This window comes from Lactuca serriola, chromosome 3 (assembly GCF_051521515.1).
Source record: "Lactuca serriola cultivar US96UC23 chromosome 3, Lser_US96UC23_V15, whole genome shotgun sequence".
NCBI classification, from domain to species: Eukaryota; Viridiplantae; Streptophyta; class Magnoliopsida; order Asterales; family Asteraceae; genus Lactuca; species Lactuca serriola.
Genome location: NC_136410.1, coordinates 220,271,512 through 220,343,600, shown reverse-complemented (window position 1 = coordinate 220,343,600; position 72,089 = coordinate 220,271,512). Strand labels below are relative to the sequence as shown.

The 72,089-nt window shown below is 35.9% G+C and overlaps 2 protein-coding genes across 2 annotated transcripts; both read left to right on the top strand.

The window, feature by feature from the left end:
* Positions 1–34,184: 34,184 nt before the first annotated feature.
* Positions 34,185–35,397, top strand: LOC145094802 (uncharacterized). Its single transcript, XM_079032837.1, has 6 exons — positions 34,185–34,290; positions 34,370–34,561; positions 34,638–34,745; positions 34,819–34,888; positions 34,976–35,074; positions 35,210–35,397. Exons 1-6 carry the CDS (start codon positions 34,250–34,252, stop codon positions 35,300–35,302), a joined length of 603 nt encoding a protein of 200 aa, XP_078888963.1. The 5' UTR covers positions 34,185–34,249; the 3' UTR covers positions 35,303–35,397.
* Positions 35,398–41,265: 5,868 nt separating this feature from the next.
* Positions 41,266–70,955, top strand: LOC145094801 (annexin D5-like). Its single transcript, XM_079032836.1, has 6 exons — positions 41,266–41,434; positions 44,766–44,911; positions 45,017–45,232; positions 69,703–69,918; positions 69,999–70,088; positions 70,709–70,955. The coding sequence occupies exons 1-6, from the start codon at positions 41,359–41,361 to the stop codon at positions 70,910–70,912; spliced, it is 948 nt and encodes a 315-aa protein (XP_078888962.1). The 5' UTR covers positions 41,266–41,358; the 3' UTR covers positions 70,913–70,955.
* The last annotated feature ends 1,134 nt before the right edge of the window (positions 70,956–72,089 follow it).

The window sequence follows — 72,089 nt, the reverse complement described above, 5'->3', positions numbered from 1 at the left end:
AGGTTCCCCCATAAATGATGCATTGGGATTGTTTTGGCTAGTTGGGGATGGGGTGTTCAAAGGAGGATTTGGTGTTTCTTCCAAAGAGGAAGTATGTGTTGGTGGTTCCCCCTCGAATTGATCTACATCATTTTGGTTTGTTTGTGGAGTTCCTTCAATGGGTGTTCCTATAGGATCAATTGAAGTAGTTAGAAGTTTAGAATTGTAAGAGGTTTTTGGTTGTTCAAAAAGTAAATCAAGATCGATTTCAATGTCTATGTCAGGAGAAGGTGTTTGTTGAATTGGATTTTGGAAAATATTATCAATCATTTTAGAACCAAAATGTTCACGATCCAATTTCCTGACATAAAATTCATCGAAATGAACATCGGTACTTTCTTCAATTACTCTGGTATGTTTGTTCAGTACTCGATAAGCAGCTGAGGAAAACGAGTAACCAAGGAAAATTCCTTCGTCCGACCTTGATTCAAATTTTGAAAGGTGATCTTTATTGTTCTTTACGAAGCATCGACAACCAAAAATGTGGAAAAATTTGATGTTTGGTTTTCGGTTGTTAATGACTTCATATGGTGTTTTATGAAGATGTTTATGGATTAACGAACGATTTTGAGTGTAGCAAACTGTGGCTATTGCTTCTGCCCAGAAGTATTGTGGCAGATCAGCGAAGATAAGCATTGATCTTGCAGCTTCACATAAAGTTCGGTTCCTTCTTTCGACAACACCGTTCTGTTGTGGAGTGTATGGGGCTGAGAAGTTATGTTCAATTCCTTTGTCTTTGAGAAATGAATCTAGAGTCTTGTTTTTGAACTCTAATCCATTATCACTTCGGATTCTTCGAACAGGTCTTTTGAGCTTCAGTTCAATTTGTTTGATGAAGTTGATCATCTCTTCAGGTGCTTTTGATTTTAGTCTTAAGAAAAAGACCCAAGTAAAGCGCGAGAAACCATCAACGACAACAAGAATGTACTTCTTCCCTTGTATGGTTTCGGTTTTGGCAGGGCCACAACGGTCTATGTGCAACAATTCTAGTGGTTCGGATACACTGGATTCTAAGATGCTTTTGTGAGTTGATTTGGAAAGTTTTCCTTTTTCACATGCGGCACAAAGAGTTTCGTTATCGAGCTTCAGAAGTGGTAGCCCTCGAACAAGATCATCGTCGATCAATTTGTTGATGTACCCAAAGTTTAGATGGGAAAGGTGGTGGTGCCATAACCAACTAATATCTGTTGGGGCTTTAGATAGCAGACATATATCGGGTTTACCATAGATAAGATCCATGTCAAGTGGATACATATTTCCGGCACAGTCAGAATCAACTATAACATCTTTGGTTTTGGCATCCATGCTCAAGCTTCGTTGTTTGGTGAAAAGAACTTCAAGATTGTTATCTCATAGTTGAGAAACACTGATGAGGTTGTGTTTCAGGTCATCGACGAAGGAAACTTTCTTTATGGTAAAATTACCATTTGTTATGTTTCCATAACCTTTGATTTTTGCTTTCATGTTGTTGCCGAAGGTAACATCTTGATTGGTTTGTATAGGTTTGAAGTCACATAAGTAGTTCCGGTTTCCTGTCATATGCTTGGAGCAGCAACTATCAATATACCACGTATCATCATTGGGTTCTCCAGTATTAAGTACCTGCAATCAGACAGAAAGTTTAGGTACCCAAATCTGAATGGGTCATGATTTTTTAGTTGTTATTTTGGGTGCTTTGCTTGATGAATTTCTTTTATCATTTGACTTCACATTATTGTAATGGTTTGGTTTATGACGATGGAATGGTTGAGGTTTGATTTGATCTATCAATTTTACCCAAAATGTGATTTGTTTTTGAAAGCCTGTGGGTTGATAAGATTTGTGATTTGGTGAAAGATATCCTAGATGTGAAGGTTTGTTTGAAAATTTTTCTTCATATCTGGGATGTGATGGGCGGTTTTGAAAAGCTTTTTGATGATGATGGTTTGAAACTTTCTGATGTGATGGTTTTTGAAAGTTCCTTGAATGATTAAAAGTGATATCTTGAAAGCGGTTTTCAAAAGGTTTTTGAAAAGGTTTTGGTTTTTGTTTGGAAACCTGTTTATGAGGTATGACGTAGGGTTTAACTGGTTTCTTTGGTTGGTTTTCAAAAATGTTTGGCTTGATAAGTGGGGTTTTGGTGACTTGAATGGATTTTTTGCTTGTTTGTTGTTTCTTGGAGTATTTTTGTCCCAGACTAGTTTTTCCAACAATTGATGAAGTCATTGTAGGAAAAGCAGTTGGTATAGAAGTACTACCATCCTCATAAGAGGAATTTTCTCCATTCAAAAAGTTTTTGAGTTTAGTGGTTCCATCGGTATGTTTGATTTGGTGAGTTAAAGAACTTGCAGAGTCTGTTTCAGAATTTACAACTCTTTTGAAAGACTTTTTGGAAACACTGAAAGCAGTATCATCTGGACTACAGTTGATAACTGTTTCGTTATCTGAATCTTCCTCATTAACAAATATGAAAAGATCTGGTAGAGTAGATTCAGAGTTTTCATAATTCGTCATGTTTTCCTGTTTTTCTTGTTCAATTTCAAAGGATTCTCTTCCAATTCCTGGTCTATAATTCGTATCAATTTTGTCAGTTCCTAAGGTGTTTGCCTTAGTGAAAATATTATCACTTAGTTTTCTGGCAACTTTGATAGAATCCATATTCCATATCAGTCTTTTATTCTCGGTTTCAAGAGAATTGATTTGTTTTAAAGAATCAGTCAATTTTTCATTTAAAACATTGTATTTTTCAGTTGATTCTTGAAAGTCTTGTTTCAACTGAAGGATTTCCATTTCTAAAACATCTTTTATTTCAGAAGAAATGACTAACTGATTTTTTAGTTCCAAATCCCTTTTCTGAATTAGGGTCTGATTTAATTGTTCCAAGACGTGATTATAATCTTCTGATTTTCTTTCAACGTCTCTTTCCAATTTGCTTTTCGTTCTTGTTGATTCTCCAAATTTGAGTTGTAAGGTTTGTAACTCAGATTTGCAAATATCATAATTGACCATTGTGTCATGATATGTTTTGAGATCAACTTCCAGACTTGTCTCAATTTTGGTTATGTGGGACTCAAAAATTGTTTTAGAAAAACCAAGTTCAGAGATCATAGACCATACCTGTTCTATGACGTTAGGAGCTCTTGAAGGTATTTCAACACCAGCTACGAAGCAGAAGTTTGATTGTGCATGTTCATTGTCAGCTTTTTCATCAGATGTTGGCCAGTATTCCACGCTTGGTTCATGGATTGCCATCAATGCTTTTTGCTTTTCTTGGTTTTCTAGTTTCTTCAATTCATCGACTCTTTGAGCATAGTATGATGAGTCTTTGATTTTGGTTTTGTTTTTGGCTCGGAATTCTCTGGCATAGTGATTTGTTCCTTTGCATTTGTGACAAATGATCACTTCTTCATCACTGTCATCCTTTTGACTTTTAATCGGAAGTCTTTCAGGTGCTTGAGTTTGGGTTTGTTAGGAAGGTTGAGAATGGTTTTGTTGGAATCCAAAATTTTGGTTGTTTTGAAAACCATTGTTTTGATTGTTGTAACCTTGATTTTGGAAACCTCTGTTTTGATTTTGAAAACTGTTGTTTGGATTGTGATTATGACCTGAGTTGGGATCGTTTTGAAATCCCTGGTTTTGAAAACCTTGGTTTGAGTTATTTTGGAAAGAAGGTCTTTGAGAATTTTGTCCAAAGTAAGGTCTTGGTTGAAAACCTGAGTTGTTTTGTCCAAAAGATGGTCTTGGTTGAAAACTTGAGTTATTTTGTCGAAAAGATGGTCTTGGTTGAAAATTTGGTCTAAAATTTGATTGACCATGATTTGGGATAAATCTCTGGAGATTTGTGTTTGCAACCAAAGCACACAGTTGTTGATAATCTGCTTCATCATTTGAATCAGACTGGAAGGATTGGTTTTGAAAAGATGTAGTCTGATTAAAATGATTAAAGTTTTGATCATTGTAAGGTGTTTGGTTTTGAGAAGTTGTGGACACAAGAGCAAGTGATCCTCCAAAAGCTGCAGTGGTTGGTGGGTCAATCGAGGATTCATACGATTGAAGTTCTCCATACAAATTGTACAAAGATTCGGTATGAATAGCTGGATTTCCCTGAATAATGAGTTTAACCATTTTTCAGCTTTCGAAAAGATTGTTTACAAACTTGAGATTTATCTCGTGTTATGTCTTTTTGATACCCAAATTGTTCATTTTAACCATAATCAAATTGAACCTATCATGAGCATCATGGATAGTTTCTGATGAAAGCATTTTGAAATTATCGAATTCATTCAAAACAAATGTTCTTTTGTTTCCGATAATTCTTTTATTTCCACAAAAACAATTTTTCAAATTTTCCCAAATTTGATTTGCGGTTAACATCATAATGTCATCCATTTGACTTAGAATACTGTGAGGTATTCCAGACACAAGTTCCTTTTTGGCTTGGAGTTCCAACTTTCTTATGATATCGGTTTGAGTGGCTTGATTTGTAGCAAGAGTAGCCATATTTTCTGGAGTAACATATGTTCCTTCTACACACTTCCAGATATCTTCATTTATAGCATTAAGATGAAGATTCATACGGCCAAACCACGAATTATACTCTTCAGGAATAAGTATGGGTGCCCGTGAACCAGATCCTAAGCTATTTGCAATGGAGACAGAGTTCATGTTGGAGTAATTTGCCACAAACATTTTTTTTCAAATTTTTTTGAAAGTATTTTGAACAAGTGATATTAAAATGAAATTTTTAAAGAAAATCTTATGGAAGGTTTATAAACGCTATAACCAAAAGTTTTTCGACAAAAATTTCAAGGTAAATCACACAAGCTCTGATACCAATTGTTGGATATTATTCCTTTTATATATCAACTCAGATACCAATTGTTGGAAATATAAAAATCTGATCACGACGACAAAAGGCTCGGTTACCAGTCCCTGTGTGATAGATATATAAGTTTAAGATATAAGATGTAAATATATATAAAGAATAATAATTGCGGAATAAGTATAAATATGAAAGCTATAAATGACTGAAAGCTATAATAATATAGATGACTGTATTTAAATGACGTAAAGTTATAAATAATATAAATGACTGTATTTAAATGACATAAAGCTATAATAAAAGATATAAGTATATAAATATATATCAAGTAGGTTCGTCAATAAATTGACTGAATTGGACTCGTAGAACGACCGGTCGATATTTGTTCTCTTGGAAGGACTGGTCGATATTGGGACTCTTGGAACGACTGGTCGATATTTGTTCAAAGATCAATCTGGTATTTGATAAGTAGTAAAAAGTTCATTTTCATGTAAAATGGGTTGTTTACAAAACAGTACAAAATACACGAGTTATGTATTTGTATACGGGTATAGGGTGTTTGAGGAGATTTGATGAGGTTGGAGTGGGTATTTGGAGGGTGTTAGGAGGTGGAATAAGGTTGTAATTTTGGTGGTGTAAGGCAACAAAGATGGTGAAGTTGAAGGAGCTTTGGGTGGTGATGGATGTAGATTTTCAGGGTAAATCTCTCTGGATAGCCAATTCTCTCTCGTGTCTCTTTGGGGTTTCTCGTGGTCAAAATCGTCCACGAAAATTTCTAGATGTAGGAAAGGTCCTGAAAATTTGATGGTGAAAATCTCTCTAGTAGTATTTTGGCTTTGTTGTGCTCGGTTTTTTGTTTTCTAACATGTAAATTCTGATGTCGAAAAACAACAAGGTGGTGATGGTTGAGGTGATTTAAAAAGGTTGTTGGAGGAGGTTTAAGGAGGGTTTTTGGAGGGTGCTTGGAGAGTATTTTGAGGTTGTTTTGAGTGTGGAATTATGTGGTTAAAATGGAGGTATAAGGTGATGATGAATGAAGGTGGTGTTGTTGGTTCTTGGTGTTCTTGACTTTACTTCACAAGGATGAAGCTTATGCTTGAGGTTGAAGTTGTAAGGGATGAACAAAATAAAATACTCACAACATTACGTACACACACACATACATATATATGTACATAAAGAAAAGAAAATATCTTAAAAGGTGTCTCTCAAGAATGATGAATACGTTGGTTGTAGGTGTGGTTTTTGTCAAAGTGGTAGTCGTAGGAATTGACTATCAAGTTGCCATACTAACTTATGTGTGTTTGGGTTTTGCTTTTAACTCTCCAGTAGCCAATAAATCTCATAAATTTATTCATTATAAATTAATTTCCATTAAAGTCCCTTAAGGTTTTGAAGTCTTGACAATTTTTATCCGTTGATTTGTTTTATCTTCAAACGACCAAATATGCGGCTATTTTCCATCTTTGTGTATTCCGTCTTTCACGTATTTTTGTATTTTCCATTCGATCACGAATCCGCGCAACCTGAAATAACTGATAATATTTGTCAGATAAAATAAGAATAGTTCATCTTATTTCAACGATGGTCACATACAAAAACATTTTTCAACACCAAGAAATGATGCGGTTTTGAAGGAAATCTCACTTTAAAACCCAATAAAAAATAAATCGAATGTCCTTTGTTTCTATATAAATTGTTATTTATATTGTGTTTTCATTGATATCATAATTTTTATTTTATTTTCAAACATAGGAATTTACTATATCTTCAATTCGAAGTTTTATTATCATTTAGGTGAAATTTACTTCTATAAATCAATATGATCGTTTTTTATGTCATAGCTACTAATATCTAATGAACCACCAAGATAATAAATCATGTGTTTGTACACATTTGTAAACAATTGTAACTCTTCATTTTTTATTCTTACTGATTTCATATTTGCTTTAATGAATCTTATTGATAATTTTTTTAGATGTAGTAAACTATTTGTGCAAAAAAAACTAATTGACACTAGAAACTATTTTATGAAAGATTCACACTCGTTGCTTGGTGTGGGTAAACGACTAGTATATATATATATATATATATATATATATATATATATATATATATACACACACACACACACGTTATGATGCATTTACATATTTTAGGACAAGAGAGTCTTAATTTTATGTAGTACAAATGTTAAAGGAAAAGGTACAAACATTTTGTGCATAAATAAGATTAATTTGTGGACATCAAAACTGAATCACCTTAAATTAAGGGAAAGATAGAATTACAATATACAATATAATTTTCAATTTTAAACTCTAACTTACAAACCTTTAATGTTATTTGTAAAATGAATCCATGCATTAAGTATTATTTGGTAACATATATATGACTTTTGACAAGATCTCAATCCCTATCCGATCGAATAACCTCCCCACTATATCGCTCTTTCTTCAGCCTTGTAATGCTATACTTCGTTCTCCTAATCTTCTTGACCATTTATATAACATCTCCACTATTCCCCATTCACCCTCTATGTCTTTAACGTTGCCAACTATACTGTATATAACATGTCCTATATTATTTTTTTGAAACCCTATCTTCTTGGATTTTATAGGTTTTTGGTCTCAATTTGCCTCTTATATCGTCGGTCATCACCATCAAGTCTCACTTTCACTGCTTCTAGATTTGCTTCTTTCTTGTGCTCTGCCATCTTTGTCACGCACCACCACCACCACCACTTGCCATCTTGCACCTACATTTTAATCGATCTTTGGGAAAGGAACATGTAACCCATTTTAGCTCTCACGGTCCAAAATAAAACCCTAAAGTGGCATCGCCTCTCTAACTCCATCTGTTTGTTTTGTTTGTTAAAAGTTTCATCTAGTATAAATATATTTGTACACCTGTGTGTGCATGTGTGTTGTCTCTGTGGTTGTGTGTGTGTGCAGGTTTCAATATTCCAAGTCTATTGGCTGCTCCCTGCTCCTCCGTCATGAAAATTGTTCACAAAAATGATTTGATTACATCTAAAAATGTCAGTACTCATTTAAAAAAAAATTAACCGGTCTTTTGGTTTTTTTCTGTTCATTTTTACATAATCAACAACCAAGTGAAAAGTATGTGTAACATCCCGGAAATTCAGAAGTAAAGTTGAAGGGTAAAAGTGTAAATAAGAAGCTCGACTCGGCGAATCTATGGATAGACTCGGCGAGTCGAGTCGCGTTTCAGGTCGCGTGTTAAGTGACCAACTCGGCGAGTCGCATGGGGGGACTCAGCGAATTGGTGCTGTATGGAGAAAACCTTAATCCCGAGGGTTGAGCCCTATATAAAGAACATAATACCCTCTCCCCAGCCTCCTTACCTTCCCTTTGAGTTCTAGAGGCCCTAGATTCGTGTGAGCTTTCCTTTGTGAGTAATTAGAGCCTTGGAGGAGGAAATCATGGAGGGGAATTGAAGAGCAAGAAGGCTTGGAGCAAGGGTCTTTTCAAGGTTTTGACTTATTCTTCTGTTGGAGCCTTCTTTTGAGGTAATGATTCGTTGCTAGAGCTGTAATCCATCTAGATCTATCATTTGTGGGATTTTTGGGTGTATATCTAGTGCTATCTTGAGTTTGGAGGTTAGATCTGAGGTTGCTACCTCAGATCTAGAATAGTGATGATCCAAAAGAGCATAAAGTCCCTGTTCAAGAGTTGTTAATGAAGTCTTTTAGCCCCAAACCTTAGCCCAAGAGTGTATTATGCTTAGATCTCCTTGGATTCACGTAAAAGTTTGCCACTTTACGTGATGGCTGGCTTGTATAAGAGTAGATCTATGGATTGGAGACCCTACATGGCTTGGAAAGCTTTTGTATGCGTTAAGAGCTAGTGGTACTCGGTGAGTCACATGGGTGTACTCGGCGAGTTGCATGAAGATAGGAAGAAACTCTGCGAGTTGGTTAAAGATACCCTTGGACTCGGCGAGTCTGTTCTTGGACTCGTCAATTCTGGTCTTGAGGTCCTAACCTTTTATGGTTAAGCTGAGAATCGGTGAGTCAAGGGATGACTTAGTAAGTTGAGTACGGTTTAACTCAGAGTTGTGGGACTCGGCGAGTCTTGGGGCGACTCGGCGAGTTGAGTTGTTTATGGGAGTTTCAGAGCATGGGGACTCGATGAGTCAGCGGGTTGACTCGGCGAGTAGAGTCAGTCAGGAGGGTTGGCTTTAACTGACGACTTTGACTTTGACCAAGAGTTGACTAGTTGACTTCCAGGGGTATTTTGGGTGTTATTGGTATTTATTGGTTTCGGTGGTTCAGTGGTGGAGTTCGTGACGGTGGTCGGAGCAGCGTGATCTTGCTCTTCATTCGGCAGTAGCAGGTGAGTCTTCTCACTATACTTTACCTAGAGTGGTAATAGAGTTATGTGACAGAGTTATTGTATGCTTCCTATGCGATGTGTGGCACTGCATTATTTCTATGTGATTTATGTTGTGTGTATATCAGAGTTAGGACCGGAAGGTCCACAGAGCTAGGACTAGAAGGTCCATAGAGTTAGGTTTAGAGTTATGTGCCAGTGTAACTGTATGCTATTTATTTTCTGAGATTTATTGTGATATGTGATATGCATGATTTTGAGTTATCAGAGTTATGACTTTTGGGTCCATAGAGTTAGGACCAGAGGGTCCACAGAGAGTTAGGACTGGAGGGTCCCACTGAGACACACAGACCAGAGGGTCAACAGAGTTATAGCCTTGAGTGGCTAATATGTGTTAGAGTGGTATTTTGGGGAACTCACTAAGCTTCGTGCTTACAGTGTTTTCTGTTATGTGTTTCAGGTCTCTCAGGTTCACGGGACGGCACCGGCTCGATTGTACACACCAGGGGGAGTGTTTGTTTGAGGATCCTGGTTTATTAATCTATTGAACAAAGGAGTTATGTATTGCAACTTAAACAAATGGGATTTTTATGAAGAGTGTTAAAGAGATAAACTATTTTAATTTTCGAAAAAAAAATTGTTTGAAAAATTACGGTGTTACAAGTTGGTATCAGAGCCTTGGTTTGAGGGATTTGGATGCACCTTCAGGTAAATCTGGACTCAAACTGAGGAAGTAAGAAAAGTTTTCAAGAACTGATTTTCTAAAAGATGAATAAGAGTTCAAAGAGAAAGCGAGAAAGAGTAGTGTGTACAATCAGCCAGAGCCCGAACGGTGATTTCCCAAAATACCCTTACTTTTGTGTTATGAGATATTTATGATACATTTTATGAGATATTATGCATGCTAGAGACAGGCTAGGTATTTCATATCTTAGGACTAGAGTGGCCTGATTTGTGATGCCTTAGCCTAGGAGTTGCTGTTATATGTGATGTGCTTTTGAGTATGAGTAAGAGTATTTAGTTGGAATCCTTTTAGGGGATTTGAGTAGAGGAGTAATCTAGGAGAGACGCCTAGATGAGTATTGTGGTGTTTATCGAAGAATAGATAGAATCAGCGAGGGGTAGAGTTGCAGAGTTCGGTGGTACCTTGAGAATGAGCAGAGCAAGCGGAGTTATCGTCCAGAGTGAGTTCTACGTATTCTTCGATGCCCGAATGCTGCTTGCTTCGTGCTTTGTGGAACTCTTGATGATGGGAGTCAACTACCAAGTGAATATGACGATATTCAGGAGGTAGATGACTGGCATCATTAGGAGCTCTTCAGCAGTTGATGGTGGAGAAGTGGGAGTGACCTTAGCCAGATGAGTACGCTAGCGGAGTAGAGCATTTCGCTGAGGAGCGAGCACGCGTGGCGGAATTAGTGAACGAGAAGGTTGAGCAGCTACTTAGGAGCTCTGGAATGGTCCGTGTGGAAAGTATGGGTAGATGTAGCAGGTAGTATGGGCCCGTACTACCGAAAGCAGAGGACCCATACTCGATACAGGGAGTATTCTGAAGGTTCTAAGTAGCAGATTGGGGAGTGATGTCATGGTTCGATTACCATACATCGTAGCAGATTGAGGAGCGATATCATGGTTCGAGTACCATAAATCGTAGCAGATTGAGGAGTGATGTCATGGTTCGAGTACCATACATTGTAGCAGATTGAGGGGTGATGTCATGGTTCGAGTACCATACATTGTAGCAGATCGAGAAGAGATGTCAGGGGCTGAGTACCATGGTTCTTAGCAATTGACGCTTGTGCTTCTCCGGTTGTCCGATCAGGATTGATTGGTGGAGTTTGGACGCAAGGGGGTTTTAGGCCTGAGGGCCATGATTGAGTCCATAGAGGCATCCCTTAAGAGGGAGGTCGGGAGCATTTCAGAGTATTATTGGTAAGATGTCAGATGTAGTCGCAAGATTCAAGGATTTGTAGAGAAGGCATTTATGGGGGATTGCGGCATGAGTAAGCGACCAGTCAATGGAGGAGATGTCACCTTCTGTGACCTGATGGGTGCTATTTATGTTTCTGTGGGAAACAGGAGAAATGTGAGATTTCGGTTTTGGGGTTTAGGAGTAAAACCCTATAGATTGGCATTTATGACGATTTTTCCACCAGAGTATCAGGCAGCATGTCTGCCGCAAGGTAAGGATATATCATGAGCATGTAGTCGGTTGGGACTGAGGTGGTCAAGGACCACGTTGCACCCTATTTGAGTATAGTAGGGCATGTGGTAGCGGTATCAGTGGGCAATCCAGTCGAGTAAATCAAGGCGGCGGCTCTTCTGTCTATGATGGATATTGAGTATGGGAGTGGAGTCCCTGCTCTTGTGATGATTTAGGTGTTGGAACTTGGGTTTCGAAGTCAAGGTTGAGGAGTAAGATGATTTATTGTTTCAGTCTAAGAGTCGGTGATATTGCTGGGTAGTTAAGATGTTCGGTATGAGACTTTGAACAACTAGAGTCAGTCGTGATGAGAAGTTCCTAAGGATTTCTTCTAAGATTCAGGGTATTTGAGGTTGCTTGATCTCTTTAAAGGAGATTATCAGGCGTTGCGTAGCACCTTCCAAGGGTAGGTGCGATATTGCTAATGGAAACAGTCTGTGGGATGGTGTGTGCGTCAATTGGTGATGGTTCGAACCCTAAGTGGGGGAGAACCGGGTATTTTACTGAGGGAACCAGAGATTTGTGCAAGGGAGGTTAGCGGTTGGATACAGAAATATGCGGCTCAATTTCATGAGGCCAGGGTCATTGATGATTAAGGAAAGGATCAGAGCGAGATAATGCATGTGGTATGTGTCTGAGAAAGGATGGGTGTCTCCTCGGTAGTTGGCAAACGGTCAGGAATCTAGTGATGGCTAGGGCCGTTTCAAAGGGAAGACTCGTAATGATGGTATGGGCGGTTGAGAACTTCTGAGTAGAAGATTATCGAGCAGTTAATTCCCGGGTCGGAATGTGTATTCTTGCTTGGGTTTGAGCAGTAGGGGAAAAGGGTTTCGGAGGATCACCAGCGTATTCTGAAGCGTTAGCGCTTTCTTTTTATTCCAATTGAGTGTTTGGATACACTGAAGTTGCGCATTGGGTAAAAAGGAGAATTATTTATGGAGTTCAGAGGGAACGAACTATTGTATATGTATGGTGCTGGGAGTAGGAGATCAGTGGTTAAGGCAGGACATCATGATGTCCTCTAATGGTGTTCCGTGGTGACCGGGAATAATGTCCTGATCTCGGAGTTATTTAAGTTTGAGACGACCAGTGGTGAATTATGTATTTTCGGTTCCAGTGGGAGCCCTTCGGGTATTTACATCAAGAGGGATTATTTAAGAAAGTGAATCTCCGCAGAGGTAGGTATTTTGTTATAGCGGTTACCGTCGTAGTCTGTGATGCATATGTGGGGCAAGTGTGTGTAGCTATCTATGATAGTCTACGGAGCATGAATTAGTGGGCGTAGTGGGTCGTTGCGATGAGAATGAGAAAATGGGGTGAAGCTACGGGGAGCCGTAGTATTCACTAGTCAGAGGGGGTTGTGATGCTACGGGGAGCCGTAGTACTCACAAGTTAGAGAGAGGGAGTCGTGGTACTATGGGGAGCCGTAGTACTCACTAGTCAGAGGCTGTCGTGTTATTGCGGGGAGCCGTAATACTCAGTAGACGGAAAGAGAGTGTGATTTTGGAATGTACCCCGATCAGGGTATGATGCAGAAGAGTTTTAGGCTTGAGTAGCCTTAGTATAGAGTTTTTGGAGCCTAGTGGTTGAACTAAGGGCGGAACTGGAGGTCAGAGTTGAGTCGATCCTCGGTTGGATTGTATTTTTTTCGTATGAGGAAAAGAGAATTTCGTGACTTGTGAGTCACTGGGTCGGGATAGTGGTCACGGGGAGGAAGCTAGTGAGATATTTTGGATCATGTTATAGGTGATCTTTGGAGGTTCAGCTATGGAGTCAAAAGCTAACCTAGTGCTCAGTATCAAAGTGGGATATGAGAAATGAACTAGAGTTTATCATGGTGATGTCTGAGGACACTTTAGGGCGAGCGGACGATTCAGACGCTCGAGGACATGCTTCGGGCATGTGTATTAGATTTTGGAGGGAATTGGGACACGCATTTACTCTTGGCTGAGTTTTCCTACACAACAGCCATCATTCGAGCATTGGTATGCCACCCTTTGAGCTGTTGTATAGGAGGAGGTGCCGGACCCCCACTTGCTGGGAAGAGGTGGTGCATGGACCCGAGAGTCCTTGTGAGCAGATTCAGAGCATGTGCGATACATGGAGTAGTGGTTACTTTGCTAGGGATAGTGTAGAGTGGGGTGTGAGCACCATCGCACTTGTCAGATGTGGCAAGGTTGACAAGTAGATTTCCTTGGGTAAGGAAAGAGAAAGGTAGGTAACTCCGGGAGAAGTGTTGGGTCACGAAAGTGAAAGCAGTAGTGAGAATGGATGATTAAGAGTATGGTGGATGAACACTGTGTCTGTGCTAGTGGTATGGAAGCGCATTCGGGTTGGGTGTCTGTTGAGGTTGAGGAAGAATCTCCGGTGGTTTAGAACCAGAGGCGTTTGGAAGAAATGCAAGGATAGACCCTTGAATTTAAGTATGGGTGTGATTAGGAGGTTATGTATATAGAGGTAATTCATCATGGGGATGTCTGATGGTGTCGTCAGCATGTCAGGTTTCTCCAACCCGAGGATGTAGAGCAGGCTCAGCATGTGTATGCGATTGTAGAGGAGAGCTCAGAAGAGTTGTTCAGGAGCTGAAAAATGTATCATCCTGTCAGCATGAAAGGAGTAGAGTCAAATTCGGAAAGGAACAGGGATAAGTTCCAGCAGTGAGTACCTGGTCAGAACTCGATGGTTTAGGGTATTATCTAGTCTTGCGAGAGGCACGTGTATATGGAGATCGAGAGTGATAAGTGTCTCTATCTGAGGGAAGAGCCGGTGGTCGGCTTGAGTCAGTTGATATGAATCGGTAAGCAAGGAGTTTGATCATTTTTGGGATGATATCAGTGTTTGGAAGGATCTAGGTCAGTAGAGATCCGAGGTTGCAGTGTGGGGTTATGGTTATTGGAATTGTGTGTTGCAGCAGGCTTCGAGGACGAAGCCTAATCTAAGTGGGGGAGAATTGTAACATCCCAAAAATTCAGAAGTAAAGTTGAAGGGCTAAAAGTGTAAATAAGAAGGTTGACTCGGCGAGTCTATGGATAGACTCAGCGAGTCGAGTCGCGTTTCAGGTCGCGTTTTAAGTGACCAACTCGGCGAGTCGCATGGGGGGAATCGGCGAGTTGGTGTTGTATGGAGAAAACCCTAATCCCGGGGGTTGAGCCATATATAAAGATCATAATACCCTCTCCCCAGCCTCCTTACCTTCCCTTTGAGTTCTAGAGGCCCTAGATTCGTGTGAGCTTTCCTTTGTGAGTAATTAGAGCCTTGGAGGAGGAAATCATGGAGGGGAATTGAAGAGCAAGAAGGCTTGGAGCAAGGGGCTTTTCAATATTTTGACTTATTCTTCTGTTGGAGCCTTCTTTTCAGGTAATGATTCGTTGCTTGAGCTGTTATCCATCTAGATCTATCATTTATGGGATTTTTGGGTGTATATCTAGTGCTATCTTGAGTTTGGAGGTTAGATCTGAGGTTGCTACCTCAGATCTAGAATAGTGATGATCCAAAAGAGCATAAAGTCCCAGTTCAAGAGCTGTTGATGAAGTCTTTTAGCCCCAAACCTTAGCCCAAGAGTGTATTATGCTTAGATCTCCTTGGATTCACGTAAAGTTTGCCACTTTACATGATGGATGGCTTGTATAAGAGTAGATCTATGGATTGGAGACCCTGCATGGCTTGGAAAGCTTCTGTATGGGTTAAGAGCTAGTGGTACTCGGCGAGTCACATGGGTGTACTCGGCGAGTTGCATGAAGATAGGAAGAAACTCTGCAAGTTGGAAGAACAACTCGGCGAGTTGGTTGAAGATAGTCTTGGACTTGGCAAGTCTGTTCTTGGACTCGGCGAGTCTGGTCTTGAGGACCTAACCTTTTCTGGTTAAGCTGAGAATCGGTGAGTCAAGGGATGACTCAGTGAGTTGAGTACGGTTTGACTCAGATTTGTGGGACTCGGCGAGTCTTGGGGCGACTCGGCGAGTTGAGTCGTGTTATGGGAGTTTCAGAGCATGGGGACTCGACGAGTCAGCGGGTTAACTCGGCGAGTAGAGTCAGTCAAGAGGGTTGGCTTTGACTGAGGATTTGACTTTGACCAAGAGTTGACTAGTTGACTTCCAGGGGTATTTTGGGTGTTATTGGTATTTATTGGTTTCGGTGGTTCAGTGGTGGAGTTCGTGACGGTGGTCGGAGCAGTGTGATCTTGCTCTTCAGTCGGCAGTAGCAGGTGAGTCTTCTCACTATACTTTACCTAGAGTGGTAATAGAGTTATGTGACAGAGTTATTGTATGCTTTCTATGGGATGTGTGGCACTGCATTATTTCTATGTGATTTATGCTGTGTGTATATCAGAGTTAGAACCGGAAGGTCCACAGAGCTAGGACCAGAGGGTCCATAGAGTTAGGTTTAGAGTTATGTGCCAGTGTAACTGTATGCTATTTATTTTCTGAGATTTATTGTGATATGTGATATGCATGATTTTGAGTTATCAGAGTTATGACTTTTGGGTCCATAGAGTTAGGACCAGAGGGTCCACAGAGAGTTGGGACTGGAGGGTCCCACTGAGACACACAGACCAGAGGGTCAACAGAGTTATAGCCTTGAGTGGCTAATATGTGTTAGAGTGGTATTTTGGGGAACTCACTAAGCTTCGTGCTTACAGTGTTTTGTGTTATGTGTTTTAGGTCTCTCAGGTTCTCGGGACGGCACCGGCTCGATTGTACACACCAGGAGGAGCGTTTGTTTGAGGATCCTGGTTTATTAATCGATTGAACAAAGGAGTTATGTATTGCACCTTAAACAAATGGGATTTTTATGAAAGTGTTAAAGAGATAAACTATTTTAATTTCCGAAAAAAAAAATTGTTTGAAAAATTACGGTGTTACAATATTTGTGTCTTATAGACAATAGAAACGCACACCTAATATGTCGTCTTCATGTGGTAAGTGGTTATTTCTATAAAAGGTTCGATTTTCCTGTTTCATATTTTTTCGATTTTTTACTCATTTGTGCTCTAACGGGTTTTAGCTCTAACAGACTAACAAGTTTGATTTCTAATAGATGTTTTAAATCTCTCATAGGTTTGAGTTTTAACTGGTTCTATTCTTACTAATTTTGTTTCATTTTTGCTACTTATGTTTTTTGTCCTATGATTATTGATATGGATTGTAGCACACATACAAATCTAAAACCTTGCACTACATCATCCGCCTGAAGGTTATTTTCATTTTTTTCTTTTGCACTAGTCTTGAAGGTAGGTAATATTTTGCCTTGTTATTTGCATTCTAAGGTTGATTTGTTATATTTTATGCTATATTCAATTCTAAAAATTGGGTATGGTTTTTGTCATTGTCTTAAAGTTGATTTGTCTCTAACGATGTTTTCTATCATTACGTCTCTGAAAGTACGTATGTGTTTGCCTCAACTAATGGATATAGTATTTTAAGGCTTTCATTTTGTTAGTTTGTTAATAAGGCTGGAGGTTGTGGTACCAAGTTTACCTCAACCTACCTCATGTTTCTTCCTCTCTACGTCATTTACCATTATCTTTTCCATATGGAAAGTGTGGTATACCAAGAAAAAGGAAGTAAAAAAGGAGGGGAGAGAGAGAAAGAGAGAGAGAGAGAGAGAGAGAGAGAGAGAGAGATGTTGGTATTAATCATCTTTTCACTAGCTTGATCTATGAAACAATGTAAAATAAAGATAGAGAAAGGATAATCTGAGGCAAAATGCTTTTCGTTCTTATTGAAATTGTAAAAATAGAGGACTGACTACAACGAGCATTATGCCATGCATTTTAAAAGAAAAAACATGCAAAAAATAGGAACTAACAACTATTTCCTAAAGACCAGGTAATACAAATACATGGCCTTGATTTATTCTATCTAAATACTTAAATGTGCATTAATTAAACTTCTGAATTAATATAACATTCTCCCCTTAATTCAGAGTTTGATTGGTTCCACTCCCATCAGATTTCGCATTTCTCAATACTTTATCGATGACATTGACTTCGTGAGAATGTTTGCTTTCTGCTTCGTGCCACACACGTGACTAACCACAATTTCCACTGTTTTAATGCATTCTCTAATAAAGTGATACCTTATATGGATGTGCTTAATTCGCCCATGGAACACTGGGTTCTTCATTAAGTCAATAGCTGATATGTTATCAACCAACAAAACAACTGGAGGTACCCTTTGCCCTGTAATTGCTATGAGTAATTAGCAAAGCCAAATACCTTGGCAAGCTGCTTGAGTTGCAGCCATGAATTCTGCTTCACATGCTGATAGAGCTACACTTCTTTGCTTTTGTGAAGACCATGTCACTAAATTCCAATTCATATAGAATGTTGTCCCACCTGTGCTCTTTCCATCTTCCATATCTTTTCCAAAGTCGCTATCGGAGTACCCTGTGAGGGTAATTCTTTCATTACCTCTGGTATATGACAAACCATAGTTTAGAGTACCTTTGATGTACCTAAGAATGGCCTTCACTGCTTGAAAGTGTTTCATCGTTGGTTTCTCCATCAACCTGCTTACTACCCTAACTGGAGAGATCGGGGCGTATATGTGTTAGATACCTTAGATCACCAACTATACTTCTATATTCGTTGGGCTTTACCAATTCATCTTCTTCGTCCTCGAACAGTTTCAACTTATGATCCATGGGAATTCTTGAAGCATTGCACTCCATCATGCGGGTCTTGACAAGAATGTTCTTCGCGTATGCCTCCTGTTTCAAGGTTATTCCAGTTTCACCTTGATTTACTTCAATTCCCAAATAGTACGACAATAAACCGAGATCACTCATTTCAAACTTAGCTTTCATCTTCAGTTTGAAATTCTCTACATCTTTGGAGCAGCTTCCAGTGACTAGTAGATCATCGACATAAACTCCTACAATTAGCGTTTTACCCCCTTTCTTCCTTTTATACACTGAATATTCCTGATAACACCTTGTGAAGCCTAAATTTTTCAGATGTTTATCGAGACAAGCATTCCAAGCTCTAGGTGTTTGTTTTAATCCATACAGAGCTTTTGAAAGTTTATACACTTTGCCTTCACCTCCTTTCTTCTCAAAACCTTCAGGTTGCATTACGTAGACCTCTTCTTCCAATCTCCCATTCAACAAAGTTAATTTCACATCGAGATGGTGTACCCACCATCCATTTGACCCTGCAAGAGCTAATATCACACATACAGTTTTGATTCTAGCTACTGGTGCGAAGACCTCTTCATAATCGATGCCATGTTTCAGTACGTATCCCTTTGCCACAATTTATGCTTTATACTTTGAGACTCTTCCATCTGGTTCCCTCTTGACCTTGTAAATCCACTTCAAACCGATTGCACTTCGCCCTTTTGGAAGGTCAACGAGGGTCTAGGTCTTGTTCTTCTCAATTGATACCAATTCCTCCTTCATGGCACTGACCCACTCGTTTCTCGTCTTTGTTTCTTGATACGAGTTTGGTTCTTCATCATTTCAAATCATGAGCAGCTCTTCAGGGGGTAGAAGTATCTCCTCCGTATTTTCGTACAGATCAGTGAGTGTGCGATGGCGTTTTGGGGCACCACTGCCGGTGGAGCTTGAGGCTGTGCTTAGAAACGGAGCCTGAATAGGTGACTCAGGCGTAATGGGTGAGTTGTACACCGATTGATCTGTGGGCGTATTTAGGCAACTTTGCGAGTGTAGGCTCCCTTGTGAGTCCATTTGGGGAGTAGTGGGCTCGTCATTGTCTGAACCAGGCGACCCGACATCGTATGACCCGGTATCCAATTGAGGGGTATATGGGTCAAACTCATCTTCGTCTTCAATCTCCCCCAAGTCAGCGAAATTGAAACCATCCACCGGGAAGCTCATACCTGGAATTGATTTAATCTTGTTTTTCTCCCCCCAAATCCAGGTTTGATTATCTTCAAATACCACATCCCTACTTACATACATCGATCCTGTATCTGGGTCTAACAACCTGTGAGCTTTTGACCCTTTTTCTGTGCCAAGATAAACAACCTTCTTGCTTCTATCATCCAACTTCTTCAAGTGGTTTTTGACAATCTTCATGTGAGCTATACACCCAAATACTCTTATGTGTCCGACGTGTGGTTTCCGGCCTGTCCACATCTCATATGGTGTCGATTCCTTCAGAGCTTTTGTGATCAACCTGTTTTACACATAAACAACATGGTTTACTGCTTCTCCCCACAGCACATCAGGTACCTTCATGGTTTTTAGACAGCATCTAACCATTTCAAGTATCGATCGGTTTCTACTCTCCACCACTCCGTTTTGCTGCGGAGAGTAGGGTGAAGTATAATGTCGATTGAGCCTAGTTTCATCACAATACAAGGTAAATTGATTCGAGAGAAATTCTCCACCTCTACTTGTTCTGAACAATTTCATCTTTTCACCTGTTTCTGCCTCAACTTTCTTTCTGAAATTCTTGAAAGTCTGAAATGCTTCGTCTTATGATTTCAATAAGTACACCTACATCACTCCGCTAAAGTCATCTACCAGCAACATGAAGTACCTATTGTCGGCTGGTGTTGGTGGTGTAACAGGCCCACACAAGTCACCATGTACAAGCTCCAATCTTTTCTTCGCCCTAAAGGTTGTACTCGACGGAAAAGGATTTCGAGTTTGCTTACCCATGAGACACCCTTCATAGGGTTTAGATGGAATAATCATCTTAGGGATTCCCTCAAATATCCCCTTTTCAGACATCAATTTCAAAGTGGAAAAGTTCACGTGACCTAACCTGATGTGCCACAGCCATGATGGGTCTTTAATTTCAGCAATCAAGCATTGATTACTAACATCTTCTAGTTTAATTTTGTAGAGATGGTTTTGGGATTTATGCACCTTCATCAACCATCTTCCTCTTCTATCATGGACCCAGAGAAAGGGCTCCTTTATTTTAATTTCATCTCCTTCTTTAGATAATTGCCCAAGACTGATTATGTTGTTGCATAAATCAGGTATGTAATACACTTCCTGAAGTTTCCTTTGTTCTCCATTTTTACATTGGAAATATATGCAACCCTTCCCTTCAATCCTTAATTTAGTTTCATTCCCGAATGTAACATACCCTTGTATTCCTTTGTTCAGGTTGTGGAACTTCTTCATGTCACCAGTCTTGTGATTTCTTTCCCTATATCGAGGTACCATAGCCCTAATTTGTTTGTCTCTCCACCGTTTGTCTTCAATTTTGGATGCAGTTTCTCCTCTTCAGAAAAACTTCACCAACTTCTTCTTTGCTTTCCAGGGACATAAGCAATAGTGCAGGTTCAGAGTCTTCTTGTATCAGGTTGTTCTCATGGCTTCTATCCTTTCTTGGGTTTTTGCACTCAGCTACATAATGTCCATACTCATGGCAGTTATAGCACTATACTGTGCTTTTGTCTTGACTGCTAGAGGCCCCATGATTGCCTTCCTTGTGGTGATTTCACACACTTCTGCCACGACCACGTCCTCCATTATGCCTTCCTCTGCCTCTGCCTTGTCCCCGTGATCCTCCAAAACCTCCTCTATGCGATTTGGATTTGGAGTCTCCATCACCCTTCTTGTTGTTCCTCTCTGACCACTCTTGGTGTGTCAAGAGAAGCTTTCAATCATCACTTTCAGTATGGCCCTTCATTCTTTCTTCATGTGCTTTTAATCTTCCAATGACTTCTTCTACTGTCATTTCATCTAGGTCTCCAAATTGTTCCAGGGTCGAGGCCAATTGCAGGAATTTAGTCGACACTGCCCTAAGCAGTTTCTTCACCACATAGGCTTCTTCTACGGTATCACCCGGAGTACGCATTGAGCTGACAATATTATCAACTTTCACCACAAATTCATCCACTCCTTCTGATTCTTTCATGGTAAGTAAGTCAAACTCAGCCTTTAGAGTTTGTATTCTTGCTGTTTTTACTCTTTCAGCCCTTTCAAATCTTGTCTTCAAAGCCTCCCATGTCTCTTTGGCTGTTTTCTTCTCAGCCAATGACATCAAGAGATCTTCAGGTATCCCTTGATAAATTGATGCTAATGCCATTTTATCCTTCTTTGTGTGAACATCTGTGTTTACAGTTCTAGGCTCCACCGCCTCCCATACACCATGAGCCTGCATAAACACCTTAATTTTGATCACCCAGAGTTCATAGTTTGTCCTAGACAACATAGGATAGTGTAGGGTGATCTGACTATCTTTCTCGCCATCACTACTAGTTCCTGTCATCTCTTCTCGAGGCTGGTACTTGGGCATATACCAGGATTCACTATGATACCACAATGTTGGTATTAATCAGCTTTTCACAAGCTTGATCTATGAAATAATGTAAAATAACACTACAAGAAAAAAGGCCTTTTACGACGCGCAAAATACGACGCTCATTGATCTATGTTACGCAAGAGAGAGTGACATTAAAAAAATGTCATCTCTTCAAAAAATTTAAGTATATATGTCGCGTTTTATTGAGTGCCCTTAGAGTTAGTGTCTAATGTAAAAAACTTAAAAACACGGAGGGCACTTAATGTAAAATGTGCGCCGTCTCAAAATGTCGCATTATAATTTTAGTGAAAGGCGCGCATCTGTTCACAAAAATCAAGGTTACTAACAAAATATCTAACACTCACTATTCATCAGTCACTTCACTCTCTACTACGATTCTATCGACGGTGAGACCTCGACTCGCCTTCCCTTGCAGACAACGTCTCCTCCTCCGATTGTTAGGTTACTTCTCTGGCTGATTTCGCCTCGCCGACGACCGTGGGTTCAACTGACATCATTGGAGACTGCTAAAATTTACGTGCCCTAGGTCCGATTAAGGTGTTCCTGTTGAACCGATCATCGACCCAAGTGAGCTTCCCGGTTGGCCATATAACGTTGTAACAGAAGAGAAAGAGCAGAAGAAAGTCGAGACAAGGGGAAGAAGCGCCTGGTAGCCATGAATCTAATGCTAAGTTGAACACATTCAAGGGTTTCTCACCTACTGAAGCTTCTCAAGTCGAACACAAGGTAAAATCTCAAGCTTCTCAAGTTATATGTAATGTTTTTATCCCCTTCTTTCATCTTGCGAACATTTTCTCTACTTTTTATCCCAAACTTTCACCTTGTTCTCAAGGTGAAGAAAGGATTGACTAACCGTGTATACATAATGACAGTTGCCTAAGAAAAGAGTCGAAAAATCCCTCAAAATACTCTTAATCAAACTCCTCTGTGAGATGTTTCTCTTCAGGTTCTTCGAACCCTGGTCTGGTAGAACATAATTTTTTATGTTTTCTGATTGTACTTATGAAATTATGAAATCATGTTGTATCTTTCATTTCGATTGGGGGTATGTATGGACGATTTTTAATAGGGATTGAGATTATGAAATCATGGTTGAAGCATTCATTAAACCCTAAATGTAGATGTTTGAGTCTAGATTTATTTTTTAACTGTTGAGAAATTCTGCAAGGACACTTGATCTTCTTAAGAACATAGAAAAAAGTTCTAAGTTGTTTCACTTAATTAGTCAAAAAGCATCTTATTCTGGAACCAAAAGACTAGTTAGAGCATATTAAACATTGAAAGTGTATGTATTTATGAAATCAGCCATTGATTCATTTTGCATTTTGATCATCACACAACCTCTTTGATAGAAACCAAAATCCAATAACAGATAAATGAAACTCAAATATGAGATATATAGATCTAGGAAGCTATTTGATTACTAAATGGAAATAAGAACAAATCAGAAAGGAAATCCAAATGATTATCCTCCTGCCCTAATCAGAAAAGTTCTCTCAAGAGAAACTTCCTGCCCAAGCTAAAGTCGATACTCAAAGTTACAAAATACTAAATGATTCAATACTCTTAAGAATTAAAAATCTATAAAAAGCTTGCCTGTTTGTTTAAAGCATCCAAAGTTTCTTCATTGAGGTCATTACCAGCAGTGATTCCAGTCTTTCCAAACCTCGGAACTCCAAATTCCATTCCAATTGTTTCAAAGAACTTTCTTTTGTCACATGAAAGATAAGCAAGATCAACAAAATCCAACCGAATTCCCCTTGCTTTATACCTATACAAATAAATACATCAATTAACATATTAATTATTATCATTAAAGTTTAAACCTTGTGTATCATAAAATAGAAAAAGACAATAATACCCTAGATCATTTAGTGCTAGAAGAACAACACAGAAGTTAGGAACACCACTCTTCATCACTGTGTGTGAAGGTTGGATCTTCCAAAAAAATCACGTATTAAAAACCCACCCAACAATCTTTCTCCGAACTGGGTATCAACTATCAGGTTAGAGCTGCTACTCTCCACCAATACCAGCAACCATTGCAATCATCAAGGTGCGTTCATTGGAGAGTGCAACCCAATTGTTTTATCCCTCCGATGCCTTTCAGATATAATATTTGCTAATTTGCTGTCATCATCTGAGCTTCCCAGTCTTCCACGAACACCCTTTCGAATCAAAAGATGTAAAATACCCCGATTACCCTTTCTATCTCTCTTTATCTGTGGGTGTGTTTGCAAAAATAGAAATAAACCTCTTTGATTTCGAATTTCATTATCTCACCTCTTCATCACTTCTATAACCGTCCCTCTCCCTCTAAATGAGAAATCTTTGTTGATTAGATCTGAAAAGCGGAGGAAGAGAAAAGACATCATGAACCTCAGAAAAAATTGACCAGGTAATACTTGTCTTATGTTTTACTTCATATATGTTCTTCTGTTACGCCTATTCCACTCCGATCCCAACTTAATTTTCCAACATAGTTAAGGTTTCACATAGTTGCTCTCGACTTGTGTTTTTGTTGGAAATATTTTAATTAAACTACTACGTTTGTTAACATCTTTGATTTTTTTTGGAAGATCCAACCTTCACACACAATGAAAAAAAATTATCTGATAAGTGTTTGCTGACATGCAACCTACGTGGCATGTACTTGGCAAATTATTAAAAGGTTAAGGTCATATAATAACTCACGTATTTGTACTTTCTTACATATATTTTTTAGTTAAAATACTTCAGGCCTCAAGTATTTTATGCAAAAAAAATAATCCCTGTCAATTTTCATCACATACAAAAAATTTCAGGAGTGAAAATGTAACACCCAATGCACAAAGACCAGATTACCCTTTGCCTAATGCCTACCTTTTCTTATGACTACCTTCAGCAGTTTGTTTTGTTTCAATAACAGTGCTACGTAGGGATGTTTCTGCATAAGAGCAAAACAGAAAGCACACAATATTACAATTCGGTCCCTCCACTTTTCCCTTGTTTTCAAAGAATGTCCATTCTTTATCACATTCTCTATCAATACCACCATCTTGAAGTAGAGGCTTGTAAATAATGATATACTCATCAGACTTATCATATTCAATTTTCAAATAGGTGCATAATTTGCAAAAAAAAGACAAACACAAAACTGCTAGCTAAAGAAAATTCTGATTTTATTGCAACAAATCTTCTGGCTACAAACAAACAAAACATTCATCTCATCTTGTTAAAAATAAAGTCGATTCTTTGCCTTAATACAAAGCCAATTAATAATTGTTCATGTTTGTATATCAATAACAACTCTTTATTAGTTGATTGTACTAAGATATAACACCAATAAACATCAACCACTAGACAATTCAATTCAACAGTGGAACAGGGAACCAAAATAACATTGTGATCCGGAGGTTTAGGAGGTATTAATTCCCCTAAAGCATACAAACCTCTGTATGAAGAATGAACTAACTCTATCTGTTTTTCCAATTGGACTCCGAAGCTGTACAAGGCTTCATTTGTTAAGCCTCCTATTAGCCCCTTAGATGGATCATTGACTCCTTGCGTGGAGATATCTGAAGTTGATTTAACTTCACTGACAAACACCCATGTACCAATCTCAGTAGAGAAGAGTAGTTTAATCTTACACCTAGGCTTATCAAGGTAGACCGAGTTATAAATAGATGGCAAGGAGATTGCAGGTACAATCAATCCTCCTGAATTGGAGTATTTTGCTTGCATGTGGGTCGATGAAATCAGAAAGCACACAATATTACAATTCGGTCCCTCCACTTTTCCCTTGTTTTCAAAGAAGATCCATTCTTTTGGCTAATGGCTACTTCCAAACATACATACATACATAATACATAGCCACACACATGTTCAATTCTTTTGGTCTCTCACACCTTTCTAAAACCAAAATATATACACTAACTTATCTTACCATCTTGTTTTATGAATATTAGTATTAAACCACTTTACAATGTTTATTTACAGCCAAGGGTCAGATTCAAAAACTACATTAAAACATGGGTTCTTAAATAATTATAATTTGTATAAACATGAGCATGCCTAATAAGGCAAGCCTATCTTCAACTTCTTTTCTGTACACCTGTATCAAACCACTGCCATCTGTAACTTGAAGCTTCCCATTTAACATTGTCTTGTATTCATCATCTGTAACTTGAAGCTTCTCATTAAACATTGAAAGTGTATGTATTTATGCTTCTAACTATTTTTGCTTGTAGGACTATTGGCAAGAGGATTAAAAGTGCATTGATCTGGGTGGTAACTACAGCTGTATGTGGCTTGGTGCTGTGCATTTTATACGGTTAGTATCTCCAATTATTAATTTATTCTTACAAGAAACATTTTCACTTATGATCAAATGCAATTAGGAGTAGAACCTACTTTTAGTCATTTAGAAGGTTGATGTCCCTGGTTTCCCATGCAAGTAGGTATGATGGGCACTGCCAAAAAAATTAGCTTACATGGCAAAAATTACTATTCTAGCTTTGCATTTTGTATACTTATAATAGGATTGATGAATGAGATGTTTCTAGGCTTTGACATAATCTGACTGTGGTTTGTACACTAAATGCTGTTCGTTAATTTTTTTTCATAATTGTGCATTGCAATATGCATGTAGTTACAATGAGTTACAATTTTTTTGTTACTTGCTGTAGGCTCAAAGGGTGATAAAGCAACAGTTTCTGCTATAAATTACACTGATATTCCACATACTCAGGTAAGAAAAGGTATTTATTTTTAATCTATCTATTTTTTAGGGTACATAAGTTTTTTATTTTTCATTTTCTAATATAGATTCTATTATATTATTTTGATTAAAAATTCACTTTTGTGAATATTCGTTTAAAATATCCAAGCCTTTTTAACTTAACATTAAAAACAATCAAAAGCCTAACATATATTGTACATACTCTACAATAAATACATATAACATATAGCTCAACAGAATGAGATTAAAAAGAATGTCATCCAAAAAGCTTCTTGCTACTCTACAAGCAATACATATAACACCTGCACCTCTTCTTTTCTAACAGATCCATCATGTTCACCCTTTAACAGGATTCATACAAATCAATTCAATCATATTATAACAAAAACAATAATTAATCTATAACTAAACTTATTACAGATTCTAAAAACAACTTTGAGAAACAGAGAGTTTACCTGTGATGAATTTGCCTAACAAAAACAATAACTACTCACCCTTTCACAGGATTCATACAAATCAATTCAATCATCTTTAAATAATAATAAAATGATAATTAATCGACTTGTGATGAAAATTTTACTAACCTCAATCTGCCACATTAAATCAGGAATGGAAACAAGTAGAAACATCAACTCATTAACCAACAAAGACAGAAGAGAAAGAAAGAAAGAAAAAAACAACAAAGAACAGCCATACCTATAGATCTTAGGTACTCACCCTTTAACAGGATTCATACAAATCAATTCAATCATATTATAACAAAAACAATAATTAATCTATAACTAAACTTATTACAGATTCTAAAAACAACCTTGAGAAACAGAGAGTTTACCTGTGATGAATTTGCCTAACAAAAACAATAACTACTCACCCTTTCACAGGATTCATACAAATCAATTCAATCATCTTTAAATAATAATAAAATGATAATTAATCGACTTGTGATGAAAATTTTACTAACCTCAATCTGCCACATTAAATCAGGAATGGAAACAAGTAGAAACATCAACTCATTAACCAACAAAGACAGAAGAGAAAGAAAGAAAGAAAAAAACAACAAAGAACAGCCATACCTATAGATCTTAGGTACTCACCCTTTAACAGGATTCATACAAATCAATTCAATCATATTATAACAAAAACAATAATTAATCTATAACTAAAGTTATTACAGATTCTAAAAACAACCTTGAGAAACAGAGAGTTTACCTATGATGAAAATTTTATAACAAAAACAATAATTACTCACCCTTTCACAGGATTCATACAAATCAATTCAATCATCTTTAAATAATAATAAAATGATAATTAATCGACTTGTGATGAAAATTTTACTAACCTCAATCTGCCACAGTAAATCAGGAATGGAAACACCACTATAAATTAACCAACAAACATAAATATTTATACATTTGTAGAAACATCAACTCATTAACCAACAAAGACAGAAGAGAAAGAAAGAAAGAAAAAAACAACAAAGAACAACCATACCTATAGGAAGTTCTTCTGCAGTATTAATCACAATTAACATCAAACATAAATATTTATACATTTTTAGAATGTAACTGTCAACTGACAGTTAATACCTAATTTTAAACAGATTGACCACCCAAGGGTAAAAAGGTCAAACCCATAAATTATGAAATAATGGGTTTGCAGGTGGTTTTGTGCTGGACACCTGTTTAGCCCATTTCTAACTTTAAAATTTCTGCAAAAAAGATCATATTCAAAATTTTAAAAGTATTTCTAATTTTCAAATTTCTGTAAAAGTTCATAAAATTTTATAACAAACACATAAAAATATTCAAACAAGCTGAAAAAGTAACTGGATGCTGAAAAAGTAAATGATAACCTATACAGTTTTGTTCCCTGCTTCAGTTTTGTCACTGTACAGTTTTGGCCCCTGTACAATTTTTTTGTCCCTGTATAGTTTTGGCCCTGTACAGTTTTGTTTTTGCATAGTTTTTGTCCCTAAACATGCGTAATCATTATTGCTTTAAATGGTAAATAATTATGTAGGTTGGCAACAAATGTTTAATGGATAAATCATGGATTTCCTCTAGTAGATTATCAAATGCATATGATGAAGGTGTGAATGCTTTTCTAGAGTTTTCACAAACTAATAATCCAAAGTTAGATGTTATTCCATGCCCTTGTGTAAATTGCATCAATTTGTGTCACCACTCAATTGACAATGTCCGTTATCATTTGTTTGCCCACGGCTTCGATGAGAATTATAAGATTTGGTCTTTCCATGGAGAAAAACAACCCAATAGTGATTCTAGATGCCCTAACAATTCCATTCCTCCTGGTGCTATTTATACAAAGGATATGCTTCATGATGCCTTCAAATACGTAGACGATGAACTTGATTCGTTGAAATCACTTCTTGAAGAGTGTGATAAGCCACTTTATGTAGGGTCAAAGTATAATGCACTTAGTGGATTATTGAAATTCCAACATTTGAAGGGTCAATTTGGATGGTCTGATGCTAGTTTTGATGCTTTGTTGTCTGTCCTAAAAGATATCTTACCATCAAACAATATATGAGTCCAAGAAGTTGCTAAAAGGAGTAGGTCTACAATATGAGAAGATTCATGCATGTGAAAATGATTGTGTTCTATTCTGGAAAGAACATAAAGATGCTTCTCATTGTCCAACTTGTGGCACTTCTCATTGGAAGAAGAATTCCAAAAACGTACCTTCAAAAGTTTTGTGGTATTTTCCTATCATCCCTAGATTTAGAAGAATGTTTTCAATACCACAAATTGCTCATGACTTAACTTGGCATGCACAAGGTCGGGTCAATAGTGGGAAGCTTACTCATCCTCGCGATACCCCTTCTTGGAAGCTTGTTGATAACACGTGGAAAGAATTCGGACAGGAAAAACGAAATCTTAGATTAGCCTTGTCTGCTGATGGTATCAATCCACACAAGTCATTAAGTTCCAAGCATAGTTGTTGGCCAGTTATCCTAATAACATATAATCTACCCCCTTATTTGTGTATGTCAAGAAAATTCATGATGTTGACTCTGTTGATATCCGGGCCAAACCAACCTGGTAACAATATTGATGTCTACTTGGCACCATTGATAGAAGATCTAAAGCTCTTGTGGGAAACTGGCGTTGAGACTTTTGATTCTCATAAGAAAGAATACTTCAATTTAAGAGCAATATTACTTTGGACTATAAGTGATTTTCCCGCGTATGGTAATCTTTCGGGGTGTGTTACCAAAGGTTATTATGCTTGTCCAATATGTTCAAAGAATACTTGTTCACAATGGTTGCCAAAGTCCAAAAAAGTATGCTTCCTTGGGCATAGAAGATTCCTACCACTTGAACATCCTTTTCGCAAAAGAAAAAAACATTTCAACAATCAACAGGAGCACGATTTTATGCCACAACCATCATCAGGTGAAGAGATTTATGACTATCTGGCGGGATTTGAGACTACATGGGGTAAGAAGATAAAGCCAAAGAAGGTAGTATCAAAGAAGGTAGGATCAAAGAAGATAAAGTTAAAGAAGATATCAAAGAAGGAAACGCCAAAGAAGGAGAAGACAAAGAAGAAAAAAGAAAGTATCGACGAGAGATCTAAATTTTGGCATAAAAAGTCCATTTTTTTTGAACTTGAATATTGGAAGAAGTTGCCTGTTCGCCATCAGTTAGATCTCATGCACATAGAAAAAAATGTGACCGAGAGTGTTTATGGGACAGCGTTGAATTTGCCTCACAAGACGAAGGATGGATTAAAAGCACGACAAGATCTTGAAGCGTTGGGCATCAAGACTGAATTACGACCTGAACCAAAAGGGGATCGACATTGGCTTCCGCCTGCCAAGTACACATTGAATTCCGCAGAGAAACATCTATTTTATGAAACCCTATCTAACATAAAAGTTCCTTATGGGTATTGCTCTAATTTCAAGAATCTCGTGTCGGATGATGTTTCAAAGATGAATGGTTTGAAGTCTAATGATTGCCATGTACTAATGCAACAACTTCTTCCATTTGCAATCAAAGGGGTGTTAGATGCGAAGGTGCGGAGAACAATCCTAAGCCTGTGTCATTTTTTCAATGAGTTGTGTAGTAAAGTTGTTGATGTTAGTAAGATAGGCAAGTTGCAAAGTGACATCGTATTAACATTATGTTTGTTAGAGAAGTACTTTCCTCCTTCATTTTTCGATGTCATGACTCACTTGATGGTGCATTTAGTTAGAGAGGTGAGGTTGTGTGGCCCGGTTCATTTTAGGTGGATGTATCCATTTGAGAGATACATGAAAACACTTAAAGGGTATGTAAGAAATCATCATCGACCCGAGGGTTGCATTGCAGAGTGTTATGTGGCAGAGGAGGCCTTAGAATTTTGTTCAGACTACTTAAAAAACAAGAAATCAATTGGCAATCCTCATGAGCGTGTTGATGAAAGAATCCGCAGTGGCAAGCCTTTATCAAAGGCTACAATTGATGCTGTAGATGCTCAGTTACTTGATCAAGCTCATCTTTATGTATTACGAAACACTGCTGTTGTGGAGCCGTATATAGAGTAAGAATTACATGAAACTGTATACTCTTATACCATTATCTATCATATAAAACATTCTTTTAACTTGTAATACACTTCAGGCAACATATGTTGGAATTGAAGGATCTCAACCCCCGTCATGCTCGCAAGAGTACATGGTTGCAGAGCCAACATAGTCGGACATTTATTAGTTGGTTTAAGAAAGAGGTTTGTTTTTAAAATAAGATAGTTAGAATTACAATATTTTTAATTATTTTTTTGAATTACATTAATTATATATTTTTCTGTTAGGTTGGAAAACGTTTGGCTAACGGGGAAGATATTTGTGATGATGTTCGTTGGTTGGCCAAAGGGCCTAATTTTGCTGTTACTAAATATAGCGGTTTTGCCATAAATGAATATCATTTTCATACAACATCTCGAGATGAGTCTAGAACAACTCAATGCAGTGGAGTGTCTTTAGTTGCATATACCATGCAGATTGCTAGTGCAAAAGACTCCAATCCTGTGTATGGTGCTGTAACTTACTTCGGCCGTATAAAGGAGATATGGGATCTTAATTATCACATGTTTAGTATTCCTGTATTCATGTGTGATTGGGTTGATAGTCGTGGAGTAAAAAAGGATGATTTAGGATTCACGGTAGTTAACTTTGATAGGCTTGGTCAAAAGTCTAAACCCTTCGTATTAGCTAGTCAAGTCAAACAGGTTTTTTATGTTCAAGATCAACAAGATGAGAATTTGCATGTTATTGGATTCACACCTCATAGGATGTACAAGTATGGATCAAATGGTGAAACTGATGATATGTTGGAATTTGATGTTACTTTTGATTTAACACAAGACTCCGCTTTATTAGACCTTGATGATGATTTTTTGTGTACGCGTCCGGATGGCGAGGGCATATTAGTTTAAATATTTTTTGTTGCAGAATAATAAAGTTTTTGGTATGTTTTTATTTCAGATTTTGAATGTGATTAATCAATGTCCAACTGCAACAAATAACAACGTACTTAATTTAATTTGAATCTTGTTGAAACAGGTTGTGTTTTTGTGACATGGAATCAGATTCAGCTTCTGATCACGAGGACTCCAAACAAAGAGGTCCGACAACAAAGACAAAAGCTAATAAAGTGAAGCTTGTAATAACTTACAATAAAAAAGGTGTCCCGGTTGGAAAGGAAGCAACAAAACTGTCTACTTTTGAGGGTTTGGTTGCAAGAACAATGGTTCCCATAACATATGACTCGTGGCTGGAAGTTGGTGAGGAAGTAAGGGAAGGATTATGGCAATATGTTTTGGTAAGTCTCTGTTTTCTTCCTGTTATTACCTTTGTTCAGATCTGTTTTTGTCCCTGTTTTTGTCCCTGTTCAGATTTGTTTTTGAACCAACCTTTTTTTATGTTTCAGGAAAAGTTCGTAGTTGACCCAAAGAGTCGGAAGCAAATTCTCCAATCGATCGGGAAGAAGTGGAGAAACTTCAAGCATTATCTATATGCCAAGTTCATTAAGAACCGAAGTAAAGATCCCAAGGCAAATCTATTCAAACCTCTGAAAGATTATCCGTTTATAAAGAAAGAAGATTGGAAAGTTTTTGTATCCCATAGAGTTACAAAGAAGTGGGAGGTTTGTTAAACTTTTCTTATATGCATTTTTAGTTACAATTTTAATGTTTGTATTTATAATTTTAATGTTTCTAATGCAGGAGAAAAGTATGAAAGCTAAAAATACTCGTGCACATCATAAATACAATCATCGTTTGAGCAGAAAAGGATATGCTGGACTCATTAATGACATTGTATGATTCCCACTGAATATTGATTATTTTATTTGTATAAATTTATGTTAATTGATTTTGTTATTCTTGATAATTTAGATGCAAGAAACCGGCAAGACGGAAGAGGAGATTGATAGGACAGTGCTGTGGAAAAAAGCAAGAGAGTTGAAGACAGGAGGATACGATGCAGTTGTGAAGACGATTGTTGATAAAATTGTAAGTTTCATTAATTCCCAAATATATAAAAAAAACATAACATTTGTCCCATTTTATTTTTCTAACATTTGTCCCATTTTATTTTTTTACAGGATGAGCTTCAGAAATCGGGAAGCTTTGGAGAGGTTACATGTGGAACACATGATGTGCTTACAGAGGCGTTGGGTACTCAGGAACAATGTGGGCGTGTACGAGGGATGGGTAGATTTATAACACCACAGCAATACTTTTATTTACCCAAGAATGTTAAGTATTACTTGGAGATTGAGAACGAGAGGGTGGATAAACGAATAAACAAACTTCAAGATGACTTGGAGAAACTAAAAAGAGGTGTACTTAATGTTTCTGAAGCTGCAAGTTGCCAAATAGGGGGCGTCATTGAAGATTTTGAAAAACAACCACAAAATGAATCACTTGTAAGTCCTTGAAGACAATTATGAAAAATATATTTAAATAATTTTCTTTTTCTACAAACTAACATACTATATTTTGCAGGATAATTCATGTCTTCTTGCGGTTGAATTTGCTGCAAATGTGGTTGCTAAAGGAACCATAATGAAAGCATCGGGTATTTTGAAATATATTTGCATTATTATTATTTATATATTTTCATTTTTTAGAAGATTGAATCTTAATTATTTTTTATGTTTATGTAACAGATGAAAACATTGAAGTTATGATTGAAACAATTTTGCAAGGAGAAGCTTTAGTACCCTTTCCACTTGAAGAGGAGTTCATTGTGAAGGTCAAAGATGCACTGGGACACATACTAAGCTGGCCAAGACACTTAGTTATTCGATGCTCTGACCTGGTAATACTATTTGAACATATTTTCCCTTGGTTATCTTAATTTTTCTGATATTTGAGTGAGTTCTTAATTTTTTTGGTAATACTATTTGTATTTTTGATTGCATTTGTAGGGAAAAGTGGTGGCGAAATCTGTGAAAAAGCATGCAACACCAGTGAAGAAAGCTGCAACACCAGTGAATGAAGATGTAACACCAGTGAAGGAAGATGCAACACCTCCAAAAGAAGAAATAGGAAGTAATAAGAAAGAAAAACAACCATGTGATATGGAAGGAGGGAATGATGTGGAAGAAGGGAATGATGTGGAAGAAGTACTGATTGGGATAGAAAAGAAGATTAAAAAGGAGAAACAAAATGTGACCGTTCAAAGAAGGTGGACCAGAGCACAAATGAAGACAAGGATAAGGATTGAGAACAGTAGTATTTTGAAAATGACTGCAATGATGGCTGATGGACAAGTTACAAAGGTTGATTCTATAAGAGTGCAGAGTGAGAATGATCTTTTTGGGTACGATAGTTACACGTACTTAACTTGGGATGATTTTGAAGTAGTTCTTACAATGGATGAGCTGACTGGTGCTGTTATTGTGTCTTATATGATGTAAGTGTAAGAAATTTAATTTAAATAACAATGTGTCTTAAAAAAATGTTTAATGAATTTAGTGTTTGTATGATAACAGGGTGTTGTTTAACAAATTGAAGTATGGCTCCCCAGAAAGAGACCATGGAATTTGCTTTGTGAACCCGACAGTAATCTCACCAAGTACGCGTAAAGGGAAATCTAAGAATATTGACGATGCAAGCAGAGGTTTAGCAGATCGATTGTCTAAAAGAAAGGGCAATGACATCATCTTTATGCCCTACAATCCTGGGTATTGTTATTTGACATTTTATTTTTAAAATGACTGCAATTATGTTATTTGACATTTTTTTTTGTGGTTTTTGTAGAAGACATTGGGTATTGGGTGTACTAGACATGAAATCGGATACTTGCTATTATCTTGATTCCTTGAGCTCTGGCAATTTCAATATGCAGTTGAAGCAAATTGTTGATTCGTAAGTAATATAAATTATCAAAACACTTGATGTGAGTACAATAAACACATATTTGTTAATGTTTTTTTTATAGGGCAATGGTTTTGTACACTACACAAAGTGGATCCAACAAAAGGGTTAAACTAAATTGGGTTAATGTTACGGTCAGCACCTAATTCCTTATTGAAATTGTAGTTTTAACTTTATTTTTTGGATCAATTGAAATGATCATTTTATATGTAACTTTGTAGTGTCCAGTTCAGCCCGGATCTACCGAATGTGGCTACTACATGCTAAGGTTCATGAAGGAGATAGTGGAAGAAGGAATTGAAGTGTTGGTCAAAGACAATGTAAGGATATAGCATTCTACTTTCATTACTATAATTTATGGCATCCTTACTATTAAAATATAGCAACTTACTGTTACAGAATATTTTAATATGCTATTTTTTATTAATAAAAACAATATGCAAATGTTTTCACAGATCGGGGATGGCAAAGCTGAGTACACAACTGCTGATATCGATGAGATACGTGAAGAATGGTCAACGTTTGTTACAGGCTTCATTTATCGATGATATGTATGGTCTTTTGACAATGTATCCGCAAAACAATGTTATGGTTAACCACTAATGCTAGGTATGGTCTTTTGACATGTGTAATGCTAGGTAGTCTTTTGAGACACATGTATAATTTTTTGCTAACTTTTAGTAATGTTACTTAAGGTAACATGTAGTTACAACTTAGGCAATTCAACATATATGTAAAGTTTTGGTATATTTGACGTTTAGATGAAAATGAATGTTTTGGTATATTTGTCATTTATTATGTGTATTCACGTTGTAAATGTGTGTTGTAAATGCACGTCGTAAAAACGTCGTAAAGGCGCGTAGTAAAAACGAGAGACGTAAGGTTACGACATGCGAATGAGCGTCGTCTTCCTTTATGACATGGCCTTCCTTGACGCGCATTGCGTATCATAAGAGCGCGTCGTCTCTAGACGACGCGCATTTGAGCGTCATCTTCGTTTATGACATGGCCTTCCTTGACGCGTATTGCGTATCATAAAAGTGCGTCGTCTATAGATGACGCGCATTTGCACATCGTCTATCTTTATGACATGGCCTTCCTTGACGCCCATTGCGTATCATAAGGGCGCGTCGTCTCTAGATGACGCGCCTTTGCACGTCGTCTATCTTTATGACACGGCCTTCCTTGACGCACATTGCGTATCATAAGAGAGCGTCGTAAATGCGCGTCGTCTGTAGACGACGCGCAAATACGCGTCGTCTATCTTTATGACATGGCCTTCCTTGACACGCATTTGCGCGTCGTCTGAGCCTTTTACGACGCGCAATGAGCGTCGTAAAAGGCCTTTTTTCTAGTAGTGTAAAGATAGAGAAAGGATAATCTGAGGCAAAATGCTTTTTGTTCTTATTGAAATTGTAAAAATACAGGACTGACTACAACGAGCATTGTGTCATGCACATTAAAAGAAAAAACTTGCAAAAAATAGAAACTAACAACTGTTTCCTAAAGACCAGCTAATACAAATACACGGCCTTGATTTATTCTTTATAAATACTTTAATGTGCATTAATTAAACTTTTGAATTTATATAACAAGAGAGAGAGAGAGAGAGAATCTCACCGCACACTAGGTATAGTGTTTTCCACAACCAATGTGGTATAATGCCTGCCAACCCAGACCCATATAGTTAGGTGTCTTTTTTAATGGTGGTGTGATGTCAAAAAACACCCTTGCTTTTATGTTTGGATAAATTTTGCGATTTAATGGTTCTTTGCTTCATTGGCAACTTAGTTATCCCTTTTCTGGCTAACTACTAATTTGATCTTGCCTGGATTACAAGTATTTAAATTTTCAAGTGTACTTTTATTAAATTTATGATTGTTTGATGTTGTAGGATGGTATCATTTACATCCTTTTGACATATATATAGATACCTATAGTTTTTTTTTATCATAGTTCTTAGTCCATTGTTATTTTATCATGATATGTGGTCATCAGGTGGTTAATGTTAAAGCATCCTACTTTGACATTTTATAGCATCATATGCTTTTTATAGCAATATCTTTGTTGAGTGATTAATTTTAAATGATTTTTAGTCCAGGTGGTTTTATAGTATCATACTTTCACTATAATTTTTGTTCCATCATTGTACATGATTTTTAGTATCCTACATTTCACTATAACTTTTTTTCTTCTGAAATTCACTTTTTATAGCATCCTAACATTTCCATGTGGTAAGTAGTTTATTGTTCACTTTTGATTTGTTTGATAAGAGTTTAAGTAGGATCATATTTGTTGACACAAATTTTCATTACCTGATTCATATTCAACTACCTAACATTATAAAGAAGCTTATTTAATTTAGAATATTTCTGCAGGTTTTCATTTATAAAATCTATATTCATCACATGGGTTAGAGAATCATGAATATGGAATTTCAACAAAAGAAACGAAAATCTCATTTTATAAAGCTTACATCATGTGGATTATTACCGTATGGGAAGTAAGTTAAATTAACACAACACTTAACATGCTAAGCTAAACAGATGAATCGACTCTCAGGATTTTTTCTCCTATATAATTGTGTAGAATATTCAAAGTTATAACTCGGCCATATCATAACCATTTTCTTCATTTTCGTAGTAGGTGCTCTCTCTCTCTCTCTCTCTCTCTCTCTCTCTCTCTCTCTCTCTCTTATTTCCTATAGTTTCATGAAAGTCTTTCAAATTTTCATTCCTTCACAATGGACTTATAGTCTTTCTTGTGAAAATGGTTTATATTGAATGTGAAAAATTATATTATTGAGTTCTCATCCCCTGCTAACGGTCTTTCTTGTAAAAATGTAGCCTGAAAATCTTCTTCTAGATTCCAAAGGAAACTCAAAGTTTACTTAGTCAAGTATAACAGATGAAAATGTTTAATTTTGACTGATATAATGCATCGAGTACTTAATGATCGATCATGAGAAGCTCACAAGTAGTTTGTTTTTAATAGCTTTTTTTGTAGTTAAATTGTATTAACTATTGATTTTCGTATTTTTCTTGAAATTCAAGATAAAACCAACTGTCTTGATATACAAAACCATGTACTTACATGCTTTTTACACAAAATAAATGGAATAAGGATGCTAAATTTGTAGAAGAAATGAAAGTACAATGTTATCTTATGTTGTGAGTGTATCTAAATGTGCGTGTTCTGTGTGGGAATAGCAATTATATTCATTATTTTGTCAATTTAAAAGAAATGGAAGTGGGATGCCAAAATTGTCAAACATAAGCACGCTGTTATTTAATGTGTGTGGAAATATCAATGTACTTTCATTGTGTGGCAGATTGTTAGAAAATTGGATTCAAATAATAGTCACAGATGGATGCCTAATGTTGGACCAAATGAGAATGCTTCAAGATATGTTGAATATGAAATTCATACTGATTTGAGATACGATATCCTTTTGATTTTTTTTATTGATGTTAAAACTCAGTTATAATATATTTTTATTTTTAGTATATATTATAATAATTTGTTACTAGATGGATGAATGGTGACACGTTTTTTTTGGGAAATCAAATTTTCAGTGAATACCAAGCACCAATTCTTTTTAGTAGTAGCTTAATTCTTTAGTAGTAGCTTCTTGAGTATTAATTAGGCTAAGGAGAGTGTTAACACTCTTAGCACTTTCTCACCTCAGCTTTTTGATTGTCACCTTATTTTTTCCATTTAACACCTAATTTTAGAATTTGGTAGGGAGTGGTAACACTCCTAACACTATTTTTTTCCTTTTTCTTTTTCAAATTTAATTAAATTACTTTATTTCAATACACAAACATTTTTTTATGTACAAATATTCAACAAATTTTATTTTTTTAAAGCACAAACAATTAATATAATAAAAATCGATGCAAGGGCCAAACTATCTTCATTGTATATTCATTTTTTACTAGATCATATCATGCAATGACCTTCGTACCAATAACTGCCACATGCAGACCACTTAACAGGTTTGTGGTTAGCCCTCTACTTTCACAACTTTTTCCTTCCTAATAACAAATAAAGAAATGAAAGTAAGTTACTATTTCTTACAGGCAACAACAACTATTGCAAAATCTGATGACTTGGATTAGTTACTTTATTGTTTATGTACTGCATTATATGATATTATAGATTTTTTTTCTTACATTTGAACATAGGGAAGTACCGAATACCACATGTATGCGTAAAAAGCGTAGGATTAAAAGTAAGTACTATCTGTTTGTATTTTAATGTTTTAAATTATGTAAATTTTTTTTAATTGTGGTACTGGAATGTATCGTTATGCTTCAAAAAGAAGTTTCAGAAATTGTATCACATCCAAAGTTTTTTTGGGTTGAAATCAAATATAGTTTTTTTTCGTAAACAATATTACAGCCCCATGATGAAACAATATTACTGCCCCATAACAATACTCAAACTATAAACAAATAGTTGATCAAATAACATTTACAAAGAACAAACAGAAAAAAATGTCGCATCCGACCTCGCAACACGGGGGTTCCCCACATAGTTATTTATTAATATGAATATATCACAAGACGTTCTCTAATAGCATATTGTCGTTTGATAAACCCATTGTTTATTAATATGAATATATCACAATACGATTCTTTAATAAATCTTAAAGATTTATTATTTAGTGTCAAATACATCTAACGAATTCTCAATCAATCAAAAATAATTGAACATGTTCAAAAATTAATTTAGGGTGCGTTTTGTTTTATATAACAAATTAATGAATAAAAGTATAAAATAAAAACTATAAAATGTAATGTAGATTTTGAAACTTTAAAAGGTAAAGGGTAATAAGTATTAATTCTCTTTGCCACCGAATAAAAGTATACAATAAAACTATGAAAATGTATGGTATATTTTGAAACTTTAAAAGAACGTAAAGGCCATTAAATAAAAATCAGACAAAATTGCAAAAATGGTTACTATGGTCTGTATTTTTTGCGGTTTTAATCCAAACCTCGATTTTTTTGGATTGGTGGTCCTTTTGAGCTAGTTTACATGCAGTTTTGGTCATGTCCAAACTAAAAAGACTATTATACCCTTAATGAATTTAATTTTCATTTTTCTTTCACTTTTTAAAATTATTATTGCTATTAAATATAAAACTGGACCTCTCTCTCTCTCTCTCACTCCCTCCACATCGGCTTCTTCCTTAGATCTGCTTCCATTATAATAAAATCACATACATATACATTGAAGATAAAAATAATACATGTACCATTGACTCAAATACATATACACCTCTAGCCCTTCGTCTTCTTCGACAAAACATCACTATCTTATTTGAGCATTTCATCGAACACCTTACGTGCGTATTCCAAGTTTCCATAATTACCACCCAGTAGAATCATCGAGTTCTACGAGATGAGTTATTTGAAAGGAATTTCATCAAATACAATGAACAAAGTTCCAATAAAAATATGCACACACTATACAAAATAAACACAACCATCACTTTTCTTCATCCAATCTTGAAAGATAACTATTGAACAAAGATTTAGAGGGGAGATAGGAGAGTATGAGAGAGGAAAGGGGAAAAGGGAGATAGGACTGTAGTGGCAACAAGGTGGTGGTCGGAACTCCACAACAGTGACGTTTAGCGGCAATGGGTTGCTCCGATCAACAGAAAAAATAGAGGAGGGAGGTGTTTCTCGGTGGGAAGGTGGCAGTCGGTGGCGGAGGGAGGAGCTCCGACAGCCTTTGTTGCTTTTGTTTGGTCTTCTACAGGCGGACACGAAGGAGGGAAGAAATGGCACCAGTGATGGCTGGACTGACTCGACAGAAGGGGGCAGAGGGAGGTGGTGGTCGTTGTCAAGTTCTTCGTTCTTTTCCTTCGATCGGTGACATACGAACGAGAGGGATCGAGATTTGCTATAGCAGTGGGTGGTTATTTGGGTGCGTTGTGATGTTTGATATATATATATATATATATATATATATATATATATATATATATATATATATATATATATATATAGAGAGAGAGAGAGAGAGAGAGGCCCATATTAGTATTTATTTTCTTTTTCTTTTAAATTAAATAAAAAAAATAAAAAAAGTATATTAGAAATGACTTTAGTCTTTTCAGTTTTTCGAAGGACCAAAATCACAAGCAAACATGGTCAAAATGACCATCAATCCAAAAAAGTCGAGGTTTAGACTAAAACTCATAAAAAATTAATACCACATTGACCATTTTTGCATTTTTTTTTTAAATTATAAATATATATTAAAATCAAAATTGAATGTCAATGATAGGTTTAGAAATGAAATTGATCGTTCGTGCATAAAGAAATTTTATCATATATTTTGAATAACCCAAATATAATATAATAGATATTATAGTTATGGGCTAAGTTTGTATTTTTATAAAAAGTTAAGGGCTTGATAGAAAATAATATATTTCTCATCTATGGTTTTTAATACGCATCTTGTGGTTTCCCAGGCTTTAATCATGACAATTACACGATTTGGATTCGTGTTAATGGGATCACCCGCTCATACTTCATCATCTCCAAAGATCGCTCTAGAAATCTGAAGAAGAAGAGGAATCAGGATCAAGATGGCTACACTGACAGTTCCAGGGGTGTTATCTTCACCTCGTGATGACGCCATGCATTTGTACAAGGCATTCAAGGGTATGCGATGCGTAATGATTCTATGTATCTGTATCATTTCCCTCATCGTTCTCCAGATTTCCACCACACTATGGATATTGTGGTTCAGGTTTTTCTAAATATCGACGATTTCATGTTTAGGGATTTAATGCATGTAGAATTAGCACTCGTAGCTTCGATTTTATGGCTCATTTCAGAGAATGATATACATATGAGAATCTCTAATTATTTTGCAATATATCTAAACTGTGGGTTAATCGGATTTTAAATCTAGGAGCATTACGGGAAAGTTACATAGTTTTGTTTTATTGTTTTAGAGTTTCGTTAGATCACTAATTCTTTTAGTATAAAAGTTGTTTCATGTGTTTTTTTTTTATTATTTTTTTATTTTATTTTTATTTTTATTTTTAAAATTTTTGCAATTTCAAGTACTTGTTTTTGTATAACTTTGTGAGCAAGTAATTCAAAGTTTTTTTCTTGCCCTATTTTCTTCAATATATTTGGTTTCTTCCTTGTACTACAAAAATCTGTTTTAGTTTATTTTTTACACTTGGTATTAGAGCCTAGGACAACTGGTTTGAGAGTTGGTTTAAAAAAAAAAATGTAGCCCTCTCTGCCCGGCAGACACAGCGGGAACTTTTTTTTTTTTTTATTACAAGTTGAAGCATCTCAACAACAGCATAGATTTCTCTTGATCAAGTTTGTTCTAATGATAACAAGAAACTAATCGGAGATGTGTGATAAACGGACATGAAGACATCAAAGTATGTGGCTTTGATTCGGTTCGTTTTTGCGGGTGGCAAACGTCGGTAAAGGTGGTCATGACTTTGTTTTCTTGATCGGTGGAAGAGTGCTCTCGGAACATGCTAGATTAAAGAGGTTGGTGTTGTCAAAAGGGAGAACATGATGTCGATAGTTAAAGTAGGAGGTTCGATGTTATATCAAGTTCTGGTTTTGACTCTAACAAATTATCCAATGTGGGCAATAAAAGTAAAGTTGATTATGGATGCACATGAAATATAGGATACGAATGAATCAAAGGTGTTAGGTGAAGCATCATATCAAAAGAAGTCAAAACAAGATCTTTTTTCGTTTCAAGCGATACCCGAAGGCATGGTGTTGCAAATGGCAAGTTACACCTACCCAAAGCAAGTGTGGGATGGGCTAAAAACATGCTATTAGGGTGTGGATCACGTGAGAACGGTTCGACTTGCAACCTTATAGAGGAAGCTTGGAAGTTTGCGTATGGAGGGGGAAATGGTTGATGATTTTGTGAAAAAGTATCCGGTTTAGCCTTAAAAGCAATGAGTCTTGGTTACGAGCTTGAAGACATGGATTTGATAAAAAGGTTACTTGATTCAATGCCTAAGTATTTTCAATAAAGCAATGTTTTAAGTTGGAGTCGATGTTATTCGATGAATTCGTTGGCGAATTGAAGGCATATGAGGAGCGTATATGAGGAACCGAGAAAATGGAGGACACTCAAGGTGTGTTGATGTTGGCCAGTGAAGAAAAATCACATGTTTGTAAGCATTGTGACAATGGAGATTCAAATCGGGATGCCTTCGGATGTAGCTGAGGAAGAGGTTGTAGGTCTGAGATGTTAATGAGCTGGGGAAGAGGTTGTAGGTTCAAGATGTTAATGAATGTATCCAGGATAAAAGTCATCAATGTTACAAATATGGTGAATTTGGTCAGTATAACAAGGAGTGCCCTAAATGTGAGAAACAAAAGGCAAATCTACTCGAAGAGGAACCGAAACTTCTATGAATGAGTAGTATGATCAATACGATTAAGGGATGATTATTAGGTTAATGAGATTATAAATGTAGGGACTTTTTAGGAAAGTTACATATTTAAGTTTTGTTTTATCTTTTTTTAGAGTTTCATTAGGTCTCTAATTTTCTTAAGTGTCCTATGCATTTTTTATGAGATTTCTAGTACTTTTTTTTTAAACTTTTTTTAGCAAGTAATTCAAAGTTTTTTCTTCCCTTATTTTAATAGATATGATTTTTTTTCTTCCTTACACCACAAAAAACCGTTTTAGTTTATTTTTTTTACATTAAGGATTCTTAATCCTCCATAGAAAATAATTTTGCTACTTGTCAATTTCTGGTTTGTTCAAATTTTAAAATTAAAATCATATATATATATATATATATATATATATATATATATATATATATATATATATATATATGAAATTAAATTGCAATGAATATGTTTCTTCCTTTCTTATTTTAAAGTTTTATATCAAACAATATTTACTGCTTACATTTTAATATTTAATCTTTTTTTTTTTAAATTAAATCGTATAATATACGAGTCTCACACCTAGTTGCTAATATACACTCTCTTTTCCACCAAAATAACAAGTGGGTTGCTAGTGATGGATCTAGTCCATAGCTCTTGTCGTCCCTCATTTAGGTGTTCAAATTTTTTATTGGACAATCAAAACAGTAATAATTATTTTCAAAATTTCAACCCTCACTCTGCTATAAGATCTATTCGACTAAATTTCATGGTATTTTAATTATATTAGACTCTAAAACACTAATTATGTAACATAACTATGTGTCATTGCGTCATAGAGGCAACACTAGAGACAACGATGGTGTTAGGTATGGATTGCTTCAAGATTCAACATTATCTATTTCTATACGTTTTACACCTTTCTATATAGACAAATTAGGGAGATGGTAGTCAAAGTTAGCTTTTAGCTTTTATATTGCACTAGATCTCCTCATATAAGTATATAACAATGATTTCTTATGTAGTCGATAGTGATGGCTTGTGAACACATATTGCAATGGCCGAAATTAGACCCTTCCTAGAGGAGATTGGAAAGAACACAATTCCATTCCATTTATTTATTAAAAGATCCAAATACCTTCGTTAAGATGTTAATTTTTTTCTAATTAAATTCAATATATATATATATATATATATATATATATATATATATATATATATATATATATATATAAGGGTATTCAATTCCATTCTTTCTAAAAACATTATAGGAACCAAAGACACCTTGGAGTTATGTTATAATTTGTGTTAAATGGAGAGAGGAAGCTTAGATTTTAAATGTTTTTTTATGATGAAATTTAAATATATGAGAAAAATGATGCTAGTTTGTTCATCGGATTATCTGAAAAGCAAATGTAATTATGATAATTATAAAAAATAAAAAATCAATGTAACTCCGATCAATTAATAAGTGTGTCCTTGCATTTAATTTGATGTGTAAATATCGTAGTTCATTTTCATTTTTATATGATGCAGTGTAGAATGAGTGCGGATGAATAAGGCTGATATTATTGGTGTATGTAATGTATTATATGTTTAGGTTGGGGATGTGACACTATAGCTATCATCGGTATTCTTGCCCATCGTGATGCATCACAGCGTGCTCTCATTGAGCAAGAATATAAAGTTATGTACTCTGAAGACTTGAACAAACGTTTGTCTGCAGAGCTCACTGGCGATGTTAAGGTAATATTTTGTATATGTATAACTATAAAATTGTTTCTAATAAATAAATAAATAGGAAAGTTGATTGATATTATGTACTTAAGGGGGGATTTCAAATGGTTTCAGAAAGCATTGTTACTTTGGATGCCTGATCCAGCACGAAGGGATGCAATGATACTACGAGAAGCACTTAGTAACAACATTGATCTTAAAGCAATTACAGAAGTTTTATGTTCTCGGACTCCCACACAATTATATCAACTTAAGCAACTTTATATTGCGCTTTTTGGAGTGTACCTTGAGCATGACATTCAATCTCAAACCTCTGGTGATCATAAAAAGGTAATTTTCATTTCACTAGTTTCTTTTAATAATATGGGTTATAATTAGTTAGCGGGTTAGATGCAACAAATACCAATCTCCTACTAATTATTTGTTATAAGTAAGTTCGTTTTTCGTCCTTATTCGTATAGTGGTTTTTATGAATTTCGTCCAAAATGAATCTTTTGTCTTTTTAGTCATAGTGGTATGATTTGTTCATGTTTGGACTTGAACTTTTATCATTATCATTATCATTATTTTGTTATTGTTACTCAATGCTCAACCTAAGAAGAAAAATAATGATAATAAAACTTAATAAAAACAATAAAAGTAACGTAAAATATTAACATCTGAACTCTTAGATATGAGAACATAGGGACAAAAATCTTATTTAATCGGCGCATTATTACAACGCCATACTTTATTTTTATCTATTACACCATTGTACCTTATCAAGAATTTTTAATTCGAAAAATATACCAAATTATAGCAAATTTTCTTTTATTTAGGCGTCTTTTTTTTTTGAAAATATATATGATTATAACAACAAAAAATTCTTTGTACTTGGATTAAGTTAAATAATTAGATAGATTTTTTGAAATACAATGAGATTGTGTGCTATACTCTAGTAGGCTAAAAAACAATGTTGCAATATCCCAAAAACTATGAAAATTATTTTGATTTTCATAAAAACATTTCCATAAGAAACCATAGATAAACAACCATTGTTTTCAAATCATATCCAAGAAAAATTAGAGTATCATGTCAATCTGTCAAAACATAACACAATAGAAGGATGTGTAAAATAACACCTTCTCTTTGCCTAAATCATTAGAAGTAGTTGAAAACATTGAAACCAACAACTATAAGTCGAAGTTTAGTAATTTTCCCCTAATATACCCACACAACAATATATAAACAATGCATGCATACTGAGCTACAATATAAAATAGATTACCCCTGGGCCCATAGTCTCCCGACTGGATTACCCCTGGGCTCACAGTCTCCTAAACAGATTGCCTCAAGTTTGCCGGATTACAGCACAAAGTTGTATTGTCTCAACCCAACTGCAGTATGTCGACATATGAAAACAGGAAATGAATGACCAACAAGTACAAGCAATCATATAGATTTACCAATCTAACAAACCACTATAGCATAGCAACATCCTATACATAATGAAATATAATACAATCTAGGTCCTTTTGCATGGTCACAAGGAGCACAAAACGTAAACCTAGGTCCTTAAAGTTATCTATTGCTCAATGATGGTTTGTATCAATTGGATACACTTCAAGTATAATAAATAAGAACAAACTGACTAAGCAAACAAAGAAATAGAAAAAGTAAAGAACATGAAATATTCACCAAGTTGTCTTTCAACAAAAATGGTTTGTTTTCACCAAGAAAACGAGTTGTCGAAAAGACAGTCACCAAGACGTTAACATTAGGGTTTCACCCTAATGTGGAATATATATATATATATATATATATATATATATATATATATATATATATATATACACACACTAAACTACACTAGTATATCCCTTCAATCAAGGAATTATATCTAATCTATACTAAGAACCGATCCTTATCACCAAGATATCGAATCTGCTAACTATTATATATACATACATATATATATATATATATATATCTATATATCTATATATATATATATATAATTACCTAATATACAAAGATTACATAAGATAACTATCTACACGCTGATGCTGATAAGGCTTGAGACGTTGCCGCTGATGTTGATGTTGGCACTGGCACTGGTGGTCAACATATAGAGTGTTTGACTCATCATATCATAAGGTGTGACCTTACAATCTCCCCCTATCTGATGATATCAAAACTAATCTTCCTCGTAGGAATCATCAAAAGAACCATTGTAGAATTTATTAGCTTCTTTCAATATTTTTGGTTTTACCCACCTCAATTCATCAATTTTAAGTTCTTCTAATCATTTGCTAAGCTTAATAGAAATTAGCACACGATATCCTCTTTCAAGATCTAAATGACAAAGTCCTTCCATACGAAGATAATTTAAATGCTCAGTAGGTGCAGCGAGAAGATCATTAGTACGTTGAAAACACATGTGATTTTAAGTATCATGATAAAAAAAATACCATGTTCTAGTTCTCGAATGAACTTGTGTTGAATAGGTTCAACACCCACTGACAGTTCGTAATTGATGTAGCAAATTCATATAGAAGAAGAAACTTAGTATTCTTGGACCATCTGAGAGCATTTGTTCTTCCTAAAGTGAATAGTCTAGATGTACCAGCTGATGGAACATGATTCAACTTTTTGACTTTGTTGAGAAGTTGTTGAATTTCTAACTTCACCTTTTAAGTATGAATTTGTTTCCACTTGTTGTAGCCCAATTTAACAGGCTCACGAGTGAGTATAACCTCAGTGTATTCATACACAGTCTTCTTTTTGACCAAGTGAAGTGTGAGTGACTCGTTCCTTGGTTTAGTTCACCTTACTCTGATGATAGGATCAGACTTTGATCCGCGAGCCATAACATCTCCTAACTTCTTTCTGTTGATCATGTTATTCGGCTCTAAAATCATGTGTTGTTTGTCCACATTATTGTTGAACATCTAATATTCTTGTTTTGAACATTGGTTCTTTGAGCATCAACACTTTCATCAGTAGAAGCAAGAGTCTTAGTAAATTTAATGGACCGGTGTTCTCCTTTTCTTGCTCGAATAGCGGCATTATTATCTATCATAATTTCTATAACTTCCTCAACATTTATATCCAATTCTCCAGCTAAAACATTCAAATCAACAATGAGCTTACCTTTCTTGGAAGGAGGAGGTGCTGAAGGATCACTAGCAGCAGAAGAGCTTCTAGCTTTAGAGTCATAGGCTCCTCCTGAGAAGGAAGCCTTCCTCTTTCTAGGATTAAGTTAATCATCATCAGAATCTATGTCACTGTTACTTCCCTAAGGAATCTCCCCCTTAAAGTATAAATCATGGTAAACTACACTCAAAGGAACAGCATGAACAACATCCTGTGCCATAAATTCCATATCCAAAAACCCTTCAGAGTCATCAATCTCTAAGTGATCACCAGCGTCTGGGATAGTTTGATCATCTTTTGTTACATCAACATCTGGAATGTTGTTCTCTTGTCCAGCAACAATGATTTCCTTTTGACTATCAACTTCAACCCTTCCTGATTCAGACATTTCAGGTTGATATGGAGTTGATGCAATTACCACCATTTACCGATCATTTCTTCCTTGACTATTCTACCATTTTTTGGCATCATTAGGTTGGGTAGGAGAACTAAGTGGAGTGAAAGGAGGGGAATAAGATGGTAGAGGAGGTGTAGGTGGATTTGATGATGGGAGTGGGGGTGAGGGTGGAGGAGGATTATCACATGTAGAATTTAATGGAGTGTCATCAATAACCATATCATCATCATCACCCAATGTCATAATGCATTTCATATCAGACACATCCTTTTCAATTTTATCTAGTCTTTCTATCAAGGACTGAGTTATTTGCAACAATAGAGAGAGTTGAGAGATCACATTGGTTTGAAAGTTGGATCTTTGATTCCCCCTAATAAAAAGAAGCAGTCTGATTAGGTGTTGGCATAGGAAGGACAGTTGCAGCTTGAAGAGAATGAGTTGTTGATCTTGGATAAATCTCATCTTGGATCAGTGGTCAGTAGTTTCCACTTTAGTGGGGTTGATCTACGTTGTACAATATCATCTATAGAGGGAGTGGATGAAGAATTAGAGGATAATCGAATGTTCTTGTTCCATCTTGGAGGATAATTCATTCCCTCAATAGGAGCTTCACCTCTATTAGTGGCAGGTTCATGCTCTTTATCTTCAGCTTCTTCTTCATCATTAGTGTTTTCTTCTTCATCATTGTCTTTTTCCTCATCAGAGTCATCATCCTCTTCTTTAGAGTCATAGGATTCCATAACGTTTGGATTTGTAATCCATCATTCCATCCTTTGGGTAATGGAGAGATCATCATCAGAAGGAGCCACGTTGATGATCTTTGAGGAGAGAGCAGGAATTGGAATGATGATCCCATGATTCTCAAAGTAACCTTCATCACGATCCAAAATGTGTCCAAGCTAACAGGGATATGGAACATATATCTGGCTTCTTGTTCCTAGTGATACAATCAATCAGTTAATCTATAAAGAATTAACCAAAATCCACTCTCTTGTTGCACACCGTGGAATATAAAATTGTTTGCTCAAAAAGATTAAGTTTATCCAAGCTCCCAGTTTTGTGTCCAGGGCATTTATCAATTTCCCCTGTTAGCTACTTCCACCCTACACCAAAACACTAACGACGAGTGTATTTGGATGGATCACGAGAGGTGGCCTGAAGAGAAAGGTTATAACTTAATCTTTCACGAATGGACGTGCATTTTTACTTTGAAGGAGTGTTAGAAGAGTTTTTTGGACGAGGAAGATGAAGAGCAGTTCAAAAGGATTCCACATCAATGGTAACCCTAGATTCATCATCTCCAATGGTTCCGGTAATGGTTTGAGCATCAGAATCAATAGAGCAGGAATAATAGAACTACATACTTGCTTAGGGTAGAATATTTGCGGGAAGTCACAGAAGGCATATCAAAGAGGGAAGCTTTTTGCATAGTAGACAAAGTCTGTGATTCCTTAGTTCACAAACTGTTTTGGAATGACATCATAGAATGCCACATTGTTTGCTTGAATGAGGATGGGAGAATCAGGGGCATGATGACCTCTGACAACATTGGCGATAGGAGCAAACTCCTACATAGGCTTTGAGATGATGAAAGCTTTGATGGAGATGATGGTTGAGATATTATTTTTCGAGAGAGGAAACTGCTTTGCAAAGTAACCTATGAGAGAGAGAATTCCCTTACTTTATAAGAAAATCTCTTTACCCTTGTGTAATCATTAGTAGAGAAAAGACCGCTTTAAAAATCTCGTGCTTCAAGATAATGATCCGAGTCTTGATAGTCATCCAAATGTTACCATTGAGATAAGGAAGTTACATAATTGACACATAGCATCAACGATAATAATCATCAGTGGAAGCAATCAACATATCAGAGTTGCAACATGTAATCTAGTAAGTTTTTGATGTCTCCTGATTGTATAGGTTTGAACTACCATTCACTGACATAGTATTGCGAGATTTCATTAGCATGTGGTTTCATATGCTGACTCATTAATCACTTTTATTAGATGAAAATGGCAAGAGTGGTAGGATGCGTGTAATACATTTCGGTATCAAATGTACCCATCGGCAAAGAGTGTCGATGTTTTATCAGTGTATGGCTAATACAGTGAATGATTAACTTCTTAATAGAAGGATTGTTGGGAAAGAATGGGTAGGTGCGTGATATATCACGGACAATAATATACCCATCGAGACAAATTTTTTAAATTCTCATCAATGTCTTGTTTCGTAAGCTTGATCATAAAATTTTAAAGAAGAATGTGTGGAGAGAATGGATTGATGCGTGTGATAAGGTGTGGTGGTTTAGCATAACCATCGACATAGATTTTTCAAGCTCTCATCAGCGTATGGTACATTACACCAAATCATAAAGTTTTAATGAAGAATGTAAGCGAATAAGGGGTTCGTACGTGTGATAGTCTACGGTACATAGACTAACCATCGACACAGTGTTTCAAACTTTTACTAGTGTGTGGTATATCACAGTGAATCGTAAAGTTTAATTAAGTAGAAATTAAGGAAAGAATAGATTGTTTCAGTCACATTGAGGTGGATTCAGAGTGAATCATAAAACGGTGTTAACTCATCAACAAGAAGTGGTTTAACTACCGTATGATAGAGTTAAGTTGCAGTCTAAATCTTTAGAGTTCCCCATCAATTCATTTAATATGGTACATGAGATAATAATAAATAATATAAGAATACAACAAAAGAGTTAGTCAAATAAGGGAATATTCTAAAGACGATACTTTGCAGATTTTTTAGAAACATGACAAAGACTCGATCTATCAAATATTTTGAATTGAGAAGACATAAATGTACTTCCAGTTTCTGAGATATATGCCCTTCAAAACTGTCTATAAAAGAGTAAGCAAACAAGATCAAATGCATCAATTTAAAACACAATTCATAGAAACTAAAGAGAGAGAGAGAGAGAGAGAATGCCTTTCATCGTTCAAGTATTTTAGATTGATTGCAAGCTTCATGTTCAACAAGAACAAAAGAAGAACATGAGCCAGTCTTTGTAACCAACGAGTTAAACTGATCCAATCTTTGAAAGCTTCGAGTTGTGAGAGTCATCAAGACAAAACATGAAGGTTCCACTCATTGTGATATATGAAAGAAGAGAAGGGTACCAAAGGGTTGTTGAACAGGTATTTGGATTTCAGAGGGGAAGTGGTTTTGTAGTGACATCGTCTATGGAAATTAGACGTGCTATGTTACCTAAATTCACTTCATCCCATTTCAATCAAGATAGTTTGTTCTAGAAGGAAGATATATGTGCCAAGAAGAACACATTTAGGCACAATTATCTCCAATCTGGTCTCATCAACATGATGCAACATATGAATCAGCGTGAGCATCAGCATCAAGGAGAGAATAGTTGGTGTTGAAGAAAATATACAGAGAGCTTCAAGTAGTTCTAGTCTGAAGATGTTGCATCGAAGGAGTGACACACTGATCAAATCAGTTAAGATGAATGTCGAGATGGAGACAAGGGATCCGAAGTCTTTTAGAAGGTGAGAGAGAAGAACACACATTGGCAATGTTAGTAGCAAAATGTACAATGTATACTTCTTTGGTAAAATCAAATCATAGAAATGTTTATGTCCCTAAGTGCTGTGAGCACAAGTTTGTTCTTAGAGTCAAGAACCTTTCCTTCATGAAAATTAAACAGAACCTTATAACCAGCGTCAGAAAGATGACTGATGGAGATAAGATTGCTTTTCAGACACTTGGCATAGAAAAAATCCTTCATCTTGAACTCCTTACACTCAAATGTTCCAACTCCCATGACAACTTCTTCATTATTGTCACCAAAAACCATAATAAGACCATATTTCTTCAGAAAATCTATTAAGAGGGACTTGAGACTAGTCAAGTGTCTAGAGCACCCACTATCAAGGAACCAAGTATATTCTAGATATTTGACTCAACCCTTAGACAGCTTGAGAGGTAATATTGTCACACATGTTGAGATTACCATTAGGGTAATCATTGATAAGAGCCATAAGACCTTTAACAAACAGATCCTCATATTCGTATGTCTCCTCTTCTACCATCCATTCTTAACGGTCCTCTTTTTTGCAGTTAAAGCTCTTAGCAGAGAGATGTTCTCCTACTTCATGTGAGCCAACACCTTCTTGTACAACACTTCATAGTTCTTTGGACTTTGGGCTTCTTTTTTCTCTTTGCAGTCCCTGGAAAAATGGCCAGGGCTTCCATAGTTAAAACAGTTACATGAGTTACTCTTCTCTGAATAGGATCTCCTCGCTGAACTGCCTCCCTTAAACTGAGCTCTTTGAACCCTATTTGATCTGCTTTCTTCATAACGTTTGACAATAAGATCAGCGTTGGCAACAAGTTCATCAGTGATTTCTTCACCACTCTCTTCACCCTAATCTAAGTCATCTGATTCACTGATAAGCTTCATTGCTTCCTTTCGAGAAAAAAGGCTATAAAGTTTTCCTTGCTCGAGTCCTTCATGATGTCTTTATGAAGAGCTTTGGTCTGTTTATAATTTCGCAGATTTCCAAACAAGGAATTCAAATCCATGGAATTGATCTTCTCACTATTCTTAAGGACATTAGCGTAATGCTCCAAAATTTTCCCAACAGAGTCCAAGAAGTTCATAAACCAACTGAGAAGAATGCTTGACAGTTCACATGCCGAAGTTGTACTCATCGAATGGAGGAATGTAGTTGAGAACAAAAGATTTGGGATCATAGTAAGTCGACAAGATTACTTGAGTGTATCAAAAACCTGCTCTATTACCAATTAAAGGGTTGTATCGATTGGATACACTTCAAGTATAATAACCAAGTACAAAGTGATTAAGCAAACAAAGAACAGAAAACACGATCTATTCACCACGTTGTCTTTCTCGAAAAAAAAGGGTTTGTTTTCACCAAGAAAATGGGTTGTCACAAATACGGCCAGCAAGACATTATCATTAGGGTTTCACCATAATTGTTGAATATATACAAAACTCTACTAGTAAATCCCTTCAATGAAGGGATTATATCTAATCTATACTAAAACCGATCCTTATCCCCAAGATATCGGATCTACTATCTATTGTGTGTGTATATATATATATATATATATATATATATATATACGTGTGTGTGTGTACTATATATATATATATATGTGTGTGTGTGTGTGTGTGTGTGTGTATATATATATATATATATATATATATATATATATATATATTTGTATAATTACCAAATACACAAAGATTACATAAGATAACTATCTACACGCTGGCATTGATAAGGCTTGAGATGTTGGCGTTGATGCTGATCTTGGCAATGGCACTAGTGGTCAGCATATAGAGTGTTTGACTCATCAGATCTTAAGGTCTGACCTTAGACTCAAGAACTCGTGCATAGATAGATGAGAGTAACAAAGCTCTCATTTTCACGAATTAACAACCCTAAAAACATCTGGAAGAGATACTCAAATGGTCTGGAGTAGCTCATACTAAGGTAAACCAAGGTTATGTGGAAAAAACATGAAATACTCATGGATAACTAGATCTAACATGGAACATCATCAAGGTAGAAACTATATACCTTTGGATATGGACAGGAGGATGTAAATTCCGGATCTACACTGATTTCAAGTTCCAAATGATTCCACAATACTCTTTTTCCTTCAAAAGTGAACACAAAGCACTCTAAAAGCTCAAAGCTAAAAAATTGTTACTAGGGTTTCAAGGAGGTCATTTGGATGGGGGGGGGGGGTGGATGAGAATGGAGATGGCCTCAACGGGTTAGAGTCGTTAAGTAGGGCTCACAACCCCGAAGATTAGGGTTTTAGTTATGCGCTCCTACGCCCATCATAGGTCAATTAATCCCCACGTCTAACTCCCTCCTTTACTCAATGTAGGTAACTATCCTACATCCATTGCAGGGTATAATTTGTTGAAATTAAATTTTAAATAAAACAATAATACCTCAAAATGTCAGATGTCACAATTGTCCCCCACTTGAGCTATATGTCATCCTCGAAATCCTCGACTGCAAATAGATCTGGATAGTGCTCATGTATTTTTGCCCCGGGCTCCCAAGTCCACTCGGAAGCCTTCTGATACTGCCACTAACCTTGACCAAGGGCACTACCTTGTTGCACAAGGCCTTCATCTTCTTATCTAGTATAGTCATCGATATCTCCACGTCATTTAGGCGCTCATCGACATGGATGTCATCTAATGGAACAACCACCGAGTCATCAACCACACACTTCCGAAATTAAGAAACGTGAAACGTGATGTGAATCTAACTAACCTCATCATGCAGATCTAATATGTAGGCCACCTTGTCCACCCTAGCCACTACTAGAAAAGTTCCAATAAATCAGGGACCCAAATTGCCCCTCTTCCTGAAGCGTATACCACCTTTACAGGGTGTTAGCTTTAGCAAAACCATGCCCCCAACCTGGAACTCCAACTCGGGCTGATGCCTATCACCATAACTCATCTTCCGAATCTGAGCGGTCTGCAACCTCTGTCTGATTTATTGAATAAGCTCCATCATTTGGAGAACCACCTTAGTCCTTCCTGTGAACCTATGGCCGACCTCTCCCTAACAAAATGGAGTATGACACTTCCTCTCATATAGGTGCACCAATACTAGAATGATAGTTGTTGTACGAAAATTAAGCTAAGGGAAGTTAGGAGTCCCAGCTTTGGCCAAAACAAATGACACAAGCCCTCAAAAAATCCTCGACCATCTGGATAGTCTGATTACTATGACCATCAGTCTAAGGGTGATAAGTTGTTCTGAAGTGGAGTCTCATACCCAACTCCTCATGCAACCTATGCCAAAACCAGGAAGTGAACCACACATCACGATAGAAACCAGTACACCATGGCGAGTAACGATCTCGCGTATATACACGTCAACCAATTTTTGGGCCAAAGAACTCTCCCGAATGGAAAGAAAATAGGCACTCTTAGTTAGGCGATCAACAATAACCCAAATGACATCAAATATCTTGGCCGTCCTCGACAACTTGGTGATTAAATCCATGGTAATTTGCTCTTATTTCCACATAGGAACCTCCAAGGGATGTAACTTGCCATGCAGTCTTTGGTGCTCTGCCTTGACCATCCAATAGGCCATGTATCTCTCTACATATCAATTTATATCTCACTTCATGCATAGCAACCAATAGCTAAATTTCAAGTCTCGATACATCTTCCTGGCTCCAGGGTGAATCGAGAACCTGGACTTATGTGCCTCCACCATGAATGTCTATTGGACCCCACTATAAACTGGCTCCTAAACTCACCTGCACTAGGTCATAAGCCTGCAACCATCAGTGATAAATCTGCCAATCTGGCCCTTGATCTTCTATTTCTTCCAGTTCTTCCTCCTGATTCACATGGTTTGAGCCTCCCTAATGAAATTCAAGAGTCATGAGTCGATGGTCATCCTCAAATAGAGACCTCCAACGGGGTACTAGACACATTGCACCTCAAAGTGTCGGCGACCACATTAGCCTTTCCTGGATGTTAAAAAATCTCGCAGTCATAATCCTTGAATATGTCATGCCACATGCGCTGCCTCTTGTTAAGATTCGACTGATCCATATGATATCTCAAGCTCTTGTGATCTATATGGATGGTAAAACAAACCCCATAAAGATAGTGTCGCCAAATCTTGAGGGCAATTACTACAACCCCAACTCCAAGTCATGCATCGGATATCTATCCTCATGAGGCTTCAACTGCCTGGATGCATACATAATGACCCTGCCCTCTTGCATGAGTACCACCCTAAAGCCATGATCGACGCATCACAAAATACCAAAAAATACTCAACACCCTCAGGAAGGGTCAATACCAGTGTCTCACATAACTTCTGCCTTAGAGTCTCAAATGCAGCCTGCTGCTCACGACCCCAACGAAAATCCACTCTTCTTCGTCAAGCGACTAAGGGGGACGAAAATCTTGGAAAAATCATGAATGGATCTCTGATAATAACCTGCTAACCCCAGAAAAATATTGATCTCAGATGTGGACATTGGGACCTCTCATAACATAACTATCTCAAATTTGGTTGGATCTACCAAAATCTTGTTTTGATTGACAAGGTGTCCCAAGAACTGGACCTCTCGTAACCAGAACTCACACTTGGAGAACATGGCATAAAGCCTCTCCATCCTCAGTACCCTAAGTAACTCCTGAAGATGCTCCTCATGTTTCTTCGTAGTCTTGGAGGAGACCAGAATATCATCAACGAAAACATAACCGACCGGTCGAGCATCGACCTACATACCCGGTTCATCAAATCCATAAACGTCGTCGATTTGTTGGTGAGCCGAAACAGAATCACCACGAACACATAATGAACATAATGAGTTCATAATACAGTCTTCTCCATATCCTCCTCTTTGACCCTCATCTGATGGTATCCCGACCTCAAATCAATCTTGGAGAACCATGATGCATCCAAGGACTAATATAAAAGATCATCAATCGTATGAAGTGGGCAATGATTCTTCACTGTCAAAATTTTAAATTCTCGATAATCTATACACATATGGTGAGATCCATCTTTCTTCTACACGAACAAAATCAGTATAGGTGAACTGCTCGGTCTGATGAACTGCTAGCCCAACAGCTCCCGCAGTTGGTAGGACAACTCATACATCTCTATTAGTGAAAGGTGATACGACACCTTAGCAATCGGGGCTGCACCAAGCATCCGATCGATCCTGAACTCCACTTGCCTCACGGGAGGCACTCCAGGTAAATCCCCTAGGATAACATATAGAAACTCTTTGACCACTAGCTCATTTGAAACCAAAACTCTCCCCTCCACTTGAGTGTCAAACATGCAAGAGAGATAACCCGAACATCCATGTTAGATATACTACCTAGCCATTGTAGCTAAACCAACCTTGGTACCCTCTCCAAAAAAGGTTAGTTCTCCCCCACTTGGGGTATAAACGACCACCAGCTATCTCTCATAATTGATCACGGATCCAAACCCGCTCGACTAGTCCCTTCCCACGATCATGTATACATCCCCCAAAGGGATAGGAATCAAGTCAATCAGGTAAGACACCTTGGATATCTCCAAAGTACAATAATGAAACACACTCGAATCCCAAACCTTGTGTTCATTGGTAATGGAAACTTGCAACAAACACTCCAACTCCCTACGGGTCATATCAAAATTCTATTGAAGTATGGAAATACAAAAGACCGACTCACAACTCAGTCAAAAAGCACAAGCGTAGGCAATGAGCTCACTAAGAAGGTACCTACCATAAATAAAAACATAAAAATATAGGAAATAAATTGATAGAATAATAAATGAACACATACCACTAACGATGCCAAGCGTCCCCCTAGCCTCCTCTACTGTGAGATAAAATGTGTGACCCCTGGACTTCGAGGCCTCGACCCTCCCCTAGCGCCTGTATGTGATCTAAAGAGTGGTCAGAGATAGTGCCTGTACTGACCTTGCAACAAGTAATGGACAACTGGCCTTCACATGGCCAACTTGATCATAGTGGTAACAAATCTTGGTGGTCAGTGTGGAGCCTGCTAATGACAATCCCTTTCAAAATAACCTTCCATGCTGGAATTGTGCCACCCTATCGCTGACCGACATACTCCCCCATACATCTTCCCGCACTTGCCACAAGTGCGGCCATTCTGGCCTCCAGATCGTGAATCAACGAGCTTAAACCACTTCACCATTGGCTGTGTCTAAGTTGGGGCATGCCTATTCTCCCACTTTTGGGTCTCAATCTAAATATCCCTCTTCTGAGAGAAAAATTGCAACTTAGAGAGGGAATTATACCTCTGGGTCGACACAAACTCATGGATCCCAATCTTAAGCATACTCAAGAAATGACCATCTAAACCTGCTCCGACGCAACATACTCGGGGCAGAAAAGACGTCTCTTAGTAATCATATTGGTGATCTCTATCTATAATATGCTACAACGACAGGTACTCCTAGGCTAACATCTCCCTATTAACCAGTGGAACATAGTCAGTTCAGAACAACTCAGTGAACTGCTCTCAAAACATTTCAGCCTTCTCTGCATGAGAATAAACACATGTTACCAGCTTTCTCCAATCCTTCATCCCCAAACGATGAAGGTTCAAGGTGGACTTGACCTACTGGTCGTCTGGGAACAAAATCGTAAAGAAATAACCCTCCACATAAAATATCCACCTTATGGAGGTGATCGGATCCTTGACCAAGTCGAACTCCAGGGGCTTCAAGTTGGTGAAGTCATGGTACTGAATCTTCCCTCTCCCCTGGAGTCCCGTAGCAATAACGGCAGTGGTTGCGGCTGTAGCAGCCTTAGTAACAACGACATAACGCTCATCGAATAACTCAATCATAATGGTTTTCACAGACCCAAACATCTCGAATACCGCCTCCCTAACTGACATGGTAACCTAAGTGGTTATCATCCCGTGGATCTTAATATCAGTTAACCTGGCCTCTCCATGCCATCATCTCCTGACTGAACCTCCAGTGACCATCACACTGAAAATATACCAAAACGTATCAAAAAAGTCATAATTCATACTAACATATCACTACTGGATCACTAATTCCTTGGAGTTCGTGACTTCCTTGATACACGTATGATTAATGTACTTTCAGTAGTATGGGCCCATAATACCTTCCACACTTACCCGTATTTGTATCAAGGATCTTCACGGACCTCCTAGCCTAAAAACCCATGCAATGATGATACACATACATCCCGTACTCACAATATCAATAATGGCTACTCAATCCTTATGCTGGCCTACTTACTCATGAAACTTCCACTAACCCTGCATCCGCCTTGTGTATGCTAATGATGCATAACAATGGATTCGATAGATAGTTGAATAATTAATTCTACCCTAAGCCTACATCCAAAAAAGGAACAAGAAATAAGGCTAAATCAAACATTCTCAGGAAATAAAATCTTAGTTATGTATTACTGTGATGCACACACTAAGCAACCATAGCAATAATGTCAGTTCCATATAGAAAATCAAGAAGTTCTCCTAAGCTATCAGTCATCATAAATCAGGCAATTCTATCATCTAATTATTAAATATCCCTAACCTACAAACTTGCATGCAATTCTATCATATCATCAATACACAAAACAAGTCTGTATCTTGGGGAATAACTACCCGTGGGTTTCAGTTAATTGTAAAAATCGCATCCTCTCCTTTGTTATTTTAGATTTAATTATGAAAAATTAATTTCTAGTTCCACAGTTTGAGTCTAGAATCACACGATTATTCATCCAGTTCTCTCAAACTAGGGCTCTGATACTAACTTGGAACATCCTCGAAACCATGACAAAATTTTGCATTTTCATAAAAGCATTTCCACAAGAAACGATATATAAACAACCATTGTATTCAAATTACATCCAAGAAAAATCAGAGCATCAAGTTAATCTCTTAAAACATAAAATTATAGGATGATGTGTACAATCACACCTTCACTTTCCCCTGATCAACAAAAATGCCTGAAAATATTGAAATCAAAAACTGTAAGCCAAAGCTTAGTGAGTTTCCCCCAATATACCCCACATAACAACACATAAACAATGCATGCACACCGTGCCTACAATATAAAATACATTGCCCATGGGCCCACAGTCTCCTAACTAGATTACCCCTAGGACCACAATCTCCTGACTGGACTGCCCCTGGGCCCACAACCTCTCAAATAGATTGCCCCGGGTTTTTTGGCCTACAAAACAAATCCGTACCGCCTTAACCCAACCACAATATGTCGATATATGCAAACATGATATTAATAACTAGCAAGTACATGCAATCATACAAATTTACCAATCTAATAGATCACTATAACATAACAACATCCATGAGTATACTGAGAAACTCACCTTGTAGTCAAAATGATAACGGTGATGATTACTTATCTGATAACCAGCTCTACAGGTGACCTATACAGCGAACAGGGACCAAGTCTCAATCTACAACCCAAAATCCTCAATTTGACCCTAACTAAAACTTGGTCAAAGTCAATGGCTAAAAAGTCAACAATCAACTCTAGCTGACCTACGCTTAACCTAGCATGCAACTTTACACCCATTATTGAGCTCAAGATGGCAAAACAGGCAAAATCAGGGCTATACCCAAGATAAGGAAAATTACGTCTAACGTAGCCTCCTAATAAACAACTTAATTATTAAGTCCTTAAAATAGAAGGTGAACTCTTCATATTTTCAAATCTCTACCATATTGACTTCTTAATGGATAAAGTCTCTAACATTATCTATTTGCATGGTCACAAGGAGCCAAAACCAAAACCTGAGTCCTGAAAGCTATATATTGCTAAAAAAACTCATGCATAGATGGATGACAGGTACTAAGCTTTCATTTTTATGACTTAACAACCCTAAAAACATTTGGAAATGATACTCAAATGGTCGTAAGTAGCTCATATTCATGTAAACCAAGGTTATGGGGACGAAAGCATGAAATAGTCAAGGATAACAAGATTTAACAAGAAACATCATCAATGTAGAAACTTTATACATTTTGGAGATGGATGAGTCGATGCAAATCCTAGATCTACATTGATTTGAGCTTCCAAATGGTTCCACAATACTCTTCTTCCTTCAATGTGAACACAAATCACTCCAAAAGCTCAAAACTCACAAATAGTGACTAGGGTTTCAAGAAGGTTGTTTGGGAGTCTGGTGGCTGAGAATGGATAGGACCTCAAAGCATTAGAGCCTTTAAATTGGGCTCACAACTCCAAAGATTAGGGTTTTGGTTATGCTATCCTACGCCCAACGTAGATTATCCTATGCCCAACATAGGTCACTTAATCCCCACATCCAACTCCCTCCTACGCACATCGTTGCAGACTATCCTATGCCCAACGTATGGTAGAATTCTTTGAAATTAAATTTTAAATAAAATAATAATACCTCAGAAGATCGGATGTTACAAATGTTTATTGGAATTCAAAGCTTCTAAGCTTCAAATCGAATGTTTGTATAGAAATTCAAAGCTTCAATTGAACAATTACAAGGAGAATTGGAACTTTCTAGCTTTTCGAGATGCTATGTCTCCCACAACTCTTGCTCCAAATGAGTGTTTTTTTAAACTAAGATGGTAAGACATATTATACCAATACTCCACCAATAATAGCCAGTTATGCCACTACTTATGTTATAAGAGACAAGCACCTCAAATATTATCAAAGGAAGATTTTAACCACCTCAAATTGCCCATTTTTTGAAAGATGGTAAGCTGTGCTATACGATAAATGTGTCCCTTGTAAATTTTAAAATTCTTTTCAAAATTTAATTAAAAAGAATCGATCATGATATATTATTATGGACTCTGACACCTTATTTAACTTGACTATCGCCATTTTAGTACCATCACTTCCACCGTTAATTCTTTTTCATAGTCTAACTTGAGTTGTTCTTGTTTTCCTAAGGTTTGATTAAAATAAATGATGGATTATTCATTTTCCTTTAAAACAATAGCCGAACCATACCCAAACATGTCAGTTCAATTATAAATAGTTTTAGGAAATCAGGGAACCTTAGTACGAAAGATTTTGTTAAGGAATCCTTTAATTTTCCGAAGGCTTATTATGCAACTTTTGTCCAAACAAACTGGTTCTTCTTTAGGAAATTCCTAAAAGGAGCGACAATTTCATAGTGTTAGAAAAACTTTCTATAATATCCCAACACACCCAAAAATACACATAACTTACTCATTATTCTTGGTAATATCCAGTATAACATAGATTGGATGTTAGTCTTGTCCATTTCTACACCCTCCATAGAAATGCTATGACTAAGATAACCCAATATCCTTTGCATAGACTCACACTTTTACCGTGAGGGAAGGGTGAAAAGAACCCCCATCGGGGAGTGAAATAGAACATGAAATCGTAAGCTCCCAAGCAGTGTGAGGAGCCCGGGGCTTTGACCGCGTGCCTGTTGAAGAATGAGCCGGCGACTCATAGGCAGTGGCTTGGTTAAGGGAACCCACCGGAGCCGTAGCGAAAGCAAGTCTTCATAGGGCAATTGTCACTACTTATGGACCCGAACCTGGGTGATCTATCCATGACCAGAATGAAGCTTGGGTGAAACTAAGTGGAGGTGCAAACCGATTGATGTTAAAGAATTAGCGGATGAGTTGTGGTTAGGGGTGAAATACCACTCGAACCCAGAGCTAGCTGGTTCTCCCCGAAATGCGCCATAAGAAGGAGCTACACATTAAGAATGGCAAGACATAGAAAGAAGGTGTTCTGCACGACTTTTGACCTGACCTTCTGATGAGAATCCTTCTAAGTTCACTCTTTTTTTCGAGTAAAGAATGTGTAAACTAAGGCCATTGAATCTGCTGCATATGTCATCATAGAAGAAGAAGCTATTCTTCTTTTTTCTGGTGTGATTTACATATAATTTGGGTTGGGACAAAAGTGAAAACACTGTTTCAAATGACTAAAGTGTTCCTTTTTAGATATGCTATAAACAAGTATATTGTTAAAGAAACCAATATGAATTTCTTTAAAAAAGGATTTAATACATCATTCATAAGACTTTAAAACTTCATGGGGGCATGGACCAGTCTAAACGAAATCACCAATAACTCATGGAGACCTTTAGGTGTGTGAAAATTTGTCTTTTGATTGTATTCTTTTATCCCTCCTTATTTGGTAATACCTTGATTTGAAGTATATATTTGAAAAAAACATACTTTCTCAATGTATTTCATCTAATAATTTATCTACGAGAGGTATCAAAAATATATCAAATCACCGTACTATGTAGAACCTCAAACTCCCATCTTTTTACCCAATTTCATGGGCTAGAAAATAGACTTTCACGATTTTGAATAAGTCATGATACCATCATCTCTTTTATAAAATTTTGGATCTCATCCTTTTAATAGTATGGGTAATCTATAAGGTATCACATTAACGGGATCACAACCTTTCTTGAATAAAATGGGATATTAGTTACCTCGCTAAGGTGGTAAGCATTGAGGCATTTGGAACACATAGATGTAGGAATTAACAAGATCCTTCCACTCATGTGGAATTTATTCATTAGAACCTTCCATTGTAGTTATGTTTCCTAATTACACTAAAATTTCATTCACTTCACTTCGTGTTAAAATATAAATATTGTACTTATAAGCTTTCTCCCAGTTAGTAGATGCGCACGTAGGGTTTCCTATGTTTAGGCTTACTGCCTCTACACATAATCTTGTACTTTCTCCTTAAATAATATACTAGGCGAATGCCCGCGCGTTGCGCAGAAACACCTATATAGTTGAAATCTTTACAAATATCTGCTTTTTTAAATATAACAATAACGTTGTTGTTAAATTTTATATAATAATTCGTATACTAAATTGATATAATATATTGATTATTTTAAATTATATGATAATATAGACATCTATTATAACTACATAATCTCAACCGTTTGAATGATTTTTACTCGCGAGTGACTAATGAGTAAACATATCAAAACTAAGTAGAAGTAAAATATGTTAATTTAATATTCAAGTTTAGTTAATTTTAGGATTACAATTTAGGTTTTGCACATATTTCACCTTATTAACCAATTTATAATCGTTACTAGAAAGAAATTGAAAAGTAATAGGAGTTTCAAATACATAAATGTGGTAAAAAGAAAAATATATCTTTCGTATTTACATGGAAAATTTAAAATATTCATGACATTTAATTAACTACTTTTTTGAAGGAGAACAAAAAGAAAACAATCATATTTAACATATCTAATTAAATATTATCCACAACACGATATATAGCTTATGATCGGTAACATGTATCTGATCTAATATATATTAATGATTAAAGTACAACATACACCAATTGTATTAAAATAATCCAAAACCAAGTAAAATATAAAAGTAATTAGCATATAACAAACTTACAAATTAAAAGCTATAACATCATAACATATCTCGGAAAGTGGTAATAGGATCTCAAACTAACACAAAAACCTATTAGGCTTGTTTTCTTTGTGAAGTTTGTATGTGATTTGTATGCATGTCTACCAAAAAGATTGATCTTTTTATAGTCAACGTTTCATTAAGTGATTATCAAACATAGTATAATTTATAAAACCTTTGAGTGTTAAATTTTTATTAAGAAGATTTTTGAATTGTATTAGTTAAATGATGGGGGTTTTAAATGAATGTGGTTTGAGCTATAATAAATTGTAGAGTCATGGAGGTTTCAAATGCATGTGGTGCAAGTAAAAATCCTTCCTTCCTTTACACGTATATATAGATAGATATAGATATAGATATAAATGATAAATAAGCAATTTGCAGCCTCATTATATCTACTCCCTAAAGGTGATGGCTCTAATTCATGGTTACAAAGATGATTGTTTATGTTTGCAGATTTTCAATAATTCGAGCCTTTTATCTCTTCTCTGGTTAGCAACTTTGAATATGTGAAGGAACTCATGTACTACCTTGCCTTATTATATTATAGACAAAGAAACATATAACGAATATATGGAGTTTGTAAGTCCTTTCATCATGGGAAACCTCAAGATCGTTTCTCACTACTTATGTCATGGAATTTAAAAAGGTATATGAGGAGCTCAACTATATTTTTCCATTGAGTATCGATATGAAAGCCATAGTTATCTATAGCGAACGGTGGACAACAACGATAAGCTGTCTATATGCTATGTAGCAATAGTTATGAAAAAGTGCCTGATATTTCATGTTTAACGACAAGTTAAACAAATAAATAATGAGTTTCCTTAACTATTATATCAATTATAGTCTACGAAAAAGTAAACTATATCCATTCTAATATGCAATAAACTAAACTATAATTATTATAATCTAAAATAAGTAAACTACAAATGATAATAATAACATCTTTAGTACACTGAGGCTTTTAGACTTAAATTGATACCATAAACATTTAATTTAGACTACAAACAATAAATGGATAACCACAAATACTTAATTGAGAGTAGGAATAAATTAAATGAGATAGAAATAATGAGTCTAGATCCAAAATACTAATTGATACCTAGATTAATTATTGTAGACAAGAAACAACAAATCAATACCCACAATCAATTAATTAAGATCAAGAATTACTAAATAAATAATTGAGACCAAGAACAACAAATTGAGACCCCAAAACGACTAGATTATGGTTAGACTTCAAAGGCGAAGGTTGTGATTTGGTTAGCCGGGAAGGATTTAGTGATGGCTCTTGATAAAGATCTCATGGGTCACAGAGGGGATTGAAGGGGTCGTCATAGTGACCGAACTATTGAATCACAAGCAACTATTTCAACAACTGAAGATGTTGGTTGTTACGACTATCATGAATTCCACCACACCAAACAAACATGTAAGAAGCACTTAACCATAAATTAAAGGAACTCATCACTCAACATCATACAATGCCTCGACATTAGAAAACAAATTTACCATAACCAAGGAAGAATAAGAACGCCTTGTTGGGATTGAAAATTACACTACTCTAACTATTGTATTTGCTTAGAAATCAAACCCTAATACATGCCTATTAACTTTTTCCTCCAACTAGATAACTAATTCATGTTCCTCAGATCACATGACATGATAAATAATCTTACCCACTTCTATAGTCTCGCTTAATATACATCTTTAACTAATTTCATGACTATTGATGGGACAGCACCAGAAGTCCTTGGTTCAGCAACTATTAAGATTAGCCCATATGTTTTTCCATCCTCTATATTGTTCCTATCACATTTCAATATTATATCAATCAACAAAATTACCATGATTTAAAGTGTTGTGGGTCACTCTTTCCCATTTTTTGTGTAGTTTAAGATATATTAATGAAGAGGATTATTGGAAAATAGTAAAACCTAGACTTATAAGCCACCAATCCAATTTATATTTGAACAATATAAGATCATAACACCAATCTATACTTAAAAAGAGAACAACCTCGTTAATACAAATTGGCATGCCTCTTTTTGGGTCCAAAATACCACTTTATAGGCCACCACTCAGAGTGTTGGAACTTTATAAGGATACTAACTGATAAGCTTGAATAAAATTTAGTGACAAAACAAAGATGCCCATGACACTGACTCTTTATGACCTCCCGGTTTAAGGCCCACTTTAGTATTTCTTTTCTAACATAAGTAAGTTTTAGAGGGGGTTTACTTGAAGGTAGTCCATAATGATGTAACAAGACGATACTAAAGTTGGATGTTATGATAAACAAATATATGAAAGTAGTCTTTCTTTTTCTTAGATTTAACCCTTATGTTTTTAAATATGCTGATATATTGTTGGGATCGAGTTACTTGTTCCTTTTATACACGTATTTTCAAAGCTTATTCCCAAAATATCAATGGGCTAAGTGCAAAGATTAGCATCATACTTTCATTTTTTATGTATTATAACATTATATTTCTATATATTTCTATTATAACATTATACTATCAAATTTCTCATTAGTGCATGGTACTTTGACAAATATCTGATCATAGGCATTTCATATTGTGCGATTGTATTTTAGAAAATGGTTGTGTTCAAATTTACCCTCTCGGTATTTTCAGTGCACTCAATCTAGGCACTAAACACAATTTGTTCTGGTTAAGTCATTTTTGTATCAATATCATCCTTGCAACCAGTAATACCTAATTTATCTATTTTTTTGTCAAGTTAGATTTATTAGCTAAAAATAATTAATAGTTATTTAGAATATCTTAACAATTAAATTATTTATCTATGTAATATCACTTGTTAATGCTACTCCACATAAGCTGATTGTGACATTTTTAACATTCATGCCACTTGTCAACATGGTTAGGGTGTAGTTTTTAGCATTTACCGCTATTAAGAATGAGCAGGGGAAATAATGAATTTGAACGGTAAGAGTGGAGAGAGAGATCAGTGAAGGCATACCTACGGTAGTTTATCACTGAAAATAATATCATCGGGACGGTATTTACCGCCGGTAATAACTTTCACATAAACATACTGGCGGTAAAAACTGCATGACATTATATGGCCTAACTAAATCTAATTAATAACCATTTATTATATGTTAAAAATTAAAATTAAATTGTTACGCCCATAAGTCATGAGTATGCCATCTATCTAGGCTCGCGAGTATGCCATTTGTTTGCTTCAATGTTCCTACTAAAAATTTACTCCGATCACCCATTAGCCACTCTGTCCTTCTTTGACTTCCCTAGTGTTTTTTAAAACCCCTTTATGTAATCGTGTAATGATTTCGATCATTTAATCCTTCTAATACTTATTTTCACGTTTAGAATAATCTTCTCTATTTTAATAAATGAATAAGTTTATTTTTCCTATTGACAAGTGTCATAATATTAGAAATCCTTATTAATATTATATGCTATCTATCATGTCACATGTCAATTTATTAATTATCCATTTAAAATATAAAATTATAAATTTCATTACATTAAATTAACATTTGATTTTTCATTTCAAATTTCACACTTTAATTACATTAAATTAATAATATTAGAATAAAAAATAAAATAAAATTAATATATATTATAAGGTGATATAAATTTATGTATTTATTAAAATCAACAATTATAATTTTATATAATTGAAAAATATCTCTTAATTAATAATTTATTTGAAATTATTTATTAATAATTTTGAATTTTTACTATAAAAGTTTTATTAATTTTATAATTGTGGTTCTTACGAGTTATGAACTAGTGATGTACATAGTAAATATGGAAAAAAAAATTTCAAAATCAGCACGTAAGAAACTATTATCCGGTATATAACTAATACAAAATTTGAATGTTAAATAATTGTAGTCATACAAAAACTTTTGTGTAGTGACCAAATGAGCACACAAAGCATACATCTTACTAGCTATTACCGACCATTACAAGGATGTATTCGTTACAAAATTTGATAGATAAATGGTCCTATAGTTTGAAAGAATTTTCAAAATGACGTAGTGGTAATAGATTGAAAGCAGGATGTTAAAGAAGTGATATATATATATATATATATATATATATATATATATATATATATATATATATATATATATATATATATATATATATATATAAGTGCTTTGCTATAGTTGGATTTAACCCTTATATTCTATTTAGAAAATCTTAAGCTTTTTGGTGCCGCAATAGTTACGTACGACTTTTTCATTTATGCATTCGGAGACCTTTTTCAACGGGTGTGTTCGGCAAAAGTAGCTGGTAGTGGGTAACTTGTAGCGGGTAGCGGGTGGCTTGTAGCCTTTTGTTAGACACCACATGAAATAACATTTGGATTTGTAGCGTTTTGTTTGAACTAAACGCTAGAAGCTTGTAGTGATGAACGAGGCTTTCTATTCAAAATGGAGTATTTTGTCAAACGCTAGAAGCTAGAAGCTAGATGCTCTCAAACGCTCTCAAACGATACATACCAAACATGACAAATATATTTTTTCATTAGGATAAATGCAACATGAACTTTCATTTATCTATTTAATAGTTTCATATTTTATTCTAGATGTTATCGTTTTGCATTTTTTTTCCCGTAAAATATACTTTGAAAAATCTAACCAATTACAAGCATTGTAATTCCATTGTTTTTCTTATTAACACAATGTACCTTGAAAACTTAACCCAATTACAACAATGAAAATTGATTTCTATTAAATGAAATTCCTATAACTGAACAAGTTCTTCAATGTATGATAATCTAATGTAACAAAATAAAATATAAAAATAGGAGTTCATAATGAACAAATATATGAAAAGGCATTGCTATTTCACGATTCGACCCTTAACTTGTATATAGAAAAAAGAACTCATTTTTGGCCTACCCCAATAGTTGAGATCATGTCACTTACACGATTAATTACATTTTTCAAAGACTTTATACTACAACTTGTTATTTCAATTATTTATTTTGGTACAGTTTATTTCGATTAAAACTTTGTAGTGTCACTTTTTTTAATAATAATGCAATGGAATAAATGCAAGAGATAAGAACGTTATTTCATTTATTTATTTAGTGCAACTTGTTTCTATTAAAACTTTGTAGTGTCACTTTTTTCACTAAGACATTGTAATTTGAAAATTAATTTTGCATCTAGATGAAATTGGGTAAATTTTGTATTGTATAATATGTTTCTATAGGAAGAAATAATGTAATAGTATTCGCTGCATGTAATGAGGGTAAGATGCATAATTTTGGTTGTTGTAGATGCTTATCGCATATATAAGTATGCCTCGAAGTGAAGGGCCAGATGTTGATAGGACAGTAGTGGAGCAAGATGCTAAAGCATTGTTTAATGCTGGGGAAAAGAGATTGGGAACTGATGAGAGAACTTTTAGAAGCATTTTCAGTGAAAGAAGCCGCCCACATATGGATGCAGTCAGTTCTGCATATAAAAATATGTTTGGGAACACACTTAAAAAGGTACCATCAATGTGTCTATGATAGCATCCTACTTTCATTGGTTTAATTAAATCCCATATGACATGGTATCATATTTATAGGCTATTAAAAGTGAAACTTCTGGGAACTTTGAGTATGCTCTTGTAACAATTTTGCAATCGGCTGAGAATCCCGGTAAATACTTTGCGAAGGTATGTTTATTGTAGCATCGAACTTTTATTGGCTTACTTTTTATTTTTCAATTAAGTGTTGTATCCTGGGATAAACGATGGCTGAAAAGTATTTTATAGAAGGACGTAAGCTTAGGGAAATGGAATTAAAGAAGAACGAAAGAGACAATTTGCGTGTATAATGTTTCTTTCCACGTTAAAGTATATTTGATATATGATTTTGTACTCGAATATACCTATATCATTATTAACCGGAAGGGGTGACTCTACTTACTAGTACCTCTTAGGGTTCATCACTATGTATGACCATGACCTTTTAGATCGTGTATGTTTATTTATTATGTATGATGAGATATGACACAACATAGCATCTGTTTATGCTTCCTAACAATAGAGCAACAAATTGTTAATATTTGGTCGACACCAAGAATGCAGGACAAATACTCATTTGTAATACTATGTAAAAGTTAAAACTCTTTATTTCATATAATTATATAAGTATCCTTATGTAGATTTGTATTGATAAATAGCCGATGCATTTTCTTTTTGGTTTTATTATTTATAAATGGATAATCGATTAATTAAATAATATTCGATGGACCAGTTATGGAAAAGTTAATCTATGAATTTGGATAATACAGGTGTTACGAAAAGCAATGAAAGGGTTGGGAACTGATGATAAAACTCTTACTCGAGTAATTGTGACAAGGACAGAGATGGATATGCAATATATAAAAGCAGAGTACTATAAAAAGTACGGCAAAACTTTGACAGATGCTGTTCACTCGGAGACATCTGGCAATTACAGAACCTTTCTTCTTTCACTATTGGGTCCTAACAATTGATGTATGTACCCATAATATATAGAATTTATTGTTTTTAATTCATCCATGCATCCTTTTTGCTATTTTATTGTTTTTAAACCACATTTTGATTTGATATATTTTGTTGGTTTTGTTTTTTGTTTTTTTGTTGTCTTTTGTTAATTATTATTATTATTATTATTATTATTATTATTATTATTATTATTATTATTCATTGATTTGACTAGATGTCTTATTATTAGTCTGAATGAAAAAAATAACACAATAATAGTCCAAATGAAAAAATAACACATGGATAGTTGAAGCTTTCGGTATGAATTGATCTATTATTCAACAGAAGAAAAATGCCTATTTATAGGCTGATTACAAAGGATATCCTAGCTGTACAATCAATATTAATTCCTGTGAATCAGGGATTCTACCTATAATTCGAGGATTTACAATAACTAAGATTATTCAGTAATTAATACACATAAATCTACACTCCCCCTCAAGCTGGGTTATGTATGTCAAACATTCCCAGCTTGCATACTAGTTTATCAAAGACATTCCTTGGAAGGGCCTTGGTGAGAATATCAGCTATTTGAAGTCTTGATGGAGTATAAATGGTTTGAATTGTGGCATTTTCAATCTTCTGAGTGATGAAATGTCCCATCTATCTCAACATGTTTTTGTCTTGTCATGATGGACAAGATTCTTAGCAATGTTAATTGCAGCTTGATTATCACAAAACATTTCTATAGAACCTCTTGTAAAGAGTCCTAATTCCACCAATAGTCTTTTTAGCCAGATTCCTTCACAAATACCTAAAGCCAATGCTCTCAACTCTGATTCTGCTGTACTTCTAGAGACCATAGATTGTTTCTTGCTTCTCCATGTCACTAGATTACCCCAAACAGAAGAGCAGTATCCTGAAGTACTCCTTCCATGAGTTGCATCTCTAGCCCAATCTGGATCTGTATAAATGTTAATCTCTTTGGTGCTATTTTTCTTGAGTAGTAGACCTTTTCCCTGATTCATCTTGAGGTACCTAAGAATTATGGTAACAGCCTCCAATATCAGGTCGTGTATGTGATAGGTAGATCAAGCGTCCCACTAATCGTTGGTATCTCCCCCTATCTGTAGGTGGGCTGTCAATTACTGATCCAACCTTTTTGTTAGAGTCCATAGGAGTTGAGGATGGTTTGCATCCAAGCAT

What these genes read in the sequence shown, in the direction of transcription:
- LOC145094801 (XM_079032836.1), top strand. Translation starts at nt 41,359, where the DNA reads ATGGCTACACTGACAGTTCCAGGGGTGTTATCTTCACCTCGTGATGAC. An exon ending in AGCTCACTGGCGATGTTAAG is followed by an intron (nt 44,912 to 45,016) that starts GTAATATTTTGT and finishes AAATGGTTTCAG; the next exon opens with AAAGCATTGTTACTTTGGAT. An exon ending in TTGGGAACACACTTAAAAAG is followed by an intron (nt 69,919 to 69,998) that starts GTACCATCAATG and finishes TCATATTTATAG; the next exon opens with GCTATTAAAAGTGAAACTTC.
- LOC145094802 (XM_079032837.1), top strand. Translation starts at nt 34,250, where the DNA reads ATGGATGAGCTGACTGGTGCTGTTATTGTGTCTTATATGAT. An exon ending in GTTATTGTGTCTTATATGAT is followed by an intron (nt 34,291 to 34,369) that starts GTAAGTGTAAGA and finishes GTATGATAACAG; the next exon opens with GGTGTTGTTTAACAAATTGA. An exon ending in AAGTGTTGGTCAAAGACAAT is followed by an intron (nt 35,075 to 35,209) that starts GTAAGGATATAG and finishes ATGTTTTCACAG; the next exon opens with ATCGGGGATGGCAAAGCTGA.